This window comes from Electrophorus electricus, chromosome 19 (assembly GCF_013358815.1).
Source record: "Electrophorus electricus isolate fEleEle1 chromosome 19, fEleEle1.pri, whole genome shotgun sequence".
In the NCBI taxonomy this organism is placed as follows: Eukaryota; Metazoa; Chordata; class Actinopteri; order Gymnotiformes; family Gymnotidae; genus Electrophorus; species Electrophorus electricus.
The window spans coordinates 1,784,205-1,855,135 of NC_049553.1; the positions used below are offsets into that span (position 1 = coordinate 1,784,205).

Below are 70,931 nucleotides of genomic sequence, written 5' to 3' on the forward strand. Positions count from 1 at the left end.
GCAAGGCATTGTGTCTAAAACTAATATGTCATATCTATTAAGGAGAAACTTTCAAAGATTAGTTTAAGTGACAACAGTCTGTTCTATAGTTTGCAATAATTAGATTGAAACTGTGTTCTTTATGTTCTACATACATTGAAACAGCGTTTCAAAGCATTGTAATTGCCTTAAACAGTGTTTCAGGGCAAGGCATTGTGTTTAAAAATAATATGTCATGTCTATTAAGTAGAAACTTTCAAAGATTAGTTTAAGTGAAAACAGTCTGTTCTATAGTTTGCAATAAGTAGATTGAAACTGTGTTCTTTATGTTTTACAAACATTGAAAAAGCGTTTCAAAGCATTGTAATTGCCTTAAACAGTGTTTCAGTGCAAGACATTGTGTTTTCAACTAATATGTCATGTCAAGGAGAAACTTTCAAAGATTAGTTTAAGTGAAAACAGTCTGTTCTATAGTTTGCAATAAGTAGATTGAAACTGTGTTCTTTATGTTTTACAAACATTGAAAAAGCGTTTCAAAGCATTGTAATTGCCTTAAACAGTGTTTCAGTGCAAGACATTGTGTTTTCAACTAATATGTCATGTCTATTAAGGAGAAACTTTCAAAGATTAGTTTAAGTGAAAACAATCTGTTCTATCATTTGCTATATGTACATTGCAACTCTTCGCTTTCCTTTAATTCGCTGTTTAACAGCGTTTGAAGTCATTGCATTCGCTTTAAACACTGTTTCAGGGCAAGACATTGTGTTTTCAACTAATATGTCATGTCTATTAAGGAGAAACTTTCAAAGATTAGTTTATGTGAAAACAGACTGTTCTATACTTTGCAATAAGTAGATTGAAACTGTGTTCTTTATGTTTTACATATATTGAAACAGCGTTTCAAAGCATTGTAAGTGCCTTAAACAGTGTTTCAGGGCAAGGCATTGTGTCTAAAACTAATATGTCATATCTATTAAGGAGAAATTTTCAAAGATTAGTTTAAGTGACAACAGTCTGTTCTATAGTTTGCAATAATTAGATTGAAACTGTGTTCTTTATGTTCTACATACATTGAAACAGCGTTTCAAAGCATTGTAATTGCCTTAAACAGTGTTTCAGGGCAAGGCATTGTGTTTAAAAATATTATGTCATGTCTATTAAGTAGAAACTTTCAAAGATTGTTTAAGTGAAAACAGTCTGTTCTATAGTTTGCAATAAGTAGATTGAAACTGTGTTCTTTATGTTTTACAAACATTGAAAAAGCGTTTCAAAGCATTGTAATTGCCTTAAACAGTGTTTCAGTGCAAGAAATTGTGTTTTCAACTAATATGTCATGTCTATTAAGGAGAAACTTTCAAAGATTAGTTTAAGTGAAAACAGTCTGTTCTATAGTTTGCAATAAGTAGATTGAAACTGTGTTCTTTATGTTTTACAAACATTGAAAAAGCGTTTCAAAGCATTGTAAGTGCCTTAAACAGTGTTTCAGGGCAAGGTATTGTGTCTAAAACTAATATGTCATATCTATTAAGGAGAAACTTTCAAAGATTAGTTTAAGTGACAACAGTCTGTTCTATAGTTTGCAATAATTAGATTGAAACTGTGTTCTTTATGTTCTACATACATTGAAACAGCGTTTCAAAGCATTGTAATTGCCTTAAACAGTGTTTCAGGGCAAGGCATTGTGTTTAAAAATAATATGTCATGTCTATTAAGTAGAAACTTTCAAAGATTAGTTTAAGTGAAAACAGTCTGTTCTATAGTTTGCAATAAGTAGATTGAAACTGTGTTCTTTATGTTTTACAAACATTGAAAAAGCGTTTCAAAGCATTGTAATTGCCTTAAACAGTGTTTCAGTGCAAGACATTGTGTTTTCAACTAATATGTCATGTCTATTAAGGAGAAACTTTCAAAGATTAGTTTAAGTGAAAACAGTCTGTTCTATAGTTTGCAATAAGTAGATTGAAACTGTGTTCTTTATGTTTTACAAACATTGAAAAAGCGTTTCAAAGCATTGTAATTGCCTTAAACAGTGTTTCAGTGCAAGACATTGTGTTTTCAACTAATATGTCATGTCTATTAAGGAGAAACTTTCAAAGATTAGTTTAAGTGAAAACAGTCTGTTCTATAGTTTGCAATAAGTAGATTGAAACTGTGTTCTTTGTTTTACAAACATTGAAAAAGCGTTTCAAAGCATTGTAATTGCCTTAAACAGTGTTTCAGTGCAAGACATTGTGTTTTCAACTAATATGTCATGTCTATTAAGGAGAAACTTTCAAAGATTAGTTTAAGTGAAAACAGTCTGTTCTATAGTTTGCAATAAGTAGATTGAAACTGTGTTCTTTATGTTTTACAAACATTGAAAAAGTGTTTCAAAGCATTGTAATTGCCTTAAACAGTGTTTCAGTGCAAGACATTGTGTTTTCAACTAATATGTCATGTCTATTAAGGAGAAACTTTCAAAGATTAGTTTAAGTGAAAACAGTCTGTTCTATAGTTTGCAATAAGTAGATTGAAACTTTGTTCTTTATGTTTTACAAACATTGAAAAAGCGTTTCAAAGCATTGTAATTGCCTTAAACAGTGTTTCAGTGCAAGACATTGTGTTTTCAACTAATATGTCATGTCTATTAAGGAGAAACTTTCAAAGATTAGTTTAAGTGAAAAAAATCTGTTCTATCATTTGCTATATGTACATTGCAACTCTTCGCTTTCCTTTAATTCGCTGTTTAACAGCGTTTGAAGGCATTGCATTCGCTTTAAACACTGTTTCAGGGCAAGACATTGTGTTTTCAACTAATATGTCATGTCTATTAAGGAGAAACTTTCAAAGATTAGTTTAAGTGAAAACAGTCTGTTCTATAGTTTGCAATAAGTAGATTGAAACTGTGTTCTTTATGTTTTACAAACATTGAAAAAGCGTTTCAAAGCATTGTAAGTGCCTTAAACAGTGTTTCAGGGCAAGGTATTGTGTCTAAAACTAATATGTCATATCTATTAAGGAGAAACTTTCAAAGATTAGTTTAAGTGACAACAGTCTGTTCTATAGTTTGCAATAATTAGATTGAAACTGTGTTCTTCATGTTCTACATACATTGAAACAGCGTTTCAAAGCATTGTAATTGCCTTAAACAGTGTTTCAGGGCAAGGCATTGTGTTTAAAAATAATATGTCATGTCTATTAAGTAGAAACTTTCAAAGATTAGTTTAAGTGAAAACAGTCTGTTCTATAGTTTGCAATAAGTAGATTGAAACTGTGTTCTTTATGTTTTACAAACATTGAAAAAGCGTTTCAAAGCATTGTAATTGCCTTAAACAGTGTTTCAGTGCAAGACATTGTTTTCAACTAATATGTCATGTCTATTAAGGAGAAACTTTCAAAGATTAGTTTAAGTGAAAACAGTCTGTTCTATAGTTTGCAATAAGTAGATTGAAACTGTGTTCTTTGTTTTACAAACATTGAAAAAGCGTTTCAAAGCATTGTAATTGCCTTAAACAGTGTTTCAGTGCAAGACATTGTGTTTTCAACTAATATGTCATGTCTATTAAGGAGAAACTTTCAAAGATTAGTTTAAGTGAAAACAGTCTGTTCTATAGTTTGCAATAAGTAGATTGAAACTGTGTTCTTTATGTTTTACAAACATTGAAAAAGTGTTTCAAAGCATTGTAATTGCCTTAAACAGTGTTTCAGTGCAAGACATTGTGTTTTCAACTAATATGTCATGTCTATTAAGGAGAAACTTTCAAAGATTAGTTTAAGTGAAAACAGTCTGTTCTATAGTTTGCAATAAGTAGATTGAAACTGTGTTCTTTATGTTTTACAAACATTGAAAAAGCGTTTCAAAGCATTGTAATTGCCTTAAACAGTGTTTCAGTGCAAGACATTGTGTTTTCAACTAATATGTCATGTCTATTAAGGAGAAACTTTCAAAGATTAGTTTAAGTGAAAAAAATCTGTTCTATCATTTGCTATATGTACATTGCAACTCTTCGCTTTCCTTTAATTCGCTGTTTAACAGCGTTTGAAGGCATTGCATTCGCTTTAAACACTGTTTCAGGGCAAGACATTGTGTTTTCAACTAATATGTCATGTCTATTAAGGAGAAACTTTCAAAGATTAGTTTATGTGAAAACAGACTGTTCTATACTTTGCAATAAGTAGATTGAAACTGTGTTCTTTATGTTTTACATATATTGAAACAGCGTTTCAAAGCATTATAAGTGCCTTAAACAGTGTTTCAGGGCAAGGCATTGTGTCTAAAACTAATATGTCATATCTATTAAGTAGAAACTTTCAAAGATTAGTTTAAGTGAAAACAGTCTGTTCTATAGTTTGCAATAAGTAGATTGAAACTGTGTTCTTTATGTTTTACAAACATTGAAAAAGCGTTTCAAAGCATTGTAATTGCCTTAAACAGTGTTTCAGTGCAAGACATTGTGTTTTCAACTAATATGTCATGTCTATTAAGGAGAAACTTTCAAAGATTAGTTTAAGTGAAAACAGTCTGTTCTATAGTTTGCAATAAGTAGATTGAAACTGTGTTCTTTGTTTTACAAACATTGAAAAAGCGTTTCAAAGCATTGTAATTGCCTTAAACAGTGTTTCAGTGCAAGACATTGTGTTTTCAACTAATATGTCATGTCTATTAAGGAGAAACTTTCAAAGATTAGTTTAAGTGAAAAAAATCTGTTCTATCATTTGCTATATGTACATTGCAACTCTTCGCTTTCCTTTAATTCGCTGTTTAACAGCGTTTGAAGGCATTGCATTCGCTTTAAACACTGTTTCAGGGCAAGACATTGTGTTTTCAACTAATATGTCATGTCTATTAAGGAGAAACTTTCAAAGATTAGTTTATGTGAAAACAGACTGTTCTATACTTTGCAATAAGTAGATTGAAACTGTGTTCTTTATGTTTTACATATATTGAAACAGCGTTTCAAAGCATTGTAAGTGCCTTAAACAGTGTTTCAGGGCAAGGCATTGTGTCTAAAACTAATATGTCATATCTATTAAGGAGAAACTTTCAAAGATTAGTTTAAGTGACAACAGTCTGTTCTATAGTTTGCAATAATTAGATTGAAACTGTGTTCTTTATGTTCTACATACATTGAAACAGCGTTTCAAAGCATTGTAATTGCCTTAAACAGTGTTTCAGGGCAAGGCATTGTGTTTAAAAATAATATGTCATGTCTATTAAGTAGAAACTTTCAAAGATTAGTTTAAGTGAAAACAGTCTGTTCTATAGTTTGCAATAAGTAGATTGAAACTGTGTTCTTTATGTTTTACAAACATTGAAAAAGCGTTTCAAAGCATTGTAATTGCCTTAAACAGTGTTTCAGTGCAAGACATTGTGTTTTCAACTAATATGTCATGTCTATTAAGGAGAAACTTTCAAAGATTAGTTTAAGTGAAAACAGTCTGTTCTATAGTTTGCAATAAGTAGATTGAAACTGTGTTCTTTATGTTTTACAAACATTGAAAAAGTGTTTCAAAGCATTGTAATTGCCTTAAACAGTGTTTCAGTGCAAGACATTGTGTTTTCAACTAATATGTCATGTCTATTAAGGAGAAACTTTCAAAGATTAGTTTAAGTGAAAACAGTCTGTTCTATAGTTTGCAATAAGTAGATTGAAACTGTGTTCTTTATGTTTTACAAACATTGAAAAAGCGTTTCAAAGCATTGTAATTGCCTTAAACAGTGTTTCAGTGCAAGACATTGTGTTTTCAACTAATATGTCATGTCTATTAAGGAGAAACTTTCAAAGATTAGTTTAAGTGAAAAAAATCTGTTCTATCATTTGCTATATGTACATTGCAACTCTTCGCTTTCCTTTAATTCGCTGTTTAACAGCGTTTGAAGGCATTGCATTCGCTTTAAACACTGTTTCAGGGCAAGACATTGTGTTTTCAACTAATATGTCATGTCTATTAAGGAGAAACTTTCAAAGATTAGTTTATGTGAAAACAGACTGTTCTATACTTTGCAATAAGTAGATTGAAACTGTGTTCTTTATGTTTTACATATATTGAAACAGCGTTTCAAAGCATTATAAGTGCCTTAAACAGTGTTTCAGGGCAAGGCATTGTGTCTAAAACTAATATGTCATATCTATTAAGTAGAAACTTTCAAAGATTAGTTTAAGTGAAAACAGTCTGTTCTATAGTTTGCAATAAGTAGATTGAAACTGTGTTCTTTATGTTTTACAAACATTGAAAAAGCGTTTCAAAGCATTGTAATTGCCTTAAACAGTGTTTCAGTGCAAGACATTGTGTTTTCAACTAATATGTCATGTCTATTAAGGAGAAACTTTCAAAGATTAGTTTAAGTGAAAACAGTCTGTTCTATAGTTTGCAATAAGTAGATTGAAACTGTGTTCTTTGTTTTACAAACATTGAAAAAGCGTTTCAAAGCATTGTAATTGCCTTAAACAGTGTTTCAGTGCAAGACATTGTGTTTTCAACTAATATGTCATGTCTATTAAGGAGAAACTTTCAAAGATTAGTTTAAGTGAAAACAATCTGTTCTATCATTTGCTATATGTACATTGCAACTCTTCGCTTTCCTTTAATTCGCTGTTTAACAGCGTTTGAAGGCATTGCATTCGCTTTAAACACTGTTTCAGGGCAAGACATTGTGTTTTCAACTAATATGTCATGTCTATTAAGGAGAAACTTTCAAAGATTAGTTTATGTGAAAACAGACTGTTCTATACTTTGCAATAAGTAGATTGAAACTGTGTTCTTTATGTTTTACATATATTGAAACAGCGTTTCAAAGCATTGTAAGTGCCTTAAACAGTGTTTCAGGGCAAGGCATTGTGTCTAAAACTAATATGTCATGTCTATTAAGGAGAAACTTTCAAAGATTAGTTTAAGTGAAAACAGTCTGTTCTATAGTTTGCAATAAGTAGATTGAAACTGTGTTCTTTATGTTTTACAAACATTGAAAAAGCGTTTCAAAGCATTGTAATTGCCTTAAACAGTGTTTCAGTGCAAGACATTGTGTTTTCAAGTAATATGTCATGTCTATTAAGGAGAAACTTTCAAAGATTAGTTTATGTGAAAACAGACTGTTCTATACTTTGCAATAAGTAGATTGAAACTGTGTTCTTTATGTTTTACATATATTGAAACAGCGTTTCAAAGCATTGTAAGTGCCTTAAACAGTGTTTCAGGGCAAGGCATTGTGTCTAAAACTAATATGTCATATCTATTAAGGAGAAACTTTCAAAGATTAGTTTAAGTGACAACAGTCTGTTCTATAGTTTGCAATAATTAGATTGAAACTGTGTTCTTTATGTTCTACATACATTGAAACAGCGTTTCAAAGCATTGTAATTGCCTTAAACAGTGTTTCAGTGCAAGACATTGTGTTTTCAACTAATATGTCATGTCTATTAAGGAGAAACTTTCAAAGATTAGTTTAAGTGAAAACAGTCTGTTCTATAGTTTGCAATAAGTAGATTGAAACTGTGTTCTTTATGTTTTACAAACATTGAAAAAGCGTTTCAAAGCATTGTAATTGCCTTAAACAGTGTTTCAGGGCAAGACATTGTGTTTTCATCTAATATGTCATGTCTATTAAGGAGAAACTTTCAAAGATTACTTTAAGTGAAAATCTGTTCTATCATTTGCTATATGTACATTGCAACTCTTCGCTTTCCTTTAATTCGCTGTTTAACAGCGTTTGAAGGCATTGCATTCGCTTTAAACACTGTTTCAGGGCAAGACATTGTGTTTTCAACTAATATGTCATGTCTATTAAGGAGAAACTTTCAAAGATTAGTTTAAGTGAAAACAGTCTGTTCTATAGTTTGCAATAAGTAGATTGAAACTGTGTTCTTTATGTTTTAAATACATTGAAACAGCGTTTCAAAGCATTGTTATTGCCTTAAACAGTGTTTCAGGGCAAGACATTGTGTTTTCAATTAATATGTCATGCCTATTAAGGAGAACCTTTCAAAGATTAGTTTAAGTGAAAACAGTCTGTTCTATAGTTTGCAATATGTAGATTGAAACTGTGTTTCTTTTGTTTTAAATACATTGAAACAGCGTTTCAAAGCATTGTAATTGCCTTAAACAGTGTTTCAGGGCAAGACAATGCGTTTTCAATTAATATGTCATGCCTATTAAGGAGAAAATTTCAAAGATTAGTTTAAGTGAAAACAGTCTGTTCTATAGTTTGCAATAAGTAGATTGAAACTGTGTTCTTTATGTTTTACAAACATTGAAAAAGCGTTTCAAAGCATTGTAATTGCCTTAAACAGTGTTTCAGGACAAGGTATGGTGTCTGAAACTAATATGTCATGTCTATTAAGGAGAAACTTTCAAAGATTAGTTTAAGTGAAAACAATCTGTTCTATACTTTGCAATAAGTAGATTGAAACTGTTTTCTTTATGTTTTACATATATTGAAACAGCGTTTCAAAGCATTGTAAGTGCCTTAATCCCTTCATTCTCCTCATATTTGTGAATGTAATCCTTTTTTTTTGTGGTTTCATCAACCACCCAGGATAACCTGAGCTCTCGTTTGGTTTTCAAAAACATTTTAATGTAAACATTTAATGTTGTCTGTTCTATTAGGACAGTGCCAGATCTCAAATACTTTCATCACTCTGTACCTCTTCTGTAGGGCTGTCACCAGCTCCACACTGCACCACACACCTGTCAGGGCCCTGCCATCATCCTCATGGTCGCAGCTATGCTGTTGTTGCTCAGCGCAGGTTCTACAGAGAGGGCACAAGAGTTTGTACTTTATCCGGTAAGGAAGAACAGGGGCCCACAACCCCTTGGGAAGTAAAACCTTTACCTTGATGATGCAAAAGTAGTTTTCCAATGACCCAAAGTCATAAAGGATAACGGGGAGGCCTATGGGGTACTGGGAGGTGAAGTCGTAGTAATTGATTCTTTCACCAGGTTGAACTGTGTAATACAACTGTAGGGCATTTGTACGCCCCCCCCCCCCCCTCCCCCTCCCCCCACCAGTGCATCCTGTGGATTTAAGCACTCTGGAAAGTCAAAGGTTTTGAGAAACCTTTTTACATCATCATCATTCTTTTTCATGTTATTCCATTCATGTTCCCACATGACAGGCAGTTTGTGAATGCACTACAGCGTCTGAATTTTGTTCTAATGAACGTCTCCGAAGGTTTCTGAGGCTTTATTTAAAGGGTGTGGTGTGCATGATAAAAGCACGTATCACATACGTGATAAAAGCAGCCGAGAAATACAGCCCAGGATACGGCCCCACATAGTTCTGATTCTCTATGGAGTTGTAGAAGTGGGGAAATGTTCCTTTTTTTGGTCTCTAAACCCCATGGCTTTTGGAATGGCGCCAAATTTCATAGGTAGGAATGAGAGTGTGTCTATGAATCTCTGCTGATAAACTGTATCTTCAGTGTTAAATTTTCCCCCCTTGCGCTATGAGAGTAAACCCTTCTTTCACCAGATAATTCTACAAAAGATAAGAATCATAGACCCTTGCGTTGTGTGGTATGAATGTGTACCCTTCGAATTTTCTTTGACGGTACATTTTAAAAAAGGCTTCGATGCACCCATCCCCTTCAGCCATCCATATGAACCCCATACAGTATGTAAAATTAGCTATATGCATGCCCATTTCCTGTCTGGATTCATATCATAAAATATATAATGTTTGTCCACCATCTCTACCTGTGCCGGTTGTATGAAACGTTCATATTTGACCTCCTGTTGTAATTTTTCATTACAGAGACTGCAATGAGGCTGAGCACATTTATATTCTTTTTTACCTGTGCTAAAGTGGCTCAGATGGTCTGCCATTCTACATTTGGGTCAGTAGAAACCTATTTTGCATAATGAATATGTTTCGACCAGCAAGTTTCTTCTTTGTGTTTTTGATAGCAGTAGTCGGACCTATACAACCTTAAACAATTTGAACACTGCAACGTATTCAGAGTGTAACTACGACATTCAGGAGTACACCATAGTAATGGTTGTCATGCAAGAACAAGAAAATGGTTCTCATGGAGTGTCCTGCTAGTTTTTAAAAAAGAGAAGCCGCTTTTGTTGAATGCCTGATACAACAAAACTGTTTCACAATTCAATAACTTCTCAAATTGGTTTATATCGTTAAAACTAACCGTGTCACTGTCGGATAATCCTACATCCCACTGCATCTGGCTAGCAACATTTTCAGTGTGTTGGGGTGTTTCCTGAGCATTCAAAAGCTGTGCAAGGCATAAGGCAAAGCATAGATTGTTGTTTGTGCTGTAAAAAAATATATCGATGTCCCATCTTCTTTCAGAAAGCATCTGATCTGAAGAGGTGCACTATTTTACTCCTAACACTGCCTTGGGGTGGGTACACTATCTGAATCACCAGTGACACATTATCACTTGCCAGGATCTCAAGATTGCTCTGCAAAGCTTTCTCGAACGTATTTAGAAAAGAGTCTAGTTCCACAGCTCCGCTATCCCTCACCTCAAGTTGTGATGAAACGTTCAGATTAGGACCTTGAACTAGAAAAATTACAGCATCTCTCGGACCAGCTATTTCATTAACGGCATCCATCATGCCATTCATAACCTCTAGAATGTAATTGTAAAATTCTGCAAAACTGTTAATGTTACCCAGTGAGGCAAAATTAACTCCCCTCTCTTATTCTAATGTCAGGATCTATCCCATACCCTGTTTGTTCCAGTTCCATACAGATTTCATCATTATCTGAATGATTATCAGGAGGGTGGCCATTCATGACAAGAGCCTCTCATTTAATGCAATCAAGTACTGATTCAGTTCATAGAAGGTATCACAGAAGGTATTTTGACTAACCTGTGTGTTTTCAGGACTCTGCAGTACATATTTATTTTGACTAACAGATTCTGATGTTAAAGCTAGACTTTCATTCAACTGATTTATGGCATGTACTACATATTGGTTCAAAAAATCTTGTTGGCATAGGCTATTTTGTAAATTTAATAAACTTTAATTCAGTTCATAGAATGTCACTTGGACAAATTTGTACATTTTCACTGAACTTCCCTGTGCTATCAGATTTTTTTGAAGCATTACCTAGTGGGTCATTATTCGGACATTTCTGAGCCATAGTATGTTGGTGTATATTCAGTATGCAGGTGTAACAGTAATAAACCTTCTGATGTACACAGATTTAGAAATCTCAACATGTCATACAATGCAGAACCAAACCCACCCCTAGGACAGGCATAGAGATCAGTTTAGCAAACGCTTGATCCAGAAGTTATTTAACATTGACTATGAGTCAACATACGTTGGCACAGCATTGGGTGCGATGCTGCTTCTCCCACTTCTGGTTGTAGTGTTTCTTCCTGGTACGACATGTCACTGCTGACTAAACACATTTGAGAACAGCATTAGGAGTGGTAACAAATATGGATTATTTTCAGTAATTAGCTAGAATTCTTTATTAGACCACTCACATGATGGGGGAGGCACTCTTAAATCAGTCTCCCAGTCGATCAAACTCAACTCCTTATCCCCGTCGTCCGAGCCATCTTAGAAAAAAAAAAATCAACAGCTTTTCCATTCATGTTCGCCAACACCCCCGGAACACTGTAGCTCTCTCTCGTTAATGTAGTCATTTTTGTCAGAATGACAAATGGAGGGTTGGGTTATGATGGGGGCCTTATATCAATTTTGATGGCAGGTGTAGCCTAGCCATTGACAGCGGTCAATCAATCAAAATCAAGCAATTAATAATTTTGTCACATAATGTATACTATTACTCTCTCTGATGCTTGCGGATTTATAAATGGGGTTTTTATTCACAGGTGACATTAATAATGCGGTGACAAGGATCTGGTGAAGTTGTGCCGGAAAAGCCGGGAGTTGTAGTTACGAACTGGGGGTGACAGTGTGTCATTATATAATTAATATCATACCATATAATATTAATCTGTGATGATAAAACACAGACGACAAGCCAACCTCTGCCTAAAATCCAGCACACACTGCAAAACTCAAATGATTTACAAACTCGTTACCATGCATGGCAATATAACACATGGGCTTTATTGTCATGAGTACTGGATTATTTCACACACCAAAACCCTCCCACTAAACTTTAAAATGTTGGCTTCAGACAAAAACAAACAAACAAACAAACAATCAAACAAACTTGTGTTTAACCCTATTAAAGATGAACTGTTAATATACACAAGTAGTCAACAGCGGTCTCCGCTATGTGACTGGAGTGAAGACGGAATATTCATTCATAATGTAAACTCATTAAAACCACTAGAGGGCAATCAAAACCCATTTATTGTTTTTCTGCCAACTGAAAACTCTGGAGAAGTCTTTTTGACGGAATTTTTTTTTCTTCAGATCCATTTCCTCCTGTCACAGTATCATATTGCTTGTAGAAGCTAACTAGTAGTCAGGTACTTGAGGACAGCACAGTGCAATGAGCAAAACAATGCTGTCATTTTTCATTAAATTATTTGTTTAGAAAATGTTATTGCTCTATGGTTATAACCCAAGCGGCACATAATACTGAAACTAAGGTTTTGTTTGTCAGTAAGTACTATAGACAGTGACGGAGAAAAAAAAAAGCAATATCTCAGATAAGTAAATGAAAGAAATGATAAACCAGTGTTTTAAGGCTGCGTTATGTACAGCCTAGCATAAATAAATACGCAAGAATGCAGAGCACAAATAGGTCGGCCTATCATTCTGTATCACATAGCTACCCATAATAAAACCGTGGCAACTTACTTTTCAATTGGTTGTCGCTGCTTCCAATAGGCTTCCCGTTAATCTCATAGAAGTTCACCCTTTTCCGTGCCCCCTTGTTGATTACTCTTCCTTGAGAACTGCAATGTAAGTGGGTGTGCTAAACTGCTATAGGCTGAACAGGTAGAGATATGCAAATAAGCGACACCAGAAATTTCTCATTTCAGAAAAACACATTTCAAAACGGGGTCGTTTTTGCATCTTAGATTCTATACATGGACCGTATGGCCCATAGAAAAGGCCATTTTGAACATTTTAAAATATTTACATTTTACTTCAAAGGTTGTCAGTAAAGCAAACTAAAGTTATCGATGATGGCGCCCCTTAAAATATTTGCTATGCCTGTCATTTATCATCCCTCCATCCCATCCTACCCGTGCGATCTATCATTTGCTTTTCTATTTTTTTCTGGTGTCTCCTTAACTTTAAAAAAATTAAAACATTTGCTAATTAGAACACTGAAATAGTTAAGCATTTTAACATTTAAAAAAATATAACAATAAAAGGAAAATATTATTTATTTCACACTGATTGTATAGGTACTGGGGGTGAAGTATTGAACACGTCACCAATCTAGGTAAATATATTTCTAAAGGTGCTATTGACATGACATTCTCACCAGATGTCGGTAACAACCCATCCAATCCACACATGCAAAGAAATCAAAACATACATGTCCATAAATTAAGTTATGTATAATAATAAGAAATGACACAGGGAAAAGGTATTGAAGACATGAAGAAAGAGAGGTGCAAAAAGCCATGTAAAGTCATGACACCAGCTGCAATCTATCAGTAATTAGAAAGCAATCCTGCCACTTAGTGGAAGAATTTCTAAACTACTGAAGGTTCCAGTGAGCACTGTTGGGGCCATAATCTGGAAGTGGAAAGAACATAATTTCACCATAAATCAGCCTTGACCAGGTGCTCCCCATGATTTCAGACAGAGGAGTGAAAGGAATTATCAGAAGAGTTGTCTAAGAGCCAAGGACCACCTCAGGAGAGCTACAGAAAGACCTGGAATCAGTAGGTACAATTGTTTCAAAGAAAACAATGTGATGCAGTCAACCTCCATAGCCTGTATGCACGCTCACCACGCAAGACTCCACTGCTGAAGAAAAAGCATGCTGAAGCACATTTAAAGTTTGCTCAACTATATATATATATATATATATATATATATATATATATATATATATAATTTTTATTTACTTTTTTTTTTTGCACTTCTAGGTATCAGCATTCATCCCTGTATTCTACTGTATTCTAGTTCATTGGTATGTTTAATTCTAACCTACTGTACTTGGATATATTCTATGAGTAAATCACAAAGCACTTTTGTAAGTCGCTCTGGATAAGAGCGTGTGCTAAATGCCGTAAATGTAAATATTTAGACGAGCCTGTGAAATACTGGGAGAATATAGTCTAGTCAGATGATACCAAAACTGAACACACCATGTTTGGAGGTCAAAAGGCACTGTACCAAAAACACCATACCAACAGTGAAGTTTGGAGGTGGGAACATCATGGTGTGGGGCTGTTTTTCAGCATATGGCACAGGCACATTTCATATAATTGAAGGAAGGATGAATGGACAAATGTACTGAGACATTCTTGATAAAAATCTGCTGCCATCTATCAGGATGATGAATTGAAATGAGGGTGGACATTTCAGCAAGACAATGATCCCAAACACACAGCCAAGGAAAATCTCAATTGGTTTCAGAGAAAGAAAATAAACCTGCTAGAATGGCCCTGCCAATCACCTGACCTGAAACCAATTGAAAATCTATGGAAGGAACTAAAGAGCAGAGTTCATAGAAGGAGTCCACGGAACCTTCAGGATTTGAAGTGTGTGGAAGAATGGGCCAAAATCACACCTGAGCAATGCATGCAACTAGTTTCTCCATACAAAGGCTTTTGTACGAAGTATTACATTTCAGTAAGTGTGTTCAATACTTTTTCCCTGTGTCATTTCTCATTATTACACATAATTTATGGAAATCTATTTGCATGTGTGGATTGGATGGGTTGTTACTGACATCTGGTGAGAAGTTCATGTCAATAGCACCTTTAGAAATATATTTACTTAGACAATTGGTGACGTGTTCAATACTTATTTCATCTGCTGTATATCTGTATTGTGATGTTCCTTGATAAAGTAACAACAGTAATAATGTTGCAAGTGTTACCACTTGGTAAAACTCTAGCAACCACTTCAGATCCCATACCAACCACTTTCGAACACCCTAGTTACTTGTTTCTAACACCCACTCAAGTGGTTGACTTGTGATCCCATAGCAATCACTTGGCAAAACCCTAGCAACCACTTTAGATCCCATAGCAACCACTTGCTAACACCCTAACAACCACTTGTGACCCGATAGCAACCACTTGGCAACACCCTAGCAACCCCCTTGGATCCCATAACAATGACTTGGTAACACCCTAGCAACCCCCTTGGATCCCATAACAATGACTTGGTAACACCCTAGCAACCACTTAAAACTCCATAGCAACCACTTCAGATCCCATAGTAACCACTTGGTAACACCCTAGGATGGGCTTTCTCTCACCCTGGAGCCATCGACAAGACCCAGAACTCCTCTGGCTCCATGATGCTGAGCAACAGTACCATAAATGGCCTAGCTGATAACTTACCATGCTGGCCTAGCTTCTGACCCTTCCCCCCTCTTCTTAGGTGTCATAAAACCCACAGATTGGAATGTGGGAAGCTCTTACTGGCCTGGTTATACTTTCAGGAATTATGACGATAAATTCCATCAGACCCAAACCCTTATCAGGACAACCAACTTTCCTCATCCCACAGAGATATTTTCTCATATATATGTCTCTTTCCCACAGATTCACAAAGTAACAACTTGCCTTTTAACCTACAATGTCAAATGGTAATCAGCCATGTAATGTATGGCTATTTTAATATAATCTCCAAATTGTGATGTTTGCTCCTATTAATTGATGTCAATTGTTTCATTATTTTGTTCCTTATTAATTTGCGTTATTCACCCAGATCACTTAAATCCGTATGCTGCTTACCTCATGCTTGTAAACAAATTGATAATCATTCCTAGTTGTGTTTACTAAAACTCTTATATGAACCAATTATACAATAAAGTCTCTAGAAAATAGGAAAGTAATTAAGTTAATTATTAAGTGCTCCACCAATCCTAGGGTTTGTTTTACAAACTTTAATTCTAAGACTTAGTAGGCAAAAATTGGTAGTAAATGTATGATTTTCTTTGTTTAAGTGATTTGTGGTTGATCCTATGCATCTCTACATTCCTGTTTGTCCTACAGGAATTCTATTCTCCCACCTGAAAAGTTCAACCCCATTCTTCCCCCACACGCACAATTTTTGTGAGCGAAAATCAAGATTCACATTTACTTTTGAAGTCAATAGCTTCTTGCTATTCAGATAGAAAGACTCTAATCTCATGCTGTTTTATTATATTTAATTATTTCTTCTTTATTAGTTTAGTAATTTCCTAATTTCTTTTTAATTTCTGTTAATTAAGAAGTTCCATTGTGCTGCCAACAATGAATCAAAAACTCCTACTTCAGAAAGACCTGCCCCCAAAGGCCTAGGACTTTCTAACTGTAGATCCAATTCCTCGGTCCAAGACTCCTGGTCATTTGCCTATCATTGGCCTTAATTGCTTGGGCACGGTCAAACCAGAAACACAGGAAATCTTGATGGTTTGATGGAAGATATACACTCTCTCTCAGTGCCATCCAGATGTCAATGGAAAATGGACACTCTGTCTTGGTGTCATCCTGGTGGTTTGAAGGAATTCTGAAGATTCTGGACAATCTGTCTGTTTCCTCCAGATGGCTTTATATGGTCGAGCCAGCGAATCGTAAGCATTAGGCATTTCACTTTTTACTTTACAAGTGGGTATCAATAGTAACTTTATTGTAAATACATCAAATTACATCATTTAACTTATTCCTCTCATCTGACACAGTATCCTCAAATCTATAATTAGTTCTCCTTTTGGCTGTTTCACGATGGTCTCGCCTTTTTCTCCCGTATCTTCTGATATACTTTTAGTCATGCTCTTTCCCCGAAGAAACTAACTGGATTAACAAGTTTCCTTTGTTGGTTTTGTTTGGTTGATAAATTGCTTGGCTAGTCATTCCCTCAAGTTGCTTTTCATTTCTTTTTATCCACAACAAATAATTTGTGTTAATTTTGGCTTGGTTGCGTCATTGCGTTTGTTATTATAGTGATTGTCTGAAATCGATACCTCTGGTCAGTAGAATCTTAGTCAATGATTGTTGTGCATGTTTTTCCATTGTCAGTCTTTTAGGTTTTAAAAACATTTATTTGCTATAAAAACATTTACATGAACAACAACAATGTAGCACTGATACAAAGACAGAGGAGTCAGGTCTCATGGCTCCAATAAGCACAACATACACACCCCCCGGAAGCAAAACTAACTAACTGAAGTTAGTGAAGGTGGACATTACTAGACACAAACATAAGAAGACATCACAAACAAAGCACAAATAACTAATAAATCGACCATGTTAAACACTATATGATGTGTGGAGGAGCACAGTAAGATGGGAGTCCTAGATGTTCTCCCCCACTGGTCAGTGATGGACACCACACAATAAAGAACAGCTTAGTAGAAGCCACAGGGTATGAATACATTTACCTGACACTTTTATCCAAAGCAACTCACAATCTTTACTGAGTACAAACTGAGGGTTAAGGGTCTTACTCAGGGGCCCAAAAATGGCAACCTTCTGATTACAAATCAAGTAGCTTACCCACTGAGCTACCAATTCCAAATATATACCCATGAATATAGTGGCATACAGTTTATGAATTAATGTGATTACATGTCAATTTTACTTTTTTTCATAATAAAAAATCTCAAGAATCTCACTACATGATGCGGCCAAGTTCATCCTTTTGTTTGTGATCTACATCAATACAGCTTGTGTTCAGTACAGCATGTATGTCTTTGTGTGTGTGCATGTGCGAGTGTGTGTGTGTGTATTCCCACATGTAAGGGTGAGTGCTATGCATATTCATTTTCTTCTATGTTGGCAACCAATCCAATGCTGTTGACAGTGGTTGTAGATCTTCTGGCATTTTTCTCATTTAACATAAATTTTCCTATCATGGGTATGGGCGCCCTTTTAAAGAACAGGAAGGCAACCAGCCCTGCCACGGCAATTATCATCAGGACAACCGCTACAGCAGTGCCTGCATGGCCATGAGGGGCCTCAACCATGTGGGGCACTGTGGAGCAGAGTTGAAGCTTATGAGGAGGATATCAATGATCAATGATCAGGAAAAAAAACTGTTCTTAATGGAACTCTCTTAACAAACCAGATTTGATAAGGTCATGGATTCTCTACTTTTGTTAAGGTTTTTCACCTGCATCATTCATTTTTGCTAATGTTTTTAAAGGATGAGTAACACTTTCTGTACTTACTGGGATCTGGCTGCTTCTCTGTTGATGGTATAACTAAAAAGATGTAGGCATGTACAATGAGATCAAAGACCATAATAGCCAAGATCAAAGGTAATCAGTTTAGTATGCTTAGACAACATCACGCTTAAAATTATTGTCATAAAGTACAGACTATGTGCAACAGCTTCAGAATAGTGAATCCTTCTTTGTGTATGTGTGTGTGTCTGTGTGACTGACCTTTGGCAGTTTTGCAGATAAAGGACTTGAAGTTACTACATGGTGAAGTAAACCACAAGCCACTGTCTGATTTTACATCAACACAGTCACCATGGCTACCTGGCATCCGTGGTCCCCAGCTAGTGTAGTCTACCACTGCATTACCAATCCACATCCAGTTGCCTGGTACACACACACACACACACACACACACACACACACACACACACACAGCTAAATGTACAACAATTTATATGTTTGGAAACCACATGCACTGGCTAAGGACCAGGCTGGTGAAGTTTATAATGGGTCTGCAGACCTTCATAGCTGCGGTGCATGCCAATCCAGAAAGAAGGGGACTCATCCTGGAGGATCTCAATATTCTTGTGGATGAACTGGGATTCTAACCCATCTTCTACACTTACCAGTGATGCACCTGTGACCAGACAAACACCATTAACATATTAACATTTACAGGGACAAAGTAATATGATTTTATTTGATGTCAACATTACATTTACAGCATTAAGCAGGCACTCTTGTCCAGAGTGTTATCTTTTATGTTGTTGCATTTATGTAGTTAACCACATGTTGCTTGGACCAATAATGGAAAGAATAACTGTCTATCAATGCATTACACCTTACTGGCAAGTTAACTAATGTTTTTCAGCAGTGATTAAAATGCATAATATACAGTGTAAACAGACACATTTCAAATTCATTTCTAATGTTAGGATAGAAATTTAAATTACACTGTTAGGAAAATCTCAAAGTCATCAATGCAGTATTTTAGCAAGAAGAGAGTCATGCATACTAAAGTGTTCCCAAAATATTCCAGCTTGGTTGTTTGCAGCCAAATCAAATCAGTGACGCATAGTCCTGAATTGTGGAGAATGCTGTGGTTTACTGTGTCAAAGGCTGCAAAAATGTCCAGAGGAATCAAGACAGAATGGCAGCATGAAGCTTCTCCATCACTGCTATAAGGGCTGCTTCTGTTGAGTGTGCCCATTTGTAGCCAGACTGATTAGTATCATGGAGCTGGTTCTGGGTGAGAAAAAGAGATAATTAATTGTAAAGTACTACTCATTCAAGGGCTTTTGAGTGGAAAGAGAGAAGTGATACAGATTTGTGATTGGTTATATTGGAGCTGTCGAGTGTGGCCTCCTCAAGGATTGGGACCACCCTGACGGTTTTGAACGCAGTTGGTACATGTCCAGAGGATAAGGAGTAACTGATGATAAGAGAGATAAAAAGAAGCTGATCTCTTGAGATTGTCTGAACAGACTGGGTGGAATGGAATCCAGCAGACACGTAGTCGAACTGAAGTCAGGAGTTGGAGATTTTTGTCTGAGTAGAGAGGAAGTCAGAGAGTTGGCTGTAGGGGAATAGAAGAGTGGGAACAAAGGAAAAGGAATGGCAGATTGCTATATCTTCTCCTCAAAGAAGGTGATGAACTCCTCAGGAGTAAGAGATGAGAGAGGAGGGAGGGTTAAGGACAGAAGAAAAATACTCAAGAACTTGTGTGGATCAGAGCTGACGATTTAAATTTTCCTCTGTAGTAGAATGACTTTGAAAATGTTACTTCCAGTGAAAACTTGGAAACGGGAGACTGATAAGAGCTGAGATCTGAAACCATGTGAGAGTTTCTCCACTGCTTCTCTGCAGTCCTTTTTTTTTTCTCCTGTTGCAGTGGAGTGTTTCTGTTAGCCAGAGTAGGGAAGATCTTGTAGGTGTAGACAAAAGAGGGCATAGAAGATTAATCAATGAGGAGAGTACATAAAGGAAAGTATTAGTAACTGTATCCAGAGAGAGAGAGAGAGAGAGAGAGAGAGAGAGAGAGAGAAAGAAGAGTGATGGTGAGGAAGGGTGAACGAAATAGTAGAAGTAAGGGAAGAGGGAGTAATGGAGCAAAGATTGTGACAGAAGGAGGAAGAACAAGATGGGGAGGTATGGATAGACAGAGAAGGGAGGGAGAGAGAGAAGTCTGATGTCTAATGTCCGATGTTGTGGTGGTCCAGGTGAAAATCAGGTTCAGAACATTCCCTGCTCTGACAGTCAGAGGAAACTGGTTGAGAACAAGTTCAAATGACATCAAGAGATTGTGTGAATGAAAAGGCAGAGGACAGGACAGCTGGAGTCACTGAGTTCTCAGGTGTGATCGAGATCTCTGTTAGGGCCAGGAAGTGGAGGGATGCTAGGGCTGAGATGATGTCAGCCTTTTGGACAGCAGATTGGCAATTCCAGAGTCTGTCATTGTGCTAAATGTAGGGAGTAAATGAGGTTCCTGAGATTGCAGCATCTACGTTGATGATACTATCTAGGAGACCTGTGGGACAGGAATTGCAAGACACATTTCAGTTTGGAAAGATTTGTAATTTGTGGAAGTATGCGATGATGGTTTGAGAAAGTATGAAAAAAAGTGATGAGTTTGAGATGTCCAGTCTCAGTGTAGATGAGGAACTAGAAGAAAAGCACAACAAAAACCTTCTACAGGTGTTGCTAATGAATCATCCTAATTTAATAGTTCAGTGAGTGGTGTGTTTACCCCCCAATCACACCTAGGGCCAAGGCAAAACTACACCTGCAGCAAGTAAATACAGCTACCAACCAAAGGATAATCCGAGAGAAAAAACATAGCACACTGTGTGTGTGCACCATACTGTGTCACATTTGTTATTCAGTGGATAATAGCGATGAGCCTACCCATTCTAATGCATTCTACTGTAGCGTGGGCCCAGTTCTCCTTCTTGTAGGCCAAGAAAGCATAGCAGTGTCCTCGGAATGGGATCCAGGTCTTGTGTTGCTTTGGTTCAGGGCAGTTTCCAGAGAGCTGAGGAGGCTCAGTGGGGGCAACAACTGTATACAAAGAACAAAATAAAAGAAGCTTGTTCTGGTACATACACTCGTGTTAGCAAGTGAATGGATGGTTCTTGGCTACTCTTAACATTCTGAACTTTTGCTGTAGTAATAAATTCCTTAAATAGAAATGTCTTTTGACTCTACATCCATGCTGAAGCCATGTTATTTTATTTATATATTTCATAGCAATACTTAAAACACTGAAACATGAGAAAAAAAATGTTGGAAGCATAAAAACCCATAAACGTTGTCTTAACATATTATGGAATATAGAGACAGAATGTCTTGCAAGAAAAATATTGCCCTTTTTCAGTGAGAGGGCTTGATTATAATCCTAAATTTTGTATAAAAAAAACCCCTTTCCACTATAGTGAGCAGAGAGCTACCTAAGGAACGCTTGCAGAAGGAGTAGTAGGTGTTGCTGCAGTTTGCCGTTTTCCAGTATCCATCCGTGTCGATGTACACGCAGGCCTGGTTCTGACTCGGCTCTCCCTTTCCCCAGTTAACATAGCTCAGCATCCAGTTGTCTACCCAGCGGTACTGCCCCCCTGTCTGCAAACAACAGCACATACTCAGTTAGATATTTTGTGTGTGTGTGTGTGTGTGTGTGTGTGTGTGTGTGTGTGTGTGTGTGTGTGTGTGTGTGTGTGTGTGTGTGCGCCAGATAGTGGTGGTGTTACTTTTATGGGAATTTACTCCCTGAAAAGTTATCCCAAAAGGCCCAATACACCCATCCATACAGTAGAAAAATATTCAACATGACCTTTTATACATTCATATTCATTATGTGCCTTGTTCCCACCCTTACTCCTGCTTTGAAACCGGTTTTTGGTGGCAAAATTTACAAACATCACAACTACTGGCCTATTATACAGTACCAACTGATATTTTCAAATATGAATGATTGTTGAAAGAAAGTGTGGAGAAATTTGAAAAGATGAGTGGGAATTTATCTAATGACAAGGCAAATGTGGAAATCTCATGTACAATATTTTGCTCAGAACTTGACATGTATAATTAAGTTGCCTGATTAATGATAAAGTACCTACTTCATGGAAGAGATAACTTATCACACAATACTACAAATAATAAGATTTCAACCTTTACCTACTGCTATTGAAAATGTAGATTGTAAATGTTTTAAATTATAAATCTTGTTATTCTAGTCTATGGCATGTGCAGATTTGCAGTGCATGGACTATGCAATTCTTGGCTACTCCATTTCACCCTTCATGGGAATATTTGGTATATTTGTGTGAAGAAGAGTGAGATTTATTAGGGGCAAATCCAGAATCATGGTCCTTAGGGTAGTTCAAGGTCAATTCACCAATACGAAGAGCATGAGGAAACATAATAAGTACAAGGTCTAGGGTACATGAAGAAATAATAAATACAAACAGCAGCTAGAATAAAACACATGGAGCCTTGAATAAACAAAGGCTAGAATTAACATACAGGCTAGGATAAATAAACACAACTTTACATACATATACATACAGTGGTTGGAATGGGATAAACAATAAACCTACTTGCATACAATGAACAGCAGAGCCACAGGGAACCAGACAGGATTTAAATATATGAACTAATCAACTCTAAACCAGACACAGGTGAAAGTAATGACAGGCATGGTATGTTTTTATACGAGGGGGCGGAGAAAACGAAGCCAAGGAACGTGTGAGGGAAAATGCTTAATGCTTCCTTAAAGGAGGAAGTAAGGAATATGTGACCTTTATGTGACCTTTGCCCTCATCTCGACCAGTCTGCAAGAAAGGCGAATAGAGAAGTGATGGAGAATGGCAGTTATTGCTTAACTGTTGCTGGGCAGGGGTGCAGCAGCAGGGAGTAACAACTGTTTTTAGCAGGAAAGAATATTCAAAGACGGTTGAGAGGCCTGGCACCTGGAGTCATGAGATTAGTGCATGAGAGAACAACAGGGAATGGTGAGGGTATATGAACTCATGTTAGAGAGAAGTTTGAGGCTTCTCTCCCTCGATGCATAAGGGACAGAACCAATAAAGCTCGCTCATCTGCACATTTGGCTTGAGTCCTATTGATTTTTCCTCCACAAAACGGAACAGGGAAATAAAGGAAAACACAGACACAACAGGGTAACAATGGAAACAGGGATGCCAGGAGGGTGGCCATTCAAGACACAAGCATTGAGCAGCTGTGTGTTTGCATATCATGCAGTATGTGTGTGCTTGTATATTTTTAGTCTAGAATTCCCTTGTTTTTCTTTCAGGGTTGTGAATAAAAACAATATAAGAAAAAATATTTTTTTTAATCCAAATTTTGTATGTAGTGAGCACTGGCTATAACTATGGAGATCATGGGCCTTTCCGAATCACAGGCCCAGGGCCTTGGCTCTTTTCAATAGTTCCAACTCTGCAATACAGACTAACAAGCATACCAGGATGCTGTTGAGGCCGATCCACATAGGCTGTTTGGATCTGTCAATCCTAAGAATTGTTAAAGCCTGGGTGATGGAGTCCAGAACACTGGCCAAGTCAGCATCATCTGCCCTGCACTGCCTCCTGGCCTCGTCCCAGTTCATCTTCTCCATCTGTAGCTTGAATGAGTTGTTTCCCAGCACAAAATATGGCTGCAGTGATGCTGTTGTCACTGGAGCTTGGATCTGAGAGTCTGAGACAGATCAAATATACAGCAGACATGGAATGTAGTAGGTTTCGTAATATTGTTGTACCCACAGTTCTACCATCGTAGGTGAAAGGACTGCTGGATTGTAGATGTAGTAGCTAGTAGAGATAAGGGCAGAATTACACTGGAATGTAACTTGATATAAATTACAAACATATCAACAAATGAATGAAAACAAATTGCAAAATATATACACCAATAATGCACATACAACAAATTTGATTTGTAATTTAATTGCAGCAAATTCAACTATAAATTTGTAAGCACTTCACTTACTGCAGATAACTGGAGGCATGGAACCAAGGGAATTTTAATTTGGTGTGTAAGTCCACTCATTAACAGATGACAGGCAGGTACTCAAAATGTGCTCAAGTGGCTACCCTGGCTATAGACCACTGGAAACTGGCTTTCTTGGGAATTGCTACAATGACAGATGTTTTAAAGCAGGTGGGTATTCTGCACAGTGCTAGGGAAAGGTTTAAGATATTTGTAAATATCAGAGTCAATTCCCCTGCACAGTCTTTAAGAACCCTTCCTGGTACATTGCCTGGTCTCACTGCCGTCCGAGTGTTTATACTGTGTAGTACACCTGTACATCTCCTCATATTTTGAGGTAGCTCTTGTCTTTAGATGTCATAGTGGTCGCAGCGCTCATGTCGTTAGCCTTCTCATGCCAGATGAAAGTTAATAAGTTGCTCCACCAGTAGGGCATTTCCACTGCTGTTTATCAGTTCCTTAGTGTTTGTCTGTTTAGTGAGGTGCTTTATGCCTTGCCGAGCCTGGCCTGGATTTGAGTTATCAAGTAGTTTTCAACCTTATTTCTGTAGACAGCTTTGGCATCTCTGATACCCTTCTTCAATTCAAATCTTGCCATGCTGTACTGTTGTGTGTCACCTGATCTGAAGGCTTTGTTGCAGGCCTTTATCCAGAGTCATACCTCATTTGTGAACCATGGTTTACTGTGGTAAAATATTCAAATACATTTTGCAGTGATGACAGTGTTCATGCATCCGCTTATATAAGACATTAGACGTGTAGGTAACAATATCATTGTCCTTAAAATGGTCCAGTCAGTGCTGTTAAAACAGCCCTGAAGCTGTTCAGAAGGTCCATCTGGTCGTACCTGTATCAGTCTTGTAATTGGTTTGACTGTTTTACAGGCCTATATACTGGGTTTAAGACAAGCAGATATGGTTAGAGTGGCACAAGTGTCATAGGGTGTTATGAATGCCAGGAATCACGCTCCACCCCACACTGCCATGCCTACCTCTTCCCATACATGCCTCTGATCTGATTCACCGGAATACTAGCACATACCTGATCATTGTTTACCTTATCACTGCTTGCTTACTTAAGCTCCCCTCCTTCACACTCATGTCACAAAGTATAGCCAACTTTATATTCTGTACCAAGCAGTTCAATTATGGTTTTGTCTTCCTGTTTTTCGACTCTTGCCTGTGTTTCAGACCTCATCTCCTGCCTGATTCCTGGACACCTCTTGGACTCTGACCTTGGAACAACCAGACTATGAATACCTGCCTTAGCCCACTGATCTGTTTGATTTAACAAATAAAACCTCTTGCATTTGGATCCTCTTCCTCATTGTGTGTGCAATCATTACATAGGGTCACTCTAAACACATGCGTAATATTACTAAAAACATGATAAAGAGTATTTTTCCTCTTGTTGGGCACTGGGCATTCTGATAAAATCTGCCTTATTAAAATCCCTTGCTATTATAAAAACTCAATTAAGTTAAGCAGATTATTGTTATATAATAGCATTCTGTTGCTGGTTTAAGGCAGGTATTGGTATCCAGAGGAACATATACAGCTTTGATCATTACTATCATATATACTCTTGGTAAATAAAAGCTGTATTCTTTTGGCTGTTAGATATTCCAATTCTGGGGAGCAGTGAATATTGGTAATGGTAGTATTCATATACCATGTATTATTAGTGTAGACACAAAGTCCCCCTTTGCAGTATTCTCTGGTCCTGTTGGCCCAGTGTACTGTACAGTCTTCCATCTTAATAGTTATTAGCCTTAATAGTTATTAGCCATAATGTGATAATCATAATCCGTGTCATAACACAACAATACTTGATACATTTTTGCATAGCCATGGTAAGCTCCAGTTCCAAGATTTTGTTTGCAATTGATCTCACATCTGACATGAAGTTACTTGGCAATGGATGTTTGTGTGGGGCTCTTGACAGCATAGAACAAATGGCAGCTTGATAGACTCTCAACATGTCTTCTTCAGAATTTGCATCTTGCCTCATTTCACTCATTGTTACAAATACAAAAATAACAATACATTATATCTAATCTACAAATGACATGTTTTTTGTCACAAAATACTTTAAATGTAATTCAATATTTATTTCAAATACATGTCATTAAAATATTGCCTATCTCTGCTGACTAGTATTAAAACTACTACTACTCACCAATGTTCTTCTTGCAGATGAAACCTCGCTTTTCGCTGCAGTCTTCAACCTTCCACATGCCAGTGATTTTGTCTGTTGCCCTCACCATAATGGCACAGTCAAACTGCAGGCAATAATGATGAATTTATTGTCATTTAATTTAAAATTTATAATGAATACTGGATGATGCTTGAATTCAGTGGCTTATTTTATATTAGATTTTAATTACTATATTATTACAACATGCTTCTCATAGTGGAGAATGTTTGGGACTTGCTCAAAAATTTTAGATCTTCAAAAGACCTAAGTTGGCTGCTACCCAGCCAGAAACACACACACACATTCATGAGTCCTTGTTAATCATCGTCCTCAGCCACTTGCCTGCTCTCAATCTCCCATGTATTAGTTATCCTGTTCACCTGTTTCACTTACTGGTGCTCCTCACAGGTGCTGAACTCCAGCGCTTCACATTATAGCCTGCTATAGTCTACAGCCAAGCCACTACTTCATGCTTCATCAAAAGACTAGACTATTTCAAGCCCTTTTTATGCTGTTTCAGTGTTTTCCTTTGTTTAAGCTAACAAAGAGTTGCCTTTTTATTCCGTACTGATGTCTTGCTCCTATGTCAAAATGTCACAAGACCAGTGAATATAAACACTAATGTACAGTAATTATCATGCTTAGGTATTTTTGCACAAATTTGTCTTTTGTATATTTAGAGTAACAAATGTACTTTCTTATCAACATATAGCTACATGTTCCATAGAAGCTGTGTTTCATAAAGTGTCATGAATACTCTGTTTTTTATCGTATAATGCTTTCTCTCCCTTTTTTACTGAGTTGCATCAGCAAATAAAATCAACAGAACTGATCTGATGTTGCTTAAGGTACAAGACTTGCAATATGAAGGTTGCTGATTCAAGCCTCATCCCCTCAGAGATGTGACTGTTGGGTGCCTGAGCAAGGCTCTTAATCCTGGTTGCTCAAGTTGTGTTTAGTCATAATTGTAAGTCGCTTTGGATAAAAAGTGTCAGCTTTTTGTAAATGTAAAATGACACAATATGTCACAACTTACAAATTCATCTCACATTTCTTAACGGCCTTAGCTGAAGGTGAGTAAAAACACACAAACTGTTGTAGAGTGAAGAGGAGACAGCCTGACTGCACACAGACTGTCTCAGCAGAGCAAGCAGAGACAAGGGCAATTCATAAGTACATGTATCATATACTGACAACATTGTAGGGTCCAAGGATGGCAATGAGAAGTTGATGAAGTATGATTTCAACCTAGTAAATGCTGAGAGGTGCTGTGGGAAATGAAAACATGCAAGGAAAGATTCCAAGCAACTTAAGGCTTCTACTCAAGACTGTAAAAACTGTAGTGCAACAGACTGTACATATATAAAACCCACCTTGGCTTCATCCTCTAGCCACCGTATAAACTGAGAAGCAGAAAAAAGGAAATCAGCTGATGAGTTTCAAGGAAATTTCTTTCACTCTTTGAAGCAAAAGTAAGGCACTATTAAGGATATCAAAATTGTGTATTTTATAATAAGAATGAAGAAAAAAACAGACTTTGTCTAGAATTAACAGCAGCCCACAACACAGACAGTTGTAGAGAATAGTAGTCATTGGGTGTCATATACAAATGGATATGAAACCTACCGGTATTATAGCTTTATGGTGATTCATATTCCATGACATAAATGGCTGTAATGAATACAAATAAATGCATTTAATAATTTTGATATGTATGGTATATAGTTGGTGTCAATAAGCACATAAGTAAACTATATTAAGTGCATAAGCTATATTATACCAAAATACAGCAATTCCAAGTACTGGGTTTCAACTCCAGAATGATAAGTCAAGACATCTTATGGAACACAAGTCAACCACTGTATGCATTTTAACGAGTGTTATAGGATTTCATTTTTCACAATGACACCTTAAAGAAACTTATTTTAGCGTGATGCATCATTCTAAGAGAGAAGTCAGCTTTTGTTTTTTATATGCCAATAGCTACTTTACCACATTCTGTGACTAATCAGTAGGCTATGTCGCTTTATTACCTACACTCATGGAGCTCCATGACCAAAAGACAGAGTCATGTCACAGGTCAGATCAACCATTATCAGTGTGTCTTCAACTACACACATCGCAAAAATAACATCTGTTTATTTCACTGGTCAGTAAAAAAAATCTAAGGTGGCTATATTGCAGTTTTAGTCTTAAATGAGTCAAACTAAGATAGATTACAGACATTTAGTTAACATTATTTGTGTCTTTTGAAGTATATGTGATACTTGAGCAGACCACAGACAGTGACTTTTGCATTTGGTGACATGTTGGTGTCTTATGCTTATGAAGAACTGTAAGTTACAATCCTGTCCTTATCCCACTGAGTTATCTCACTTCAGTTAAAACTTGTGAACATGCTGGTAGTCATCTGTATTATTTTTTATATTTTACTCTAAAATTCTACCATCAAAGAAAAGTGATAGGCTGCAGGAAATGCATGTAGTACACACTGGTACAAACATACTATTTTGAGAGACATTTCCCCCAAACTTTGTATAATTTACATCAGTTGAGAGTGGAGAGAATGGGTTCTGATCAATTAAATTGTAAAAAAAAATAAATGTGAAACTCAACACTGATCTACCTTTAACCTTTCATATGTTTTCTTCCAAATTGGGTGATGCCAATTCTTATGAATTTGCAATCATAATGTGATATTGAATCTCTAAAGTTCAATAATGTTTATAATGATTTGGTTTTTCTATAAAAAGGATTATTATCCTTTGTTTATTTATTTTTATCATTAAAGGAATAAGACCTTGAGGTCTATGCATGATACTCTACTGCCAGAGCTGGCTGTAAACATGAAGATCTGCATATTATAATTAAAAAACTAAAATTAAACTGATAACTTTTATTTGAGCAATTTTCTATCAGAATATCTACTTGAATTCCACTATAAGGTGATCTTTATAACAACACTGATTATTCTGAAAAGCCATCCTTGAGCCTTGCCAATCAAAATGCAAAGTTGCTTTACTGATCCCTGCTTAGTGAGAGTTAGCATGTATTATCAAACACATAATACATGCGAAAGTGGATGAAGTAGCAAGAATTAGTAATCATGTAAATAGCTGATAATTTACCTAACATGCAAGAGATTAGACTGTGTGTACTGTATAAGACAGCGCCAAGGGCAGTCCCAAGTCTGTCTGAAAAATAAGGAGTATTGGGTGTGGGTCTAGCAACAACACACTGTAAAAGAAACTCTTGCATTAAACAATGGTGATAAGACCTTGAAGAGGTAGGGCCTTTATTTAGAAGGATTTATGATGTGCTATGGTGAAAGCCGGTATCCTTTTCCTGACTAAAAAAACACTAACCATAGGCACATGAAATGTGTGGACAATGGTTGAGACAGGGAAAGTAATCCTTCTAAAATTTGAAAAGAAATAAATTCTTTTTTAAGCATATATATTGCCTCGAGATTTCCTGAGCATATTTTAGTTGACTCAGATGAAATAAAAGATAAAGACATCATGGTCAGACAGTTTAATAAGTATTTTATTTGTATGAGGTCTATATTTGATCATTTAAATGAAAAAATATCTGTCCAATGTTATGCCACTACTGTACATCGACTGATGGAAATCTGGATTTTTTATTTTAAACCTGTTTCAGTTACTACTACTACCAACTACTGCTACTATGGATTATGGCAAATGACCTCATTGGTGCTTTGTACAGAAAGCAGCATTGTGATACTCTCATTTATATGCATGCTTTAAGCATAGCATTAGGATGTACAAGAACTCCAAACTACAATACGGTCATTAAACATTGCTCTGCTTATCTTAAAATTAGTATTAAATGCTCAGAAAACAAAGTTCATGATCTTTTCAGAAGTTTGATTATGATGACTTTTGCATTTTTACATCGATGCTAAATCCACTGAAAGATTGACCATGAATCTAGTTAGAAAGCTTAAATGAAGATTGGAAATGGAAATGATTTATTTTAGAAATACATCTTTTTTTCATTTAAATGCTAAGAAAAAAATTTCCTGCCTGTGAATTATATATATATATATATATATATATAAATAAAATAAAAAACTGCATTTTTTATTATGCATGCTGGACATGGAATAAATTGCAGAAAGATTTAAAACTATAAACATTCATAAGTGCATCATAATTGAGGTGGTAAATGAGACGTGGTTGTTTTTCTTGAGAGGTCTTTGAGTTTAATTGGTTGTATAGTATGTTATGTTGTCTATGTTGTATTTTATGTCATCTATGTTGTATTTTGATATGTTATGACTCTGTGTGGCTGCTATCCTGGTCAGGTCTCTCTAGTAAAAGAGTTTTTGAAAAATAGCTTTTTTATCTCAATGGGATTTCCTGGTAAAATTCAAAATAAATAAAAAATGTGGAGCTACAAACTATCACTCCTCTGACTTTGCAAAATAAGGTGGATGTATTCAGGACAACGGCGGCAGATGACAGGCAAGCTGGCCACAAGGAAGATGGTGCACAAAACACTAAAGGCATAGTATTTATGCTAAGGTGCTTATTATATGGGAGGCAAGAGACGCACGACTCAACAGCATAATTTACAATGAAGAAGGGACTGAGGATAAATGTGGTCCTGGGCCATGCTCCAACCAATCATAGCAGTGAAGACATCAAAGAGCACTTTGAGCAGGCTGAGACACAGAGACATTGATATACTGATGGGAGACCTCAATGCCAAGATTGGAACAGATAACACTGGATATGAAGAGGGGAAACATGGCCTCAGGGACATGAATGGAAATGAGGAACGTTATGTTGGCATTTGAGCCCTGAACATGATTGGAGGTGTGTTCCCATATAAGAAGATCCATCAGGTAGACCATATATGAATCTGCAGGAAGTTCATGAGATCATTGATGGATGTCTGAATCAAGCACCTTATGACAGCAATGCTTAGGCTAAACCTTAAGACCTGGACAAACCATGAGAAGCAGAAAGCAAAATACAACTATCTGAAAAATTCAAGGGTGAAAGAAGTGGATGATATTGCAGAAGACTAGAGTGAGAGGCATCTCGTAAAGATACCAGTGTGTTGACTAGGTGTAAAAGCTGTGTGCTGGTATAAAGTGTCGTTGAGTTCTGAAATGATGTAAAAGCTATGTGTTGTTGTAAAGTGTCCTTGGTAAAGTGTAACTATTTATTCAGTCACCAAAGATGGAGGACCTCAGCTGATGTGAGAACTACAGAGGCAATGCTCTGTGCCTGTGAAGGTGCTCAAAAAGATTATAGTGGAGAGAATGATGGGCCCAATGGACCATTTATTCAGTCACCATTTATTCAGTCACCAAAGATGGGGGACCAAGCTTCAGGCAAGGCTGGTCATGTACAGACCAGATAATAACATTGCAGATCATTATAGAACATTCCATTGAGTGGAACTCTCCACGATACATCAATATTGTGCACTATAAGAAGGCGCATGACAGTGTGAACTGAGCAACAATATGGAAACTGATAAGACACTATGGTGTTCCAAAAATACTGTGAACATGTTACGACCTTGTTTGCTCATGGGTGAAGCCCTAAATTAAACCCGGGGATTATGCAAAACCAAGACAGTTTCAATCTCAAAGAAGTTTACTTCATCACAAGTGGTGAAACACAATATTAAAAGCACAAAACAGCAAGAACGATAAAAAGAGAAAAACCCCAAAAGTAACCAAAGTAGTATGGAATCAGGATGGGGTAAGGTCAACACAATAAACAAAACCTCCTATAACCCCCAATTCTCTGGTTTCTCTTCTAAAAATAAAGAAAACAAAAATAACAAATCTTCCCTGACTGCTTAATGATGAACTGGTGAAGGATAAGTGTCTACTGTAATCACATGGCCTCTACTGCTCAAGACAACAAGGTGCACAAGCATGCTCAAACTTCTCTTTATATTAAAAGGGTAGGTAATCATCCCTTCAGCCAATCAGATCATCCACATTTGAGGACACCTTCAGAACTGCAGAGATGCTGTAACACTTATCAGGGGTGAGACAAGAAGCAGTATTAAAGTGCAGGATAGCATTTAATAGAAAACTGGAGAAACAAGTGAAAAACAAAGCAATCAAACAAATGGCTAAAACAGATGCCAAACACTAGATAACTAATAAAGCAAACTAAACAAGAAGCTAAAAAGAAGGCATGGGAAAAAAACAAACAGGATAACATGAACAAAAAGATGACAAGAACAATATAGGTATGAAACTGATGGTAACTTACACAGGACAACTAGAACAGTATAGCAACAATAACCGACAACTGAGCATTACAAACACAGGGCTAAAATAGACAGATTAATAAGGAATGACAAGACACAGGAGAAACCAATAACGGGATTAAGAATTCGCATGAAAGAATGTCATGTAGAGTGGTGCGTTAGGTACAGCAGACAAGAAGCTTCAAGGTGAAGACAGAGGTCAGGCAAGGCTGTCTGTTCTTGCCATTTTTATTCCTGATTGTATTACACTGGACTATGAAGATAGTAACCAACAAGAAATGAAATGGAATACAATGGAGTCTATGAACTCAACTAGATGATCTCCACTTTGCTGAAACCTGGTATCACAGCCATCGACAGATGCAATTAAAGTCATCAGATTTCCCACCAATGCAATCACAGGTAGGGCTGAAAATTCAGAAGGGAAAGATAAAGGTCCAGAAGGTCAACACAGACTGTGAAGACCCAGTCAGGATGGATGGAGAACCCCTGGAAGAAGCCAGTCTTCACCTACCTGGGAAGTTTGGTGGACAAACAAGAAGGGTCAGAAGCAGATGTCTAAGTGAGAATAAAGCAGGTAAGGGCAGCATTCATCCAGTTCAGAAGTGTATGGAACTCCAAGACCATTGGCTATTCTACCTTGAGCCATCTCTGCAGCTCAAGCATAAAGTCAGTTCTACTGTACAGTACAGAGACATGGAGGATGAAAAAGGCCACACTGTAGTAGATCCAGATATTTGTAAACCAGTGATTGTGATAATTTCTCAGAATATACTGGCCAGAAATGATCAGCAATGCTGCACTTTGGCAGATCCTGCTGAGATCATGGGGATGCCTGGGTCACATCATTTGAAAACTAGACAGTCACAGACATAGTCACTGACATGGAACCCTCAGGGGAAGAGAAACCAGGGAAGGCTGAGGAACACCTAGGGTGTGACCTCGATGCTGATGCCAGGCATATTTTGGAGGCAGATGGAGGCAGCTAGTGGCAGCAACACACGACAGGAAGCACTGCAGGGCTCCCCTCCTATACTCCAGGAGGAGAGAAAGGTTTAGATAGAGAAACTGTATATACAAATGTGTAGAAGTAGGAATTTGTAATTGGCAAAAAGGACTTGCATGTGATCCATATGTTCTGCTGTCATGTGGGACTGACACTGGATGACCTTTGGCCCAGTTGGTGAACCGGACACTTTTGCCATCCGTCCACAGGAAGTGCATCTCCCAGTTGATATCATTCAAGCCAATCCACACGTCATCATGTGTATTGAACATCATGGTAGTGAGGAATGCTGAGAAGATAAATTTCTCCTTTAAGTGAAACCCATCAGAAATCATTGAAGATCTAACAATAAATATGTTTGAGAAATAAATGTGAATTCCCCAAAGTTTAAATTATAATTTAATCATTTTTAAAATAATTTACAGAATTTTCCAAAGATAGCTGGAAAATAATTCCATGATTAATGTTTATGTTGTAAGATCAAGCAGAGCCATATAATTATAGTATAGTATATTTAGACTGGCCAGAAAAAAAAGAGTTAAAAAGAGTTTTTGAATTTTAACTTAACGTTTACCTTGTTCTGCTTGACTCCCAATGGAAACCAAGTTGCCTCCTAGAGAGATGCAAAATTGCCGAGCATCATGCCATGTTCGCTCATAATCTTTCCCTAAAAATTTATAACACTAGAAAGAAATTAAAATTGTGTTGTCAATTTTTGAGGCATATAGTCATAAAATGTGTGCTTTTCTGTTTTGATTATTTATTAGGTTTTATTTGTTTATAGTTTTACCAATCTATAGTTTCTATAACTGAGAATTCACTTACTTTTCCCTGGAAAGAGACCCATTCAAGAGCACAACCTCCTGTTGGTGCAGTTACTGGTGGCATTGTATTTGGAACGAAATTAATGCTTCTTTTACAGATAGAAGGTAATGGTATTCCACAGTTGATATCATTCCAGAAGCCTGATTGATAAAGATGTTTGATGTGTCCTCAATCGTACTTGGCAATATCTGGCATTATAAAACAGAAACTATGTAGAAGAATTGCTCTTACCCATATCAGTGTACATGGCTACACAGTTCTCATCGTTGTTGGCAAAGTTTGGTTCATTTTTGTTCCATGCTGTAAAGACAACTGGGGAACCATCTACCCAACTGAAAGAAAACAAGTATTTAAACACCACATAGAAAAGAACAATTCATTTAGCAAACTGTTTGCAAATGCTCCATAAATGGTGGTGCTGCTCTACTAGCGACCAAGACTCGTGTGCTGTTTGTTATCTATGTTGTAATGGTTTTTTTGTTTTTATTCTGCTGACTTTACTGTTGATATGTTCTAAAAGTCATATTTTAAGTTTAAAATGATAATGTTTGTGCTAGGTGCTTCTTGTTTGGAAACTTTTTACAATTGGCCAAACAATTATGGTGTGTAAAGAGACCATGCTGTAACAAGGTTTTAGATAAATGTTATGGGAATATTAAAAATGCCTACACAGCTATGTCTAAACTTGCTCTAGAAAATTATGATAATAACATTTAATACCAGTAAGACTGTACTCAAAAGGAATATGCTCTTGACTAAGACTGTGACTGTATGGAGGGAAGATGCCACTTCAAATAACTATATTATCAGATTCTCTGCTGATACTGCTATTAGTTTTACTCTCTATACGAATTATTAGTAATTAGTAATTCACACGACTATATTATGAAATTATCTCACATTGCTATATTAAGTTTACATTATAGCAATTCAGGCACATTGCATTTTCAGTATGAAGTTAAAAGATTTGTCCAGTGGTGTACAAATAACTGTCTCACATTAGATGTGAGTAAAACAAAGAAGATAATGTTTGACCCATCAGTAGGAGACCACACTCAGGTGATCATTCACGGCACTCCCATTAACCAAGTATGTTCCTATAAATATCTAGGTGCCCATTTCGACAACATTTTACATGGAAAACTCATATTAATGGTTTGTGTTTGTCATGGAACGCTTGCCTCTCACGAGTCACATGGTTTGGCCCACCACATGCAGTGGGAGGGTCTTGTTTGTTTATTTGTAACCACACCTGCACACACCTGTACCTGGTTAGTGTTTTGTTTTTGTGTATTTAAACCCCTGTCATTGTGTGCAGTGCTGCCGGTCATTGCCGTTGTTCAAGTTCATGTCGTTTAAATGTTTGTTCTCATTGTCAATGTTAAACATATTCATGTTCACCACTTGTGTTTTATGTTAAACGTATTCATATTCATGTTCACCGCTTGTGTTATATGTGAGTGCCATTGTCTTTGTATATCAATAAATATCTGTCCACGTCGATGGAGTCTGTGCATCCTGCTCCTCGCCCTGTGGCACTCGGGCCGTCACGGTGTTCCAAATTACAGAAGGCAGTTTAGAGTGTATGGAATTAATGAGAAGCTTATGATTTTATTTTATCGGGGGTGTTGGCAAGCTTAATTCATTATGGGATGCTGGCATGGTTTGGGAGCATATTGTTCATTTAAAATCTCAGATAGTAAAAACTGGATTGAAAGTCATAGGGAAAATAGAATACAAATCTCTGCAGGCCATCTATGAACACGTTACTTAATGGAGCACAGAAAATAGTGGCAGACCCATCCTACATTAATGTAGTCTGAGTATCAGCTTTTACCTTCTGGCAGAAGATAGAGTGCCAAAGTGCAAATTAAATCATTTTAAGAATTCATTTGTGCCTGCTTCAATTCAAAATTTAGATAGCCACATCTAGGGAACTGTGCAATTTTTTAGACCATTTGCTTTGTGGTTTTCTTTTAAAGCTATGAGGTTGTGCAATATTAGAAGGATAATAAGTGCAGTAAGTGTAAACTGCTTTAGAAGATTGCTGACTATGCAAACTCTGACAACTCTGAGGTTTAGTAGGGGTTGGCTGCACCATAACAGAAACTGGGGAACTGCATGACAATTGCAACAACAAAGATTGGTGTGGTTGCTGAATTGTCCATTATTTGACAGTTGTATAGCTGCTGAGCTGTGCAATGATTACAGGATTGTAAACAATTTGAGATTTTTGATAGATTGTGAAATGTTACCATGTGGAACTCAAAATGCTGACACTATGGAATGTGTATGTGAACATGTAACTGTGTGTTGAGTTCACGGAACATTTTGCCTGTGGGACAATAAAGTATATAGCATCAAATTATCATCATCATCATTAACCTTCATTGTTATTAGTTGGGTAATGTTACCTGAATGATTTATCCAATGCAACTGTCATTCCGATGTAGTACAGTTTGTCTGAGCTCCTTGAAATCTGCAAGAAGGAATTTAAAGAGCATTATGAATGGCAACACCATTATCATTATCTTTTACAATAAATATACTTAGAATAAAATGACTCAGACTGGGTCCTTTACCTGTTTCCAAATAAACTTCCTCTCAGTTTGGCCAGTAATGACAATGAGGTCAGAGTGGTTTTTTTTGCAAAAGTCACGAGCATCTTCCATTGATAGAGCATTTTTATTGATGAAGTACTGATAACCACTGAACTCGATCCAGCCATCAGCAGTTATGTTAAACTCCGCTGTGGAGTGGAAAGGATACAGGAACACCCAGACACAGAACATTTCATTAACTAAAAACAGGTTAAATGAATGACCTCTGAGAATTTGAAAATCATATTATTACTGTTAAGTCCATGAAGATACTATAATTTAAAGATGTGCAAAATGCACAGTGAAGGTTAAAGTTACTACCTTGGGGGACATTTGTAGGTGGTGGTTTTGGAGTTGTACCTGTAGCACAATGGTGTAGCCAGAAATTAATTTCCAGGAATTAATTTGAAAGAAAAATACTAAATTAAATCACACATCAGTGCAATACTAAAAGCAGTTGATGCATCCAGTATTTGTCATTTAGTTAAATCCTATCTACTGTCCAAAAAAAATTAATTGGAGTAGGATAAAAAATATGTTTATGCAGAGGTGGGTAGTAATGCGCAGCATTTACTTTTAAACAAATTTTAGGTACTTTTAAGAGCTACTCCTTTACACGAGTACATTTACAAGTTAAAAAATATCTTCACTTCATTAATTCATTCATTTATGTTTCTCCTGTTAGATGTTTAAAATTTTATTTTAATTCAATGTACACTTGTGTGTTTTGTTCATCTCCTTTCTCCACGACCTGAACTGTAAAGTGTGGAAGGATTACTGAGATCCCTAAAGGTAAGTTAGCCAACTAGATATCAGGAAGTAGATTGGCATAATGAATAGCGATCAGGCAAGATTTCCTGCACAGGACAAAAGGGCAACCCTGTGCTATGGTGCACAATAAAATATATTAAAAGTAGCTAGATAGTACACATCTGCTTGTGAAATCAGAGCTCTCTCCAAATGTTCAATATTAATATGAAAGTATAATGTTGTAATGTGATGACATCAAGGAAATTGATGAAAAACAATATCTAGCTAGCTGCGTAAAACTGTAACGTGTAACTGTTAAAGGTAGGATGCACTTGCTTAGAAGTGACTTTTATTGAGGGCAAAAACAAAATACATCAGGAGAACATTCCAGGACCAAAAAGCCAGAGCAAGCAGTAAGCAAAATAAATCCGCAGTACATTATCACAAAAGGAACAGAACACGAAATCTAAACATAAAACAAATAGGTGAAGGAATGGAGCAGGGAAAACCTAGCAAACACAGGAAAAGGAGTGATGGAACCAAAACGAGCAACAGAACCAGAACAGCGAACATGGAGTGTGGGGTGGAGAAAATTAAACAGAGGCTAAACAAGAACAGAACCAAAAGAAAGGAACATGTGCCTAGATGTTGCTGTGGAAACCCCAACGACAGCAGAGGGGCAACCGTGACATTAAACTATCCTACAAGCAATAGAAAAAAAAGTTACAAATGTACCCATATAACATTGAAATTATGGGTTTTTTTGTAATTTTTGGTTGACAACCCACATTCAATTATAAATCAATGTAGGTCCATGTTCCTTTCTTTAATTGGTATTCCATTTCTAATTCTAAAGTAGAAAAACAAAAAAATTGCCTTTATCATTGATTCATGCACTGAAATGGAAGAATCAAGAAATGGCTCACTTTTTGTTTTTTGTTTTTTGTTTTTTTATGCACAAAAAATAAGCATTTGCCCCAATTTTTTGTTATGGCATTTATGTCTACAAAAACAACATAGGTTCATTGTTTGATTGAAAATGTGGGTGGACCTAAAACGCTGGTTGTATGCCATTGGCCAGCCTTTGAGGCCATTTGTTTTTCACAAAGTGGTCTAACTAAAACAAGAGTCCTTCTCTTAGCGCTGTCTGCGGGTCTGAAGGGATGTTAGCATTACTTAGCAACACCAGAAGGAATCGTCCATAATATGAAAATTGTAAGACATTTAGATACTTATATATGAAATGCTAGTGTGTTCATATGCAAATATCACTATGTCTGTATCTGCTAAAAACAAACAAACAAACAAACAAAAACAAAGTGGATGGCTGCTATATTTAACTGCTCCTGGTCAGGTCATGCAATTATAAACATTTGACATCATCAGTTTGCACAGTGGTAATCTACAAGTTATCAAGGCATGAGTGACATCAATCCTGTTCATTGTTTATTATACTATGTGCCACACACAGCAAATAAACAAAATTCATGGTCACCTGTTTCTTTCTTTTAGGATAGACAGGGAATTGATTAGGCCTAATTTTGAAATGTTTCATTAAATCAAACAGTTGTATAAGGGGAAGCCAATCACAAAAAGTAAGTTATATCATGTTTATATCATTAGTCAACTTTCCATCCATTGATATTTGTTTAATTTTTTACTAAAACACTCAGCCAAATTCATATAAATGAAAAATTAAACTGTTTAGTTATGCAGTTTTATTATCTTGTGCAGCCCAGTAAGCCTAGCAATCGTTCACATCGCACACGCCAAAAAGAAAACTTTGAATTTAATATGTTTGCCATTTACTTTTAATGTAAAATACTGATTCTGAGTAGGCGACACATACCTTCACTAAAATAGTTTCATTTTATATTTTACATTCCTGACAATATCTGAATATCTGAACAATTTTCTCACAACTAGCAATATGTTTCCCCCTCTCTGATGCTGCTGTTTGATTAATGCATTAAAACCATTCAAAATAAACAAATGTCCCATTTATCCTGAAAGACAGATGCAGATGAGTATGTATTTTGTTTACACTACTTGACACTTGTGCAGCACATAGTTTAAGAAACAATGGGTGTCCCTCATTAACAGGCCTGATGTGCGTCACCTAAATTTGGCGAGCCTGAACTTGACCAAGTTTACCACTGGTAATTTAAATCTTTATATCAACCTCAGACATGATATGAGCATAATCTGTTGAATGAAGCAGACATCCAGTTTGTGCTTTTTGTTTATCACAAATACATTTTCATTAGCAGATATGTGCATATTGGTAATTGCAAAAAACGTGTGTCATATATAATGACACAAATGTATTGAAGCTTGTACATGATTCTGTCTTGCTAAGCAATGCTAGCTCATATCTGCATGCAGCATAAACTGAAGGACTCTTATTTTAACTGGAGGGCTTTGCAAAAAAAATAAGTGACCTCGCATGCTGGCCAATGGCATTTCACATTAAAAAAAGTTTTGTAGACATACAAATTTGGACAATTTCTTGTTTCATCTTTAGCCAGTTCTCATTTTTTTAAATTTCCCATTCAGTGCAGGAATCAAATAAAAGTGGCCATTTTTTGTTTTTCTATTTTAGGACTAGAAGTGGAAAACCAATTAAGGAAAGGTACATAGACTGTCAAATTACCACATTTTGAATAGGTTTATCCATCTATTTCATATTTTCTGAAGGTTAATCTAAACAAAAAAATGGAGTCCGAAATCCGTTGAGCTTTTTTTAAAATAACCAAATGTAACATTAATTCCACATCTTATTTTCAATGTTCACAACCATTTAATAGTTTAACCTGCTACAATAGCCCATGTTCCTTTTGTTAATTGGTTTTCTGTTTATAATCCTAATCCTTTTTCATTGTTTTACACTCCTGTCAACATCTGAAGCTAATGCTTTGTTTTCTCTGCTGCAAATGTTTGATTTAATGTACATGAAGCATTTCAAAATTAATAAATGCCCCATCTATCCTAAAAGAATGATGTAGGTGACCATGAATCTTGTTATTTGCCATGTGTGTGCCACATAGTTGTCTGTAATAAACAATGGTCTTCCTCATGAAGCTTGATATCAATCGTGCCTCGAAGAGGTGTCAATAACTTATAGACTCGGGGATCCTGAGCTTGAGTGAGGTTACCACTGTGCAAACTGATGAAGAAATCATATGTTTAAAATTGCATGACCTGACAAGGTGTGGTTGAATACAGCAAACATCCACTTTCTTTTTTTGCAGATAGAGTTAGTGATAATTGCATATGAACACAGTAGTATTTCATATATAAGGACCGAAATATCTTGCAATTTTCATGTTACACACAATTTCTTCTAGTGTTGCTAAGCAAATCTAACATTCCTTCAGATCTGCAGACAGCGAAAAGTGAAGGACAGTTATTTCAGTCAGAGTGCATTGTGAAAAAATACGTGACCTCACAGGCTGGCCAATGGCATACAACGAGCACTTTAGGCCCATCCACATTTCCCAATCAAAGCATGAACCATATGTCGGTTTTGTAGACTAAAATGGCATAATGAAAATTGGGGCAAATTCTTGTTTCTGCTTTCATGTGCATAAAAAATAAAGACTGCGCAGTTTCTTGATTCTTTGGTATCTGACTCAGTACATGAATAAAAGATAAAGTCCTGTTTTTCATGTTATTTCTATTTTAGGATTAGAAACAAAACCAAATAACAAAAAGTACAAAGACCTTTGACAAACATACTCAAAACGTATCTCCTTTGAATTATTTTACCTATAATATATCCTTAGTGAAGCAGATTGCCAAAGTAATCTATTATGTAGGTTAGGTAGGTTAGCTAGTTAGCTATCTAGTTAATTAGCTAAATAGCTACCTGGCTAATTTATCTTTGGCAAACTGGAAAATAAAAGGACAAACTTGTTTTCTTAGGTAAATGGTGCAATATTCACTGGGAAGATAAGATAGCTAGCTAACATTTAGGTTAGTCTTTATTGGCAGGTGCTAGCTAGCAGCTAGCAATACCCAGGTGTTTTACTACAAAATATGAATTAATTTTGAAATGCGATTGTCCATGGAATTTTAGTTAATTTTAGTAATTGTTCTTTATTAGCTAGTCAGCAATCTATGTTGACCTAGCTACTGGCTAGTTGTATTAGTGCATTAGACAGCTAGCTAGCTAGTTTGCGCAGAGAGGGTGATTTTACTATTTGTCAAATGTCTTCTTTTAATTTTGTCTTTAGGTACTTTTTAATTTGCAGGTTTTACCAAAAATGTTAATAAACAGTATCTTAAATGTTCCATTTCTTTCTGCTTGTCCACAGATATACATCAGTTATTTTCAATGTGAGTAAAATGGTATTTTTGCACCTCCTTGGAAGTAAACTTTTTTGCATTTATGCATTTGTGCAGATTACAGAATGGGACATTTATGCTTTAGTTTATGCTTTAGCAAATTTCCTTGACCAATTGATAAATTTTTCATACTTATTTATTTTGTCTACATCAGAAAATTTGACTAAGGTCATTCAAGACTAATGATTCCTGTTTATCCAGAAGACATTCTCTGGGAACAGTCAAATAGGATTTGCTGATATTGTCAAAAAATGGTTGCAATATGCGCCAGAGAAGTACCCGGAAGAATATAAATAACAGGTAATCATTATTACGTTTGATTGAGCAATGAAAAATTAAATTTCAGAAAGTGCAGAAAGAATAAACTAATATAATTTCCAGTGGTTTGTTTATAAGGTAGATAGAAAAAAGTAGCAGACCCTCTTGACCAGTGAATTTCAATGTTCTACTGTTGATAAATGTTCTTACATTAAATAGTTTGAGTGTTTTATATTGTCTTATTATCATCATCAGTATTTGTAGTAGTATTATTAGTAGCAGTAGTACTAGACTACTATTAGTAGCATATTTTAGTATATATAACTATGATCACAGTAGATATAATGATTTGTTTGGCAATCCTGGAATGTGTAACATGTCAACATAATGTATCTCATTCTGTTTGGTGGGACACCTACCCAAGCTGATCTGGCAAATCCAGTCATTGTAGGCATCGCAGTCCCTATCATTCCATTCGCATCCATGTTGTAAAATAACTTCCACACAATGCTCATTATTATTGTAATTATTGGGTTCACCAGAGTTCCAGTTTTCATAATCTGACTAGCATGCAGAAACAAATACAATAGAGAATTCAATTCAGGAGCACAAGGCATAAAAAAAAAAAAAAACTTAATTAAAAAACAAAAAAAACAAAAAAACCTTGATATACAAAAACTCACACATAAGCTATATTTGCAAACTGCTGCACCATTTCTGCCAAAGTAAATCCAAAGCATTACTTACTTTTACATTTAATACTCTTATTTATAGCAACTTACAATTATGTTACAGAAACTGTAGTGTTAGGAAACTTGTCCAAGGACTCTTATTGGTATAATGTGGTGCACTTGAATCTCAGTCCCCCATGGGAGAGAGGCAGCAAGTTGTCACATTACCAAGCCTTTAAACATAGCTCAAGATGCAATTTTTTTTAATCTTATTATACTACAACTAGACAAATATAGGATAAACTGTGCAACACTTAAATGTTGGAAAAGATGGTGATAATGGTGATAATGATAAACTGAGCAATATGTAAATAAGATAATAATCCAAAACAATGCTGGTCTGTAGTATGGGGTAGGTCAATACCACACCATGAAAAAAAGGGTTTGATGATATTACAATACCATAACAGTGAAAGCTGATATTCATCACTAAAAGTATTCATTTCTTATCCATACAAAGTCATGAATTATTAATTGTTATCTTTGTTTTGAACATCAATGGTACTCAGATGTAGTTTCTATAACCATGTGTATATAGTTTTTATTAACGTTTTTCAAGTTATGTCTAATTACCCACTCAAATAAAAAGCAAAGAATACAATTCTATAATGAGACGGTGAAAACAATAAAAATTCAGGACAAACTCACTGGAGTTCCATCTGTCCACAAAAAGCCAGTATTAGCATCCAGAGAGGAAAACCCAATCCATGCTGTGTTCCAGATACTATTATAACTTACAAAGGACAGTAAAGTAATTATCTCAAGGAATCACTGTAAATAACAGTACTTAGTAATCAATAATAATTTTGTTTATCATTAGTAAATATTTTTACTTTAATTTAATAGTTATAATCACTATTGCTACTGACAATTTTATATGACTTGTAATATATACATCTTATATATTATTATAACTGCAAATTTCAAAATGCTTGTAAAATAAAGCATTGTATAAAAATATCACTTACGGAAGAGAGTTACTTTCACTTTCAGAGTGCAAGCTTGCAAGGTCACCACCAATGGCTCTGCAGAAATCACGGGCTTCAATCCATGTTTTCTTATTGTCAATTTCATTTTTATATGCCTGAGGAGTGTAAAGTTTTGTGTGTGAATATGTGCATAATGTCACGTCAGCCGAACCCCAAGCACACTACAACACCCAACATGCTGTTCCTCACTTGGCTAACAATGCAACCAATCATACACATTTCTTTAGATCCTCATCACCAGAATGTTGACATCACCTGTTTCTCTACATTCAACTATATATAAACCTGCCTAGAACTTACCAGTATTGCAAAGTATTGCCACTAGTTTCGACTGCTTAGCGAGTGTTCTTTCCTTATTTTCTATCCTGTGTATCGATTGTTTTTTTGCTCCTCGGACTTCTGATTTTTGCCTGCTCCTTTTTCGGAATAGTTTGCCTGGTTTATTCTTGCTCTCTGGTTTTTGACTCGGACTGTTTACCTTTATGATTTGGATTACACCTGTCTTGGCTTTCCTGGTTTTGACCCTGGCTTGTTCACCCATCACGAATTTAGAATACAATAAATCCATCACTCTACATCCGTGAGTGTCTGGCCTTGCTTGTCCTATCACACATAACTTTTACTATTCCGCTAGAAATGAAAGTACACTGATGTGTTCATATTCAAAATCAGTGTGTGTGTGTGTGTGTGTGTGTGTGTGTGTGTGTGTGTGTGTGTGTGTTGTGAGAAAAGATTTTACCTGAATGCAATTGGCAGAATCTTTTTTGATCCAATCGGAGGGGCAGCTGAAAGGTTGTGTCGTAGCTGGCACTTTAGTGGTAGTAACACCTTCTGCTATTTTCTTACAGATGTACTTCTGTTTCTGATCACAGGAAATTACATCCCATAATCCTACCGAGGTCCCGGTTAGCATGGCAACACAACCCTGGTGCTTATCTAAGTGTGGTAATAACACAAAAGACCCTAATAATACATGACTCAAAAGACACTAATAATAATACATGACTCAAAAGACCCTAATAATACATGACTCAAAAGACACTAATAATATTATATGACTCAAAAGTATCCTTGGCAATTCCCATTCACAGTGTTTCTTTCCCAAATGCATATTTAGAAATATTTTAAACAAATATAAAGTATAACCCAAAGAATGCGCTCAACATATTCTGTGAGATTAAAATCCAGAAATTGAGTTTCAGAGTGTCCTCAAACTCCACAACAAAGTAAATACTGGGTCTTTAAATATTTATGGACACAAATCATTCCACGACTTTGAACCACATGCAAAATGTGATTTAAATGCATTATACTTTTTTTAAGTGTTTCTGGATGAAACATACAGTATTCATTATAGTCCTATCACAATTCTATGATGTTCTACAGCATAAGGCAGACCTGGGCATTGAACGGCCCGCGGGCCACATCCGGCCCTCTAACTATCTCTGACCGGCCCGTGTGAGATCGTTGGAAAATTTGAAGTCAAAAGTAAATGTGTAACTACGACACCTATTACACTGTGATAGGTGTACGAAATCAAGGACTTTGACAAAATATGACTACACTGCCTTCATTTTGAAGGCAACTGTTTTGTTTTTGTTTTTTAAATTTGCGTCTTCCACTCAGTTCGCTTATGCACCTTCAATTCAAACATCTCAATAAATGAGTTAGATAGCTAGGAGTTAGCTCTTAGCCAAGGTTAGCTGTTAGCCCTTAAATATGTTGGCTAATGTTAAAAAAAGAAAGCTTGACGTCAGGACCAGCTTTGTAATATCACACAAAATTGCAAGAAACAGTAAGCCATTTTCTGATGGGGAGTTTGTCAAAGAATAGTTGGTGGACTTTGCAGCACTAAAAAAGAAGCGTTTGCAAATGTGCCCCTCTACTGGCAGAACAATCTACTGGCAGAGCATTTCAAGTCAGTATCACTGCTGGAGTTTTATTCTTCTCTCAAAGAGGAAACCTTTCCACACATAAGGAGGCATGCTCGGAGGATGTTAGTTCTCTTTGAATCTACCTACCTATGTGAACAAACATTCTCAGTGATGAAGTTCAACAAATCCAGATACAGATCCTCTCTCAGTGATGATCACTTGTGTGCTGTCCTTCGCATATCCACCTCAGATATTCAACCTGACTTTAATGCACTTGTTCAAGCCCAAAATAGGCTAGATTTCTCTCAGTTAACATTTTTGTATAAAGTTAGTGTGATGCTGGCCTTTGAAAAAACAGATTTTCTTGTGTAAAGTTGTGATGCTAGTTTTTTTTTTAAACGCTGCAGAAGATACTCATTTTCAAAAAATGTTTGTTAAACTGTGCTATAATTCTGTGCTCCACATTTTCATGTTATTGTAATGTTTCATTTACTGTATTTTTATGAATGGATGGTATATATACTGTATACAGTATATAGGTATTGGGTAGAACTGAGTTAAGTATATTAGTCTGGCCCTCTAAAACCATTCCAATTTCTCATGTGGCCCCATGGGAAAATTAATTGCCCACCCCTGGCATAAGGGGTAAACGTTATTGTATTTTAAATCTACGTACCTGGCATTCCTACATTAAAATGTGTAAATTTGAGTATTTCCTTATTTGTCCACTCAAAGTGATCAGCTTGTTCAGTATTGGACAGACCAATCCAGAAATATTTCTCAGATCGTAGACCAACTTGGCTGATAAGAAAAGCATTCTCATATCTAATAAAACAAAACACACAAATGATATGCATATCACATATACAAGTGATTTCAAAAGCAGCTGAATTAATTATAATGTAACAAAGTCACTGGTAAATTACCTGTCATTAATCTGCACTAGGTCAGCTCCCTGCTTACCACAAGTCAATTTGGACTCATTGAAGGTTTTGGCTTCTACAGGAATGCTATAACAGAAAGAGCTAAATCTGATCCAACCCTGCAGAAACCACAGAAACCAGGATTTGTCTTAGGATGCATTATGGGATTGTATTGAATCATTTGTTAATGTGCCAAGACCTATCAATGTGGCTCAAGGGCTATAGTTATTGGAGCGCAGTTAAATGTTAATTAAATTTACAGCATTTAGTTGACACCTTTATCAAAAGCATCTTACAATTATGACTAAGTACACCTTGAGCAATTGATTGTTAAGGGCCATGCTCAGGGGCCCAATAGTGGCAACAGTGGGGCTTGAACTGGCAATCTTCTAACTACTAGTCAAGGACCTTAACCACTGAGCTACCATTTCTGTCAGTTACACCAGCAACTGGTGTGGTGCCTTCCATGCTCTTCACCTTGCTGAGTATATTAGAAGTCAAATCCCTTTTAAAGGTGTGTGTGTGTAAGAGTGAGAGAGAGAGTACAGAGGTGTATAACTCACAGTGGGACATCCTGGACTGACCAACTCAGGTAATCCCGCAGGTTTGCTGGAGGCTTTCTTCTTACAGATGTAGCCATGCTCTTTGTCACACATATGGTCTGCCCACTTCCCCTCCTACAGTGTCATAAGAAAAATCACTTCTAAGACTGGCAATCAAAAGAATTTTTTTGCTTCACATTTCATCTGTGTAAAGTGCATGTGGAGTGATGGGACTTGTATGGTAGATGAATGAGGGGCTTGTACCTTTCCTTTCATGAGAACACAGTCCTCCCTGTGGTTTACTGCATGTGAAGGTTCTCCCACCACCCACATGGCAAAGGTAACGTGGGTTCTGTCTGACCATTCAAACAAGTTCTGAGTCTTCTGATCATTTAGGCCTATCCATAGCTCATCATTGGGCACTAGAGAACACAGAGACATACACATGTAAGAAATCACAGGAGGAGGGGATGCGATATTCTATTCACCCAAATCAGAATAGTTAGTGAGCAGAGTTGTAGTGTAAACTGAGAGGATGGTGTGGAAGTGTCAGTTTGAATGTGTATAATCAAAAGGCTCAGTGAGTATCACCCACTGTAATATCACCCACAGAAACCCAAACACAATGCCCATATCTGCCATTATCTGAAAGTAACGGCTTTACCATCAAACTGCAAAAGTGAAATCTGTCTAATTTTCTCCATATTGAAGTGACTACCAAAATGTACCAAATCCAAATATAAAAAAAATTTAAAATACAAAAAATGTAACAGTGAGATTAACTGAAACTATTAATTATGTAGCTGTTTTATTTTAATACATTTCTGTGTGCTTATTTGTGTACATGCTTTGTGTGTGTGTGTGTGTGTGTGTGTGTGTGTGTGTGTGTGTGTGTGTGTGTGTGTACTCTTACAGTATCCACTCTGTGATATGAGAAAGCTGTACTCCTCTATGTTGTGAATGCTGGCTAGGTCTGCTCCTTCTTCATGACAGGCTGCCAGGGCGTCTTTCCACATCATTTTATTATGCTGGAGAGAGTAACAGTGGCCTGCATATGGCACCCAGCCAACTGGGCAGAAACTGAGCTGATCCTTACCTACCAGATACAGACAAACAGATGCCAACACACACACACACACACCAATGAAAGATGGACTTTGAAGGATGACACATGTTAACTGGTATATATCTGTTGTTTTATGTTTGTACCTGTATGTCTTACCTATTGAAGGTATAATGGCAATGGAATTCCCCTTGCGGCAAATGTAGCCCAGTTTCTTACTACATGCCATGCTCTCCCATTTGGACGCTTTCCCAGCATTCAGTGCTGCACAGTTCAGTCCAGGCTCCAGCGAGGGGTGGCCTGAAGGGTGAGGGAGGGGTGTTTTTTAATTTTGAGATTAATTTGAAGATGTTTATTTAGTCTGTGTGCACATGTTTGTTTTGTTTCTCCCCATGTGTATGTGTGTGTGTGTGTATGGGTGGGCCGGATGGAGGGGCTGGGGGGAGTCCGTCCGTGTGGCATGTACCCCTACCTGGAGCCCAGTTCAGATATCTGAAGGGATTTCTATTGCTCCATTGCCAGCCACTTTCAAAGTCCAGACTATTTAGTCCAATCCACAGAGCAGAGCCAAGTATATTGATTAAACCTGTGAAAAGACAGCAAAGCACAACGTGTCAAGAATATTCTTTTTAAAGAAGCAATAAGTCATTTTACCACCAAAAAGTATCAAACAATATTTATGAAAGTGATTATTTATTATTTTAAAATGTATGTCTATAAAGTGCAGTTGACCTAAGAATCAAATTGTAGTTTTTAAAATGAGCCAGTTTTGCTCCATGCTTTATGCCCTACAGTGGGTCCCCCACATGGAGACATCTGTGTTTAAAATAGATTTAGAACAGAATCCTGGAAACACAAAACATGAATCTAAGGGTGTGTTCAGGCTTGGTAGCTTTGGGTCGATTATAAGGAACCCTGGTGCAGTTGCTCTGTTAGTGTGGTTCATTACAATAAGTGTGAATGCTTCCTTTTGAACCCCGGTGCACACCAAATAAGGGGACTGACACCGCTTGAGCAGGTGGGTCTCAGTCTGTTTCTAAATTAATTCTAGTGCGGTTTGTTTGAAGTATGAACACAATACGAACCAAAGGCATCTAAATAAACCAAATACAGGATGTGATGTCACCGGATTCGACACTAAATGCACTGCAACACAAAAGAGTGCATTGAAAACAAAAAATGTTTACTATTGCAGTTTGGTACAGGCATCAGAAACATTGGCTTCTCTTTGCAGCATTGGTATGTGCAGTGGAGGAATTTTTGGCACTGTTTTGACTCCTTTATCCATTTTACCACCTCTTTCTATATTCTCAGATGGTAAAAAGACTACCAGATTAACACAACTCCAATATGTGAATAATGCCCATAGACTATATCATATCATTTGAAGAATCATTGGAAAAAAGACTTATTGCTCCTTTAAAGAAGACTATGTCACCTGTGACTGCATGTCACCTCCAAAATATGATGTTGCACGTTTGTGTGTGTCCTGGTGTTCTGGTGTTGCTAGGCTATACTAGTGGGCTTTGAGTGGCTATGTACCTGAGATGTAGGTCTGTTCATGCAGCTCGATGATGCTGAGCAGGTCAGCATCTTGCTGCTGGCAGCTCTTGCGTGCCTGATGCCAGGTCAGCGCTGACTGAGTATTCATCTGGTATAACACACCAGTGACTGGGTCAGTGTTCCAATCTGATATAGCTAGAGACAGAGAGACAATGAAGAACACAGACAGACAGAGACTTTACTCACTTGACATTTGACATGATTGAATGAGGTCATTCAAGATGATTAGGTATTTGCTTTAGTTGTTTCTTTATCTAATGGTTTTATTGTCCACCCATGACCACCTGGCCTAATTATTGTTTCACTTGTAATAAATATTAATGTCAAAACAAGTAGAATTGGGAAATCCTCTAAAACACATCACATATAGCTAGGGCCCGGTGATATGACAAAAATTCATCAGTATTTATTAGTATTTATTGATGATTTGATTATGCTGCCAGTTAGAAGAGTATCCTGATAATGACTGAAGCCTAAGAAAACCAGTGTTCAGTAGTTAAACTTGAGAATATAGTTTATTTGTAAAAATAGAAAGATGTAAAAAGTTAATAATGCAAACCTGTTTTATCTGCCTTAAAAAACTAAAAGCTGTGACTATTATCACAAATTTCCTTTGCAGGGCTGCAAACATATCAAATAATTGCAGAGGTACAACCAATGGCCCTGGCACATATATACGTTACATTAATTATAATATAAAGTAATATTAATTATGTATTGGGTTTACATCTTTCAAATGTTTTAAATGTAGAAATCTATGTAATAGGTGCAAAATGTAAAAATTGTAAATCAGTCATGATGCTACATCTGAGCTTGTTATATCCTTGGTGCTTTTTGATTACTTTTTATATGGCATAAAATTCGACATGCTTGATTGTTGTTTTGGCATAGCCCCGCTATCACTGCTAAAACCTGTGGACAGACTAACATGGGCCACATTTTCATACTCTCAGTGTGGTCGCTGGGACCTTTTCAGGTGATAAACATCTTAGTTTGCACTGACCTATGACATATTTTTAGTTTTAATCTGAGCTTCATCGCTTTTCAAACTCCTCCCATATAAATGACGTTGTGGTAAATTTGTCAATTTCCTCAGCCTTGGAGGACATCGCAAGTTTACTTTTGCTTTCGTGCCCCTCAAAGGTTCCACTATTTTTTTTTTTCCTAGATTCTACAGCTTTCTTCAGTGTCACTGGCTCAAACAACTCTCTTTGGTAGGAAATGGACATGTACTTTGATATGCAAGCCAAAAACCTGTTTTTATGTTGTGACTGCCCACTACCTTTGCACTTAGTCCACATGGCTTTGTTGTTCTTGTTCCTTTGTTTGACGTGTCCCCATGTGCTCTTACATATACAACCCTCATACGTTGCCACTCCCTCCGTGTTAGCTTGTTACGTGTTGCACCTGGCTCTTGTTATCTGCCTTGTTTACAGCATCCTGGTTGGTAATTGTCCTACCAATGCCTGTTGCTATTTGTGTGTTACTGCAATTGCATGTTTTCCGGCCAACACTCACAGCATTACACATGTTTATTTCTGCTGAGTGATAATGTTAGGTCTTTCCATATTGATTAAAAATTGAGAATTCTTATCATCGTTATTGACATAAATTTTATCACAAACATAAAAGAGCAGCTTTATTGCTAATATGTTGTGATAGCAAGTCAGTGGCCAGCCTTTCTGACTGAGCACAGATTTATATCCCCAATACAGGACACAGAATTCTGTTATGTCTCGGTATTGCCTTGTACACCTGCATAGTCCTATCATTCCAATCAGAAATTGTATTTGACTTACCAGTGAGGAAAACTGGCCTGGAGTCAGTATTTACAATATACCACATGCTTTTGGAGTATTATTTCTCTGTTTTAACATATTTATTATTAAAAACTATGATAAAGATAACATTTCAATATATCTTAAATGTGCTATGCAACTTACATTTAGTAGGACAGAAACCCCATTTATTGTCCTTGCTGTAGTCCGACTCTGTGGAGCACCATGACAGCCCGTCAGCTCGACCTTCCAAGGTGCACTCAGCATACCACTTCTCCCCAAACTTAAAAGGGAAATGGCACGGGCTGCCAAACGAATTGCCCCCAATGGTAAATAGCTCTGAGGAAAACAAGGTGAGAGAAGAAGGTGTCTGCAGTGACAATAGCCACACTTTACATAAGCCCCTGTGAACTGTGGACTTTGTCACATATGTATGATCACTGAAAGTGACTGATTCATTGAACAGGTTGTATTTTTTACATATTGCAATATTTTTAAATTCAATTGAATAAATGTATTTTTTCTTTCAACTCCATCCTATAAATACAACTCATTTCCAGATACTTAGTGCTCTGATTTTTTCTCTGTACACGTATGGTAACTATGCTGAGCCTACTTGACCCTGTCTACGGCCCACCCTAATGAAACCCTACGGGTCCTTTAGAACCGGAACAATGGCTTAGAACTGGGGATGACACTGATCAGTAAAATGTGGGCACAGAATATTAGTAGGTGCATCAGGTGCATAGATTTAGAATCAGGTACATAGACTTTAGTGCCTATAGTGAGGTGCATATGCTTAAACGCATATCATTAGATATACAAAAAAAATGTAAATTTTAAATAATTTAAATTACTTAATTTAACTGTTTCACATAAGTTTGTTGTAACAGTGCCCAATATGTGTTGTTCAAAGTTCAAGCTTTAATTTATGAAATGTATGTGATCTGTTGAGTAAAATTCAAATTGCCCCATTCTGTTTTCAGTGCTCTTGAGTCTCCTACCAATATTCAGCCCTGTGCAGCTCATGCAAAACCACAGCTAAACCCATAAATCCTGGTCTCTGTGCAAAGGTCCTACCTTCATATCCATGAGTGCACAGGTTCTCCTTGGTCCCGTAGATCTCCCAGTGGCTCCATGATCCTGTGCCCGTGTACAGCAGCACGTTGGGCTCATCCCGGTTGCCATAGTTTAAGTGCAGAGACTGGCCCTTCAGGCCAAACAATGTTTTATTCTTGCACTCCCATGTCTGCATGAGGCTGAGCTCGTTGCAGGGCACCAGGAGCACACGCAACCACTCTTTCAGGTCCTGCACGCCAAGACACAGCTTGTGCGAGACACTGATCAGGCGTGAAGAGGAGATCCAGCGGAAGTGCTGTGTCTCTGCTGTCTGGTCGCAGTCGCCAGCCTGCACTGCGTTCCCCTCCGCCACCCGTACACACTTGTTGTGCTCCTCGTTGTAGATAACGAAAGAACTGCTGTCTGCAAGGGGAGGGAAAAGATGCCAATTGTGTTTAAGATCTTGATGATGTTGGTAGGGTTACACTTATATAAGTACGGTTGGACTTACACTTATATAAGTTTTCTGTTAAACCATGACTGCACTTACAAATGAACTTAGAAATAAATGTTTTAAAATCCTTTTAATCATACCTGGCATAATTACAACAGTGAAAATATAATTAGTATTTCCTTATCCAGTTAAGAATTCATTTTAAGCAAGAATTTTCCTTGAAATTAAGTGGAAAATAGAAGGAAGTGAATTTCTCATCTACAGAGCCACAGGTATTCTTTTACATACCAAGCTGAATGGTGCCATGCAAAGCCATGCAGAGGCACAACAGTACAAACAGATGAAAACTGTTCTTCATCATATTTAATTTGCAATTCAAGAAGGAAAATCCAGGGAGGGAGCGTGGACATCAGCTCGAGCTCAGACTGTATGGCACTAACACACCTCTAACTGGGTTTATGAATGAAGTGTCCTGCACTTTGGGGGTGGGAACAATGCTTAACTCCACATTCTTCCCTACTGAGCAGCGTCTGCTTCTTTCACTTATGCTCTGTTGTGTGTGCATGGATACATGTTTTTTATACTACACCTCACAACACTTTTCTTCGAGGAGTCTAGCGTGTTTGTATGTTAAGTTTCTGAAGCGCTTTATCCCAGAGTGTTTACCATTGTTTTCTTTTTCTTTTTGTTTCCTGTACTGTCATGGTTGTCTCTGAATAGTGCCTGAACCTAAATCATGTTTTCTGCATTAATTTTGCATTTGTGTGACTGCCCATTATCTGACCATGAACTATTTTATGATTTTAAATTAAATGTATTATTAACTCCATTGTGGGATGGTGTATTTAGTCAGGAGTTGAGAAAAAAAAAAAAAAAACTCAGAAAAAACATTTGCTCAAATTTTACACCAGTGTCCAATATGAAGACATACCATCTGATACTTCAAATTATCTGATACAACAGAGGACTAAACATTTGAATCAAACTTTAAGTTATAACTCTGGAACAGAAACCATAAAGTATAATATGTATAATAAACTAAAAAGCTAGATTAGTAAAAAAAAAAAAAAACAACTAACAAATAAAAAACAAAACGGTACTTCAATATAAATTAGGTACATTTTATTTAAAGGGGATAAAACTCTTAAAATCAAACACTTTGGAATTTGGAATGATATTAAATGGATTATCTTCACAGAGCTGATTTAAATAGAGGATGTGAAGAATTTCTTTTTTTTTTTTTTTTTTTTTTTGCGCAAACACTTCCTTTCATGATCCAGCAGCAGCAAAAAAATAAATAGAGGAAGCCAGTAGAAATAACAGCAGAATGTGATGTTCGGGTGTTACAGCGAGTTGGTAAACTACACCACCAACATTCCTACATAGACATTTAATTTCCCATTTTTATTTCTTCTTTCACAAAGAGAAAAGTACTGAATACTTCTGTCTTCAGATTGAACCACAACCACATGTAACCAGTGCATGAGTCATGTCACATGTTTGTGTTTTTAAACATCAGTATATGTTTCACTCAAGTAAATATGCACAGTTTAAAAATCAGATGAGATTTAAGGTGTGTGTGTGTGTGTGTGTGTGTGTGTGTGTGTGTGTGTGTGTGTGTGTGTGTGTGTGTGTGTAAAAACAAATCTGATGGGAAGTAAAGTAAAAAATATCTAAATGTCAGTTTCCCTTTAAACATAAAATTTTGGTCAGAGTGCAGTAGTCCATCTTTGAAAATTATGCCATAGTTTAAGTGCAGAGGCTGGCCCTTCAGGCCAAACAATGTTTTATTCTTGCACTCCAATGTCTACATGAGGCTGAGCTCGTTGCAGGGCACGAGGAGCACACGCAACCACTCTTTCAGGTCCTGCACGCCAAGACACAGCTTGTGCGAGACACTGATCAGGCGTGAAGAGGAGATCCAGCGGAAGTGCTGTGTCTCTGCTGTCGGGTCGCAGTCGCCAGCCTGCACTGCGTTCCCCTCCGCCACCCGCACACACTTGTTGTGCTCCTCGTTGTAGATAACGAAAGAACTGCTGTCTGCAAGGGGAGGGAAAAGATGCCAATTGTGTTTAAGATCTTGATGATGTTGGTAGGGTTACACTTATATAAGTACGGTTGGACTTACACTTATATAAGTTTTCTGTTAAACCATGACTGCACTTACAAATGAACTTAGAAATAAATTATTTAAAATGTAACCCATGTTGTGTTGACTAGTAAGCCTGAAATTGCCTCATTAGAGGGCTACCCTGGGACCACCCCATTTTTTGGTAATGGTGTAACCATGACACTTTCTGGTGACCTAAGGGTGGATATATTTTCTCTCACTACTCTATGCTGATGTCACGGCATATCCCCCTCTTCTAGATTCCTCCCCGTGTGTGTGTGTCTGTCCATCGTCGCACCCCTGCTGTGTTAATTGTCCATGTGACATGGTATGACACCTGTTTGTAGTTATGTTCCTTGTTAATACATGCATTTAAATCCCTATTGTTCTGTTGTCGGTGTTTAACCCAGTGTATATCACGCATCATAAGTTAACACAAATGTCACTCAATGTAGAGGGTCGTTACATTGTTGCTACTTCTTGAGTCTTATTCTGTTCATCGTGTTATTTTCAGTTTTTGTCTGTTGTATCAGTAAAGACCTGCTTAGTTAAGGAGACTTGTCTCGGCATCCCACTCCCATGACACGACCATTACAGTTGACAGAATTGGCTGCTGCAGGAGCTGACCCAGAGGCTGTGGTGAGACTCAGGATGTCTGCATGGTGGGCAAGCTCATTAGTTAAACAAACACACAAAACAAAACAAAAAAATACTCAAAGAATGTGGAACAATTTGGTTGAAACACCTCAGTTTGTAAATTTGGCCCACAAATAATCCCATGATTTGCAGTAGTAATGAAAAGGGTTCCGTGTCACTCTTGTACTTTGTTCTTTCAGGATTCTGTAGCTACAGTATGTGGTCAAAACTATGTGGACCCCCCCAACATAATTATTGAGTTTGTATGTTTTAGCCAGATACATTAATAAAAGCTATAAATAAATCAAGCATATAGGCATGCCTTCTCATGCAGGCAGTACCATGAGTCATACTGAAAAACTCACACCTTTTTGTCATCAGATGGCAATGATACTTTTGCCATGTCAGTTTGTAAAATTTCTACCCTAATATCATGAGTCTAGAAAAACAAAAGTTCATCTAAAAAAAGGAAAGGCAAGTTGCACTAATAGTAAATAAACCAGAATAAAAAATAAAAAAAAGAATGGTCAGACCACAGAAACCTTTGTTGGTCAGTTATTCTGTCATGCTGGCAATGGACACAAATGAGTTCCCAACCAAGGACATTTATTGAAACAAAAACAAGACAAAATGAAGAATGCAACAAGGCAAACAAAACAATGAGATATTCACACACTGCAGCCACTCACAGTAGACAATAACCAACAAAATAATTGTAGTGAAGGTAGATTAAAAATTGTTCCCCTGATGAAAAACTGGTCAAAAGGCAGGGGGGGGGGGGCTCTCTTCCACCCTGGGGCACACCTGGAGTTCATCTCATTTCTACCTAGTCATTTATTATTCTACCTCTTTGTTCTGTTAGCTTTGGCTTATGCATTGTCTGTTTCCTGGTTGTGGTTTATCTTGTCTGTCTGTCAGGCTACTTTCAGTCCTCATTTTGGTTTATGCCATGAATCTTACTTATGTTTCCCTTCTTGTTGATATGTTTAATAGACAAACAGAAACAAAACTATGATTCATTATTTCACTTCACCTGTCTGCTCTCTTTCACTTATGTTTTCCTCTCCATACATCCTGGACTCTGAATTCCTGCATTCCCTGGTTAGAAGCTATGCCAGTCTAGGAGATCTGCCAAGGCAAAACTCATGACAGACTCCAAATGTGATAAGATCCTAGAGACAACACATACGCACCAGTGAGATGGGGAGAAGCACCTAGTGGTACATGATGGTTGTAGATCACTTTGTTAATAACTACACGCAAGCCTAAGATCACTATTCCGAGTGCCAGTTGCTGGCTGAAGTCATGTAAAGTATGTGAACACTGGACTCTAGAGTAGTGGAAACAGGTTGTCTAGCATTATGGTCACAGTGCACCAGGCACCCTGCAGAAGGGACTTGCCCACTCACACACGCACTTCCTACAATCTCAATCACCCACTTATTGATTTGTTGCAACCACCCATTCCTTGTTTGCCTTCTTTTATGCCCACAAATACTTGTAGTCGGTGCTGCGAATTGCCTATCGCCTGTACCTGCTCTCATGCACCCTGCGTTCCTGCATTAATTTCGATACATTGAGCCATTACTGCTGCATTGTCAACTTTTTGTTTTTTCAAGTTTGCTCAAGTCAAGCTGTTATAGGGAATAAAGCGAGAGGCGACTTTCACTCACCTCTCACTCCCTGCTTTCCACCAATGTCAGTTATAAATCACGCTTCATTATCTGGCAGTCTGTTAGATGAATCTTTGTGAACATTACCTACCAAAATTAATGGTGTAATGTCTGAGGCTGTTTTTATGGTTTGGACTAGGTGTTCCAGTGAAGGATAATTTTAATGTTACACTAACAAAAATATTTTAGACAATCACTCTCTACCGACATTGTGGTAACAATTTCAGGAGGAGCTTTTCATCTGGTCTACATGAACAATTGAACAATTTACAGTTACATTCATATTCATTCACATAGTGTCATGGAGCCCTTAGGAACCTCCATACACTACAGATCCCAGAATTCTTTGGGGGGGGGGGGGGGTGGAATCATTATCCTCAGAAAATTAATCCGGCACATCTGTGCATCTTTAATTTGTGTATTGCCTCTATTTATTTGAGCATACCGAGCATTGAACATTAACCTGCTGAATATCCGTGTATTGACCTGTTTATATTTCTAGTTTTACGAGTATTGCCTTGCCTTTGTTACACATGCTTGCACATGTAAAACTGCCTTGCCATCTTCTACTCTGATTATGGATTTGCCTTTTGGATGAGTTTGCCTCTCTGACTGATTTTCTGGATATTTACTGTTTGTCTTTTGTCATCCACGAGGGTCTCACCTGTCTTATTATGTGACATGATATTAATTATTACTATTGCATGTCTCATCTATAATCTTAATCTACTAATCTGCATTATACAGTGTTATTACCATAAATGATATTAGACAATGTAAGATATATTTGCATTCATAATTGTTCTTCACCCACAAACTAATTATAGTTTCATTCATTACACAAACTAATTATAGTTGCATTAATCATTAGCAGCAGTATGTATACAGGTCAAGTATTTCAAAATTCTTGTAACATTTATTACTTTCTGGCAAAAAGTAGCATTGGAAAATAATTTGTTACCAGTGTTGGTATGACCTCACAGGTAGATAAATTATAGTAAAGTAAATGTAGTGTTTTCATTCATGGAAGGTAAATGTGGTGTGGTGTAGTTTTACCTTGGCTAGTGAGTCTGCAGTGGTGAATTCTCTCCACAGTGTCGATGCAAAAGAGTGAGATCAACCCCAAGGGCCACCGGTACCTCAGTGAATATGTCCAATGGCATATCGTTTCTAATCTACACCCTGGAGAGATGGAGAAAAACAAAAGGTGAGGGGGGGGGGGCGAGAGAGAGATTTATGAGAGATTTAAATTACATAATCTGCACTTTTAGCCCACTGCATCCCCACGATGGCCTAACAATCACAGAAAACTGGCCCACAGTCATGTCCTTGAGATGTGTCCAAATGAGAGTAAGAGTTCAACTGGATCAGGATGGAGGGCTTCTCTTGCACTGGGGACTAGAACTGGCTGGGTGGTTTCCTTCACACCAGAGACAGGAGCCAACAGGATGTCTGGCAGGCCGGAGTTTTGGTGGAGTAAATTGTGTGGTGAGCAACTGGAGAAAATCCTCCATTGTCCTTGCCTCCTGAGTACGGTGCTGGAGTATTATTTACACCCACTTGAGTGCTTTACCCCAGAAAAATGTTTTCAGAAACAATACCTTCACAAACTCTGAGGGGGATTAGGGCAGGTCAGGTGCTATAGGTATATATGGTATTGCATGACACATGTTCCTATAGACTTACCCTCCCCATTACACTCATTGGGTTTTGCCATAAGCAAGGGTAGAGCCAAAGGTTTCTCCTCTCTAAGCATAGAGATCAGGGCCGCACAATGGTTTACTCCCAAAAGGTGGCATCCGGTTTATTCATCTATGCCCCCTTTCGGGAGTAAACCATTGTGCAGGGGTGGCGGGCTTACGGAACATGAAGTGACTTGGAGAGGTCCTCCTGTCTGTCAATCATAAAACAGGGATGGCAGGAGGGTGGCCAATTGTCACACTAGGCAAATAAAAGGGTTTGCACTTAATCATGAAATACTCCAGATTAACAGAGCAATGACTTTTGGTTAGAGTGGAATCTGTACACCATGACTTGTTGACATAAAGGCAGAAGATTCCCTCCCTTGCTTTTGCCAGAGTCTGCAGCCAATCTGCTCGGAACAAATTGTGCCTGCCCAGGTCCACCACGGTGCTGGGGCTCTTACTGCTAAGTCACGTCTCTATCAGAGTCATCATGTTACACTTCATGATCCATCTTAATGTTGTAGTCCATTTTGTTGGCCAAAGATCAAACATTAGTAAGAATAATGCTGGGAACCAGTGGTCAGTGTAGGTTTAGCTTTATCTTAGTCCATAATCCACACCTTTGTTGCCTTTCTTTACGTTCTATATGCCTGCGCTGGCTCCGCTCAGCTGAGGGAGTCGGTTCAGGAGTCCACGGAATCCTTAGGATTTCCCAAGGGAGTATATCATTAAATGAACCATTTATACAGTTTATACAGTTCACAGCAATATTAAGCACGGACTACCTGGCAGGTAGTCGCCTGGCATTTTTGGAATAAAAAGTTGAGAACCAGTAAACTAATAACTACTAAAATGCGAAATATGGAGAGAAGCTGAGCCTCACGCTGTGCACGCAACATCTTGGTCAAGATTTACAGTCTGCAGTCCTCACTGCTTGCTTACAGTGGGCATGGTAGTGCATCTGTTCTTGAACAAATTTCCCACCCAGAACTATTCAATAAAGGGAAGTTGTTCTGAGAATAACTTGTAGTTCATTTGCTCAAATCCCAAAATCCTACTTCATAGAAATTAAATAACACTTGATTCCTTTTTTTTTGAAAGATGAGATCAGAGTAGATGTATTCATAGAAACAATGAGGAAGTAACACAGCAGAGTTGAGCAAACTAACTGCCAGCATCCTCCTTACTCAGAAGATTCACTTTGTATGCACAGTGTGTGAGCAACCAGGAGGTGTGAGAAAGCATGACATCAGGCAAGAGCTAAACCTGAAAGAGACTTTGAACCCCTCAGGTAAGTATATATCTAGAGAGAGAGACAGTTCAGAAAGAATGGAAAACTTAAAATCTATCCTCACTTGACAAGTATTAAGACAAATGTTTGGAATAAGGACTTAGTCAAACATCAATGGATATCAGAGTAATTAGGTAAGATGAGCCATTACTGCTGCATTGTCAACTTTTTGTTTTTTCAAGTTTGCTCAAGTCAAGCTGTTATAGGGAATAAAGCGAGAGGCGACTTTCACTCACCTCTCACTCCCTGCTTTCCACCAATGTCAGTTATAAATCACGCTTCATTATCTGGCAGTCTGTTAGATGAATCTTTGTGAACATTACCTACCAAAATTAATGGTGTAATGTCTGAGGCTGTTTTTATGGTTTGGACTAGGTGTTCCAGTGAAGGATAATTTTAATGTTACACTAACAAAAATATTTTAGACAATCACTCTCTACCGACATTGTGGTAACAATTTCAGGAGGAGCTTTTCATCTGGTCTACATGAACAATTGAACAATTTACAGTTACATTCATATTCATTCACATAGTGTCATGGAGCCCTTAGGAACCTCCATACACTACAGATCCCAGAATTCTTTGGGGGGGGGGGGGGTGGAATCATTATCCTCAGAAAATTAATCCGGCACATCTGTGCATCTTTAATTTGTGTATTGCCTCTATTTATTTGAGCATACCGAGCATTGAACATTAACCTGCTGAATATCCGTGTATTGACCTGTTTATATTTCTAGTTTTACGAGTATTGCCTTGCCTTTGTTACACATGCTTGCACATGTAAAACTGCCTTGCCATCTTCTACTCTGATTATGGATTTGCCTTTTGGATGAGTTTGCCTCTCTGACTGATTTTCTGGATATTTACTGTTTGTCTTTTGTCATCCACGAGGGTCTCACCTGTCTTATTATGTGACATGATATTAATTATTACTATTGCATGTCTCATCTATAATCTTAATCTACTAATCTGCATTATACAGTGTTATTACCATAAATGATATTAGACAATGTAAGATATATTTGCATTCATAATTGTTCTTCACCCACAAACTAATTATAGTTTCATTCATTACACAAACTAATTATAGTTGCATTAATCATTAGCAGCAGTATGTATACAGGTCAAGTATTTCAAAATTCTTGTAACATTTATTACTTTCTGGCAAAAAGTAGCATTGGAAAATAATTTGTTACCAGTGTTGGTATGACCTCACAGGTAGATAAATTATAGTAAAGTAAATGTAGTGTTTTCATTCATGGAAGGTAAATGTGGTGTGGTGTAGTTTTACCTTGGCTAGTGAGTCTGCAGTGGTGAATTCTCTCCACAGTGTCGATGCAAAAGAGTGAGATCAACCCCAAGGGCCACCGGTACCTCAGTGAATATGTCCAATGGCATATCGTTTCTAATCTACACCCTGGAGAGATGGAGAAAAACAAAAGGTGAGGGGGGGGGGGGCGAGAGAGAGATTTATGAGAGATTTAAATTACATAATCTGCACTTTTAGCCCACTGCATCCCCACGATGGCCTAACAATCACAGAAAACTGGCCCACAGTCATGTCCTTGAGATGTGTCCAAATGAGAGTAAGAGTTCAACTGGATCAGGATGGAGGGCTTCTCTTGCACTGGGGACTAGAACTGGCTGGGTGGTTTCCTTCACACCAGAGACAGGAGCCAACAGGATGTCTGGCAGGCCGGAGTTTTGGTGGAGTAAATTGTGTGGTGAGCAACTGGAGAAAATCCTCCATTGTCCTTGCCTCCTGAGTACGGTGCTGGAGTATTATTTACACCCACTTGAGTGCTTTACCCCAGAAAAATGTTTTCAGAAACAATACCTTCACAAACTCTGAGGGGGATTAGGGCAGGTCAGGTGCTATAGGTATATATGGTATTGCATGACACATGTTCCTATAGACTTACCCTCCCCATTACACTCATTGGGTTTTGCCATAAGCAAGGGTAGAGCCAAAGGTTTCTCCTCTCTAAGCATAGAGATCAGGGCCGCACAATGGTTTACTCCCAAAAGGTGGCATCCGGTTTATTCATCTATGCCCCCTTTCGGGAGTAAACCATTGTGCAGGGGTGGCGGGCTTACGGAACATGAAGTGACTTGGAGAGGTCCTCCTGTCTGTCAATCATAAAACAGGGATGGCAGGAGGGTGGCCAATTGTCACACTAGGCAAATAAAAGGGTTTGCACTTAATCATGAAATACTCCAGATTAGCAGAGCAATGACTTTTGGTTAGAGTGGAATCTGTACACCATGACTTGTTGACATAAAGGCAGAAGATTCCCTCCCTTGCTTTTGCCAGAGTCTGCAGCCAATCTGCTCGGAACAAATTGTGCCTGCCCAGGTCCACCACGGTGCTGGGGCTCTTACTGCTAAGTCACGTCTCTATCAGAGTCATCATGTTACACTTCATGATCCATCTTAATGTTGTAGTCCATTTTGTTGGCCAAAGATCAAACATTAGTAAGAATAATGCTGGGAACCAGTGGTCAGTGTAGGTTTAGCTTTATCTTAGTCCATAATCCACACCTTTGTTGCCTTTCTTTACGTTCTATATGCCTGCGCTGGCTCCGCTCAGCTGAGGGAGTCGGTTCAGGAGTCCACGGAATCCTTAGGATTTCCCAAGGGAGTATATCATTAAATGAACCATTTATACAGTTTATACAGTTCACAGCAATATTAAGCACGGACTACCTGGCAGGTAGTCGCCTGGCATTTTTGGAATAAAAAGTTGAGAACCAGTAAACTAATAACTACTAAAATGCGAAATATGGAGAGAAGCTGAGCCTCACGCTGTGCACGCAACATCTTGGTCAAGATTTACAGTCTGCAGTCCTCACTGCTTGCTTACAGTGGGCATGGTAGTGCATCTGTTCTTGAACAAATTTCCCACCCAGAACTATTCAATAAAGGGAAGTTGTTCTGAGAATAACTTGTAGTTCATTTGCTCAAATCCCAAAATCCTACTTCATAGAAATTAAATAACACTTGATTCCTTTTTTTTTGAAAGATGAGATCAGAGTAGATGTATTCATAGAAACAATGAGGAAGTAACACAGCAGAGTTGAGCAAACTAACTGCCAGCATCCTCCTTACTCAGAAGATTCACTTTGTATGCACAGTGTGTGAGCAACCAGGAGGTGTGAGAAAGCATGACATCAGGCAAGAGCTAAACCTGAAAGAGACTTTGAACCCCTCAGGTAAGTATATATCTAGAGAGAGAGACAGTTCAGAAAGAATGGAAAACTTAAAATCTATCCTCACTTGACAAGTATTAAGACAAATGTTTGGAATAAGGACTTAGTCAAACATCAATGGATATCAGAGTAATTAGGTAAGATGAGCCATTACTGCTGCATTGTCAACTTTTTGTTTTTTCAAGTTTGCTCAAGTCAAGCTGTTATAGGGAATAAAGCGAGAGGCGACTTTCACTCACCTCTCACTCCCTGCTTTCCACCAATGTCAGTTATAAATCACGCTTCATTATCTGGCAGTCTGTTAGATGAATCTTTGTGAACATTACCTACCAAAATTAATGGTGTAATGTCTGAGGCTGTTTTTATGGTTTGGACTAGGTGTTCCAGTGAAGGATAATTTTAATGTTACACTAACAAAAATATTTTAGACAATCACTCTCTACCGACATTGTGGTAACAATTTCAGGAGGAGCTTTTCATCTGGTCTACATGAACAATTGAACAATTTACAGTTACATTCATATTCATTCACATAGTGTCATGGAGCCCTTAGGAACCTCCATACACTACAGATCCCAGAATTCTTTGGGGGGGGGGGGGGGGGGGGGGTGGAATCATTATCCTCAGAAAATTAATCCGGCACATCTGTGCATCTTTAATTTGTGTATTGCCTCTATTTATTTGAGCATACCGAGCATTGAACATTAACCTGCTGAATATCCGTGTATTGACCTGTTTATATTTCTAGTTTTACGAGTATTGCCTTGCCTTTGTTACACATGCTTGCACATGTAAAACTGCCTTGCCATCTTCTACTCTGATTATGGATTTGCCTTTTGGATGAGTTTGCCTCTCTGACTGATTTTCTGGATATTTACTGTTTGTCTTTTGTCATCCACGAGGGTCTCACCTGTCTTATTATGTGACATGATATTAATTATTACTATTGCATGTCTCATCTATAATCTTAATCTACTAATCTGCATTATACAGTGTTATTACCATAAATGATATTAGACAATGTAAGATATATTTGCATTCATAATTGTTCTTCACCCACAAACTAATTATAGTTTCATTCATTACACAAACTAATTATAGTTGCATTAATCATTAGCAGCAGTATGTATACAGGTCAAGTATTTCAAAATTCTTGTAACATTTATTACTTTCTGGCAAAAAGTAGCATTGGAAAATAATTTGTTACCAGTGTTGGTATGACCTCACAGGTAGATAAATTATAGTAAAGTAAATGTAGTGTTTTCATTCATGGAAGGTAAATGTGGTGTGGTGTAGTTTTACCTTGGCTAGTGAGTCTGCAGTGGTGAATTCTCTCCACAGTGTCGATGCAAAAGAGTGAGATCAACCCCAAGGGCCACCGGTACCTCAGTGAATATGTCCAATGGCATATCGTTTCTAATCTACACCCTGGAGAGATGGAGAAAAACAAAAGGTGAGGGGGGGGGGGCGAGAGAGAGATTTATGAGAGATTTAAATTACATAATCTGCACTTTTAGCCCACTGCATCCCCACGATGGCCTAACAATCACAGAAAACTGGCCCACAGTCATGTCCTTGAGATGTGTCCAAATGAGAGTAAGAGTTCAACTGGATCAGGATGGAGGGCTTCTCTTGCACTGGGGACTAGAACTGGCTGGGTGGTTTCCTTCACACCAGAGACAGGAGCCAACAGGATGTCTGGCAGGCCGGAGTTTTGGTGGAGTAAATTGTGTGGTGAGCAACTGGAGAAAATCCTCCATTGTCCTTGCCTCCTGAGTACGGTGCTGGAGTATTATTTACACCCACTTGAGTGCTTTACCCCAGAAAAATGTTTTCAGAAACAATACCTTCACAAACTCTGAGGGGGATTAGGGCAGGTCAGGTGCTATAGGTATATATGGTATTGCATGACACATGTTCCTATAGACTTACCCTCCCCATTACACTCATTGGGTTTTGCCATAAGCAAGGGTAGAGCCAAAGGTTTCTCCTCTCTAAGCATAGAGATCAGGGCCGCACAATGGTTTACTCCCAAAAGGTGGCATCCGGTTTATTCATCTATGCCCCCTTTCGGGAGTAAACCATTGTGCAGGGGTGGCGGGCTTACGGAACATGAAGTGACTTGGAGAGGTCCTCCTGTCTGTCAATCATAAAACAGGGATGGCAGGAGGGTGGCCAATTGTCACACTAGGCAAATAAAAGGGTTTGCACTTAATCATGAAATACTCCAGATTAGCAGAGCAATGACTTTTGGTTAGAGTGGAATCTGTACACCATGACTTGTTGACATAAAGGCAGAAGATTCCCTCCCTTGCTTTTGCCAGAGTCTGCAGCCAATCTTCTCGGAACAAATTGTGCCTGCCCAGGTCCACCACGGTGCTGGGGCTCTTACTGCTAAGTCACGTCTCTATCAGAGTCATCATGTTACACTTCATGATCCATCTTAATGTTGTAGTCCATTTTGTTGGCCAAAGATCAAACATTAGTAAGAATAATGCTGGGAACCAGTGGTCAGTGTAGGTTTAGCTTTATCTTAGTCCATAATCCACACCTTTGTTGCCTTTCTTTACGTTCTATATGCCTGCGCTGGCTCCGCTCAGCTGAGGGAGTCGGTTCAGGAGTCCACGGAATCCTTAGGATTTCCCAAGGGAGTATATCATTAAATGAACCATTTATACAGTTTATACAGTTCACAGCAATATTAAGCACGGACTACCTGGCAGGTAGTCGCCTGGCATTTTTGGAATAAAAAGTTGAGAACCAGTAAACTAATAACTACTAAAATGCGAAATATGGAGAGAAGCTGAGCCTCACGCTGTGCACGCAACATCTTGGTCAAGATTTACAGTCTGCAGTCCTCACTGCTTGCTTACAGTGGGCATGGTAGTGCATCTGTTCTTGAACAAATTTCCCACCCAGAACTATTCAATAAAGGGAAGTTGTTCTGAGAATAACTTGTAGTTCATTTGCTCAAATCCCAAAATCCTACTTCATAGAAATTAAATAACACTTGATTCCTTTTTTTTTGAAAGATGAGATCAGAGTAGATGTATTCATAGAAACAATGAGGAAGTAACACAGCAGAGTTGAGCAAACTAACTGCCAGCATCCTCCTTACTCAGAAGATTCACTTTGTATGCACAGTGTGTGAGCAACCAGGAGGTGTGAGAAAGCATGACATCAGGCAAGAGCTAAACCTGAAAGAGACTTTGAACCCCTCAGGTAAGTATATATCTAGAGAGAGAGACAGTTCAGAAAGAATGGAAAACTTAAAATCTATCCTCACTTGACAAGTATTAAGACAAATGTTTGGAATAAGGACTTAGTCAAACATCAATGGATATCAGAGTAATTAGGTAAGATGAGCCATTACTGCTGCATTGTCAACTTTTTGTTTTTTCAAGTTTGCTCAAGTCAAGCTGTTATAGGGAATAAAGCGAGAGGCGACTTTCACTCACCTCTCACTCCCTGCTTTCCACCAATGTCAGTTATAAATCACGCTTCATTATCTGGCAGTCTGTTAGATGAATCTTTGTGAACATTACCTACCAAAATTAATGGTGTAATGTCTGAGGCTGTTTTTATGGTTTGGACTAGGTGTTCCAGTGAAGGATAATTTTAATGTTACACTAACAAAAATATTTTAGACAATCACTCTCTACCGACATTGTGGTAACAATTTCAGGAGGAGCTTTTCATCTGGTCTACATGAACAATTGAACAATTTACAGTTACATTCATATTCATTCACATAGTGTCATGGAGCCCTTAGGAACCTCCATACACTACAGATCCCAGAATTCTTTGGGGGGGGGGGGGGGGGTGGAATCATTATCCTCAGAAAATTAATCCGGCACATCTGTGCATCTTTAATTTGTGTATTGCCTCTATTTATTTGAGCATACCGAGCATTGAACATTAACCTGCTGAATATCCGTGTATTGACCTGTTTATATTTCTAGTTTTACGAGTATTGCCTTGCCTTTGTTACACATGCTTGCACATGTAAAACTGCCTTGCCATCTTCTACTCTGATTATGGATTTGCCTTTTGGATGAGTTTGCCTCTCTGACTGATTTTCTGGATATTTACTGTTTGTCTTTTGTCATCCACGAGGGTCTCACCTGTCTTATTATGTGACATGATATTAATTATTACTATTGCATGTCTCATCTATAATCTTAATCTACTAATCTGCATTATACAGTGTTATTACCATAAATGATATTAGACAATGTAAGATATATTTGCATTCATAATTGTTCTTCACCCACAAACTAATTATAGTTTCATTCATTACACAAACTAATTATAGTTGCATTAATCATTAGCAGCAGTATGTATACAGGTCAAGTATTTCAAAATTCTTGTAACATTTATTACTTTCTAGCAAAAAGTAGCATTGGAAAATAATTTGTTACCAGTGTTGGTATGACCTCACAGGTAGATAAATTATAGTAAAGTAAATGTAGTGTTTTCATTCATGGAAGGTAAATGTGGTGTGGTGTAGTTTTACCTTGGCTAGTGAGTCTGCAGTGGTGAATTCTCTCCACAGTGTCGATGCAAAAGAGTGAGATCAACCCCAAGGGCCACCGGTACCTCAGTGAATATGTCCAATGGCATATCGTTTCTAATCTACACCCTGGAGAGATGGAGAAAACAAAAGGTGAGGGGGGGGGGGCGAGAGAGAGAGTTATGAGAGATTTAAATTACATAATCTGCACTTTTAGCCCACTGCATCCCCACGATGGCCTAACAATCACAGAAAACTGGCCCACAGTCATGTCCTTGAGATGTGTCCAAATGAGAGTAAGAGTTCAACTGGATCAGGATGGAGGGCTTCTCTTGCACTGGGGACTAGAACTGGCTGGGTGGTTTCCTTCACACCAGAGACAGGAGCCAACAGGATGTCTGGCAGGCCGGAGTTTTGGTGGAGTAAATTGTGTGGTGAGCAACTGGAGAAAATCCTCCATTGTCCTTGCCTCCTGAGTACGGTGCTGGAGTATTATTTACACCCACTTGAGTGCTTTACCCCAGAAAAATGTTTTCAGAAACAATACCTTCACAAACTCTGAGGGGGATTAGGGCAGGTCAGGTGCTATAGGTATATATGGTATTGCATGACACATGTTCCTATAGACTTACCCTCCCCATTACACTCATTGGGTTTTGCCATAAGCAAGGGTAGAGCCAAAGGTTTCTCCTCTCTAAGCATAGAGATCAGGGCCGCACAATGGTTTACTCCCAAAAGGTGGCATCCGGTTTATTCATCTATGCCCCCTTTCGGGAGTAAACCATTGTGCAGGGGTGGCGGGCTTACGGAACATGAAGTGACTTGGAGAGGTCCTCCTGTCTGTCAATCATAAAACAGGGATGGCAGGAGGGTGGCCAATTGTCACACTAGGCAAATAAAAGGGTTTGCACTTAATCATGAAATACTCCAGATTAGCAGAGCAATGACTTTTGGTTAGAGTGGAATCTGTACACCATGACTTGTTGACATAAAGGCAGAAGATTCCCTCCCTTGCTTTTGCCAGAGTCTGCAGCCAATCTGCTCGGAACAAATTGTGCCTGCCCAGGTCCACCACGGTGCTGGGGCTCTTACTGCTAAGTCACGTCTCTATCAGAGTCATCATGTTACACTTCATGATCCATCTTAATGTTGTAGTCCATTTTGTTGGCCAAAGATCAAACATTAGTAAGAATAATGCTGGGAACCAGTGGTCAGTGTAGGTTTAGCTTTATCTTAGTCCATAATCCACACCTTTGTTGCCTTTCTTTACGTTCTATATGCCTGCGCTGGCTCCGCTCAGCTGAGGGAGTCGGTTCAGGAGTCCACGGAATCCTTAGGATTTCCCAAGGGAGTATATCATTAAATGAACCATTTATACAGTTTATACAGTTCACAGCAATATTAAGCACGGACTACCTGGCAGGTAGTCGCCTGGCATTTTTGGAATAAAAAGTTGAGAACCAGTAAACTAATAACTACTAAAATGCGAAATATGGAGAGAAGCTGAGCCTCACGCTGTGCACGCAACATCTTGGTCAAGATTTACAGTCTGCAGTCCTCACTGCTTGCTTACAGTGGGCATGGTAGTGCATCTGTTCTTGAACAAATTTCCCACCCAGAACTATTCAATAAAGGGAAGTTGTTCTGAGAATAACTTGTAGTTCATTTGCTCAAATCCCAAAATCCTACTTCATAGAAATTAAATAACACTTGATTCCTTTTTTTTTGAAAGATGAGATCAGAGTAGATGTATTCATAGAAACAATGAGGAAGTAACACAGCAGAGTTGAGCAAACTAACTGCCAGCATCCTCCTTACTCAGAAGATTCACTTTGTATGCACAGTGTGTGAGCAACCAGGAGGTGTGAGAAAGCATGACATCAGGCAAGAGCTAAACCTGAAAGAGACTTTGAACCCCTCAGGTAAGTATATATCTAGAGAGAGAGACAGTTCAGAAAGAATGGAAAACTTAAAATCTATCCTCACTTGACAAGTATTAAGACAAATGTTTGGAATAAGGACTTAGTCAAACATCAATGGATATCAGAGTAATTAGGTAAGATGAATGCAGGTGATTAATATTAAGAGCTTCCAGTTGATTCCTGCTGTCACTGACTCTGATTATAATCCTGTGTCAGATTCTTATTTCTGGCAATGGAGAGAGGCTGGAATGAACCAACGTTAAAGAGTTGGTTAAAAGAAGCTTTGCAAAAGGAAGTAGCTTTCTGAGATTTGAAACTCAACCTGGCCCAGTGTATGTAGTTGGCTTTAAGGACACAATCACATGGTAATAGGAATGCAGGTGATTACTATTAAGAATTTTCAGTCAATTTATCTTACATATTTTTTCTTTATTTAGATCACAATAAACCTCACAGGTGCTAATGCAGCATGCA

General features: G+C 37.6%; 1 protein-coding gene across 2 annotated transcripts; it reads right to left on the reverse strand.

Moving 5' to 3' along the window:
• Nucleotides 1-16,832: 16,832 nt before the first annotated feature.
• LOC113591648 (macrophage mannose receptor 1-like) lies at nt 16,833-53,831 on the reverse strand. Of its 2 annotated transcripts, none has more exons than XM_027032243.2 (32): nt 53,707-53,831; nt 52,986-53,387; nt 52,071-52,244; nt 50,107-50,262; nt 49,037-49,150; nt 48,724-48,864; nt 48,415-48,597; nt 47,766-47,923; nt 47,523-47,636; nt 46,963-47,078; nt 46,713-46,861; nt 44,902-45,098; nt 44,142-44,257; nt 43,822-43,897; nt 42,862-43,006; nt 37,409-37,447; nt 37,070-37,236; nt 36,902-36,966; nt 34,719-34,819; nt 34,488-34,627; nt 34,237-34,345; nt 33,779-33,951; nt 28,016-28,060; nt 27,763-27,792; nt 26,372-26,474; nt 23,670-23,902; nt 21,643-21,808; nt 21,101-21,253; nt 18,717-18,833; nt 18,419-18,580; nt 18,203-18,235; nt 16,833-18,006 (listed from the first exon to the last, which is right to left on the reverse strand). In XM_027032243.2, exons 1-32 carry the CDS (start codon nt 53,777-53,779, stop codon nt 17,783-17,785), a joined length of 4,374 nt encoding a protein of 1,457 aa, XP_026888044.2. In that variant the 5' UTR covers nt 53,780-53,831; the 3' UTR covers nt 16,833-17,782. The 2 variants fall into 2 exon arrangements, with proteins under 2 accessions (XP_026888044.2, XP_026888043.2); XM_027032242.2 differs by having other exon boundaries at nt 43,822-43,906.
• Between the last annotated feature and the right edge of the window lie 17,100 nt (nt 53,832-70,931).

What these genes read in the sequence shown, in the direction of transcription:
- LOC113591648 (XM_027032242.2), bottom strand. Translation starts at nt 53,779, where the DNA reads ATGATGAAGAACAGTTTTCATCTGTTTGTACTGTTGTGCCTCTGCATG. An exon ending in ATTCTGCCAATTGCATTCAG is followed by an intron (nt 44,258 to 44,901) that starts GTAAAATCTTTT and finishes TACACTCCTCAG; the next exon opens with GCATATAAAAATGAAATTGA. An exon ending in AGAGAAGCAGCCAGATCCCA is followed by an intron (nt 18,007 to 18,202) that starts GTAAGTACAGAA and finishes TCTGCTCCACAG; the next exon opens with TGCCCCACATGGTTGAGGCC.